The sequence below is a fragment of the Carassius carassius genome, chromosome 37 (assembly GCF_963082965.1).
Source record: "Carassius carassius chromosome 37, fCarCar2.1, whole genome shotgun sequence".
Lineage (NCBI taxonomy): Eukaryota > Metazoa > Chordata > Actinopteri > Cypriniformes > Cyprinidae > Carassius > Carassius carassius.
Window position 1 is genome coordinate 7,659,790 of NC_081791.1, and position 65,438 is coordinate 7,725,227.

A 65,438-nucleotide genomic window follows, 5' to 3' on the forward strand; every position below is an offset into this window, starting at 1 on the left:
CCTCTACATGCAAGAAATAAAATTATTTTATTTGTAGCTGAAAAATGAACTTGTTAAATCTAGTTTTACTTTTACATTGTTTTTAGTACATTTTTGTAGTAAAGTGGTTTTATATAATATATTAGTATAAAGTATATTTCTATATACTTTTTTTTGGTTTCCACTTTATTTTTAAAGTGTTCTTGTTACAGTGTAATTATATATTTAAGTACTGAGTAATATTAACTACATGTACTTACTATATGGTTAGGATTGGACTGGGGTTTGGCTTAGGGTTACTTGCATGTAATTGTGCATATTTTTTTTCATTATTATAATAGTAAGTATATGTAACATGTAACAAGGACATTCTATTATAAAGCGCTACCCTTTTTTAATTATATGACTGAAGGTGGTTATTAAAGGAACCCATCCCAAGTTTCTGAACTCATTTGTGAAATGTTGATCTCTAGATTAAACTCTGATCCCTCTTTTTATTGTAACATTTTATTGTCCACCAGACAAAAATTAGCTCACTTTAGAAACATACAACCACAAAAATATATTAGATCTGAGGTATCATTCACGTTCATGATACAAATGAGTTATGCTGTCAAGTTTAATGCTGTCAAGTTTAAAAAAGTGTTTTAGGTTTTCAGGCTTAAAACCAGAGGGATTTTCTTTTTTACTTTTTGGCTCTACAAAGTGCTGTTGCTAATGACTTGTAGTACAGCTTGGCTGATAGCACTGCAACATTTCCTCTGAACCCAATGCAGGTCAGTGGAATAGTAAGTGAATTAGATGAGGGGCGATTGTTTTCCCCACTGTCTTGGCCTTTACTGGGCCAGCAGTTTCTCTTTCTCTCTCTGCTTCCTTACCTCTGCTGCTATCTCTCGACTTCTCTTTCAACAGCTCTCTTATTCTCCCACACTGCCTCACAGGCCAGGACTCTGGTGTCAAGTGTTTGACAGGGGTTGCTCTTAAGCTGAGGTGATGTCCGGCTGACTGTTGTGTCAGAGGTGTGTCACAGTAGACACTGGAAACGTCTGTGTCACATTAAGTATCACAGGGAACCCGTCAAAATGTCAGTTCAAATGTTGGAAACTTGAGCTTGTGACAGCAAGGGAAAATAGGAAAGCAATTAAGCTTTGTAAAAGTATTTCAGTTACGACTTTAAAGCATTTGGGTGTTCATGTGAATGGATGTCAAGGTCGCATTTTACCCCAAAATCAAAAGGGGGGAAAAAATGTATAATTTGTTACATAAAGCTTGTTTATGACATTGTTATTCCCTGTTTTGTTTCATTTTCGAGGAACATACTTTAATGATAATTAAGCCCTCTGGTAACACTTTAGTTTAGGGACCAATTCTCACTATTATCTATTTTACCAGCATATTGGCTGTTTATTAGTACATATAAAGTACATATTGAAGCCTTATTCTGCATGACCATATTCTAGATCCCTTATTCCACCCCATCCCTAAACTTAACAAATACCTTACTAACTATTAATAAGGGTGGGTAAAATATTACATGAGGTTCACCTGCATGATATAATATTCAATTGGTCCCACTTTATATTAGGTGGTCTTAACTACTATGTACTTACATATAAATTAATTAGGGCTGGGACAACGCGTCGAGGTCATCGATGATGTCAACGCAAAAAATACGTAAGACGCAAAATATGCGCATCAATTCGTCGACTTGTTTTTATTTCTCTAAAAAACGTTTGCAAAACGCTTACCTTATGTGCGCTGTATATACGCGATGGCTGGATCAACATTCTGTCCAACGTTATATAACCAATCCAGGGGTTTTTCTGCATTTATCTTTTTTTTTTGGCGGCTGTCAAAGCCTTATTTGATCGGTGAGTGATGTAGAATAGAATGACTGTGCTGCGCCTGACAGGACGCGTACGAGAGAGAGCCCCGACTGTGCGCGCGCACTCACAGTCTTCAAACAACACGAGCGCTTCTTGCTCTCTCTCTCCCTCGTGCATATTAATCAAAATCATTAAACACGATAGAAAAACACCAAAGTTTCACTCGCGCTCACGCACTAACAGTCTTCAAACTACACGAGCGCTGTCTTGCTCTCTCTCTCTCTCTCTCTCTCCCTCCCTCCCTCGTGCATTAACCAAAATCATTAGACACGATAGAAAAAGGGCGGAACGCCAAAGTTTCACGTGGAGCATTCAGAGATTTTTTTTCTCCATGACAGGCTGCTGGCTCCCACTGTTAATTATCTATTTTTTTTTTTTTTTTGGAAAAGCACTCTGTATTAGCTTAAAGCCCTCAAGTTTACATTGGTTACTGTATTCTTTCAGTTGCTCTAAACAAGTATTTTGGGTGACCTTTTTTATTGAATGCTAGACATCAAGTTGTTGTTATTTTCATCTGAAAGAAGAACTTTTTTTCAGTAAGCTAGGCCCTATGTGTTCAGTAAGCTTGTTTCAGTAAGCTATGTGTTTTCAAGGCTTCAAGGTTTTATTGAATGCTATCTCTATACAAGTGCAAAGTAATGCATTCTTAGTCAGTCTTTTATTTTGTAATTTTAAGAGCAATAAACATATATTGCAATGTTAAGGAATTCATGTTTCATTCAGATATGTAAATCAACATGTATAAATTGTTAGTAGTCAATTAATGGGGAGGTAATCGTAATCGAATCGGTCTGGAAAAATTAATCGTCAGATTAATCGATGCATCGAAAAAATAATCGCTAGATTAATCGTTTAAAAAATAATTGTTTATCCCAGCCCTAAAATTAATCATTCGATACAATGCACTTATGGCGTACATACGTTTTACATTGTACTTATATTTTAAAAAATAACTGCATGTAATTACATCTGTTATTAATTTATGTAATTATAGTGTTGACCCATCCCTTACACCTTAACCCATCCTTAAACCTACCCATACCACCAAATCTGTCCTTATTAGGTATCACACCTTAACCAAATGTGTTTTGCAATACAATTTAAACTAGTGTTTGTCAAGCAATTAATCACGACTAATCACATCCAAAATAAAAGTTTTTTTTGTTTACATAATATATGAGTGTGTACTGTGTATATTTATTTTGTATATATAAATACAAACACATGTATGTATATGTTTAAGAAATATATGTTATGTTTATATATTAAATATATTTATATATAATATAAAATATAATAATATAAAGGCCGTGTTGCAGGGTTAATTTTTAAATGAATTTGTGCAATTTTTGCAATTCGCTTGTTGGTAATAAACATTTAAACAGTTATCCATTGTATTTTATGTTGTTGGGTATCACAAAATGGAATATAATACGAAAAAGTAGGTACTATCTTACAGCAGTTTGCAACGATTCTCCTTTCCCCCACAATGCATTGCATTACGTCACCTTGGGGAGAGAATTTTCCAAAGCCCGCCTTGAGAGCATTGAGAGTGACTAGAGAGACGAGAGTATTCAGGCGTCAACTATCATGAATATCATTGTGATTTACACCTGAGAAGACAAAGGGCCGCATAATGAGCTGCATAATGAGCCATTCAGTCATCTGTGCCACTGAGAGGAAGGAGTTACAAGAAAGAATGTGAGAAAAAAATAAAAGTATATAATTTTATGTTTGTAGTTTATTTAGAATATATTTAATTATCCCACAACATACTTTAATATCCACTTGGGGGAGCAGTTAAACAGTCTATCAGGAACAATCAAAGCTGACTTTCAAACAAATTTTTTGGCATCAATACTCCAGTCACACAATCCTTCAGAAATCCTTTTAACAATCTTATTTTCTACAAAAAAACATTTATTGTTGTTATTATTATCGTTATTATTATTATTATTAATGTTGAAAAGAGCTGAGAATATTTTTTAGGATGTTTAGGGGGAATAAATTGAAAGAACAGCATTTTTTTTACATTTGTTAGCCTACAGTTATTTATTTGTTACATTTATATTATTTACATCAAGCTTTTGAATGGTCGTATAGTATATTGTTATTGAAACTTCATAATGTTTCACTTGATTATATATTTAGTCAGGAATTATAGTTTGGAAAAAGTCTAACTAGTAAAATGTTTACACGTTATGTGAAAACTAGTACAAGTATATAAATAAATAAAAAGAGACTTACTCATGTTTATGATCTCTGCTGAATAAAGTGCTTCATTCTTTTTCTTCTGAGGAAATCCATTTATCAAATCCTCAACCACATGACATCTTTTTGGGGTGAATTATGTCTTATTCCTCTCATCGCGAAGCAAACGGTAAAATAAAATCTTGAAGAACAGTCTCGCTGCTTTTTCTTCTGTTATGGGCGTATTCAAGCCGCGCGCTTCAGTTTGAATCTGAATAGCGCGTTCGGCGCGGGGGCGTGGTCACATTATATATAATGAAGGGAGACATGAAAAACAGACATCGCGTTGTTTTCATATGGATTACTTTATCACAGAAAATCTGTTTTCGGCGGAACTTGTTTACTTTAAAAGTAGACATGTCAAGCTTTCTATAGATATCTCTCTCATGTATTTTCGTTGAGTATTCACGGAGTTACAGTTCATTTAAATGACGTGTTTGTAAATAAAGATCAGCGCAGACAAAGGCTGCAGACAGCACACCTTGTTTGTTATCTTTATTTTATAAGTGCACAAAGTTTTGTTGTTATTATGTCTGTATCCAAAAAAAAGTAGACCCTTTACAGATTCGATTGATGTATTGCTCTTATCTGTACGATTAAAACTGAAAGTGTAATTTAAGTTCTTTTCGGGGTTATCAGGAGAAAATGACTCAAAACGCGTATCCGCGTTAATCGACTTCAAAGGGTTAAAATGGAAATGCAAAGTCCGTTTGCAATTATGTTTCCCATATCTTACGAGCTATGAGCCTTTCATATTTAAATAGCAATATTAATTACCACATTTGCCTTTTCACTCTCTCTGCACTGTGCATGTAAACTGCCAAAACGCAAATGGAATCGCAATACCTTTTCCATTTGAATTTCCAACGTCTACACGGAAACCTGTCAATCAAGTTACAGGGGTGGGGCCATTTTATTGGGCGTGTTTGCATTGGGAAGTGACGTCACTCACAGTCGACGGTAATAAATAATTATTAATTAATTAGTGTGGACTTTGTCATCTAAATACTTAATAACCAGTAAGGTTAAAGATGTGTCTTACAAATTACTTCATCTTTTCTATCCTGTGAAGCTTTACTTAAAAAAGATGTTTCCTGATATTGACACTTTATGTTCTTTTTGTGGTGCTGAACACGAATCCATTTCTCATCTCTTCTGGGAATGCACATATACAAGTCTGTTCTAGTAGAATTTTTGTATCTTCGATCGTACTAAAATGTACCATGTTTTTACTAGGGTAAATATGAGTTAACGATAGTGTTTATAATTAAACCACAGTAGCCACAAATGTACAGTTGTCTGAGACGTTATGAAATGTTCTTTAACATCATGAACCATAAAATGTAGTCAGTGTTCTGCTATTGTTTATTTTCATAATAGGTAAACACAGGTCACAAGTTAACACGGTCACATTTCCTTGATTCAGCAGCTGCACGATGTAAAGCCGAGAGTCCTGTCTTGAATCTAGAGATCTGGTGCTGATTCGGTGTAGATTGGTAGCTCGGTGGTTAGTGACTGTCGTCTCTCGCGGCGCACCGTCTTTAAATGTGTGTTCGAAACCCGGGCCAACACAGTCGTTCTTTTAATTTTTTTGTTTATCCTACTTACTTCAGCCACGAAACGGGCGATCATACTAATAACTTGTAATCTTTACAAGAATATCTGAATCATGCAATGAGCAAGTCTGCGTTTATTAAATACTTAATATCGCATCAGTTTGTGCTTTCAGAATCGCCAAATCTGCTGCCGTCGTTCCGGCACATCTGCAGCGGAGACCAGAACCAGGAAGTTGGTCACCAGATAACACGGTAACCAGTTAAACCGTACCACCGGGAAGATTAGGCAAATAGAATGGTGACGTGTGTCTGCGGGCATTTCTCAATACAAAGTACGCTGATTTCGGACTTGCATCCTCAGTAGTTCAGACTTTGTGCATTCGACTCGGGAGTGTGATGTCTGCGAGGACGCAGGTCCGGTAATTCTGCAAACTTGACAACATGTCAGCTATGAAATACCACTGCCTCCTTTCATTTTTCATTTAAACATAATAATAGTGGCAGAAATGTACTTAGTTCAGGGAAATGTGTATATATATACAGTTACAAATGAAACTAAATATTATATCAATTGTCTCTTTTATTACCGTCGACTGTGAGTGACGTCACTTCCCAATGCAAACACTCCTACAGTCTATGAAACACTCCCAATAAAATGGCCCCAACCCTGTAACTTGATTGACAGGTTTCCGTGTAGACGTTGGAAATTCAAATGCAAAAGGTATTGCGATTCCATTTTTGGGATTTTCCAGTTTTGGCAGTTTACATGCACAGTGCAGAGAGAGTGAAAAGGCAAATGTGGTAATTAATATTGCTATTTAAATATGACAGGCTCATAGCTCGTAAGATATGGGAAACAGAATTGCAAATGGACTTTGCATTTCCATTTAAAATTTGGCAGACACTGTGCGTTCGCTTAAATGAAAATGAAAACGGTAATGCGCGATTTGCATTTGCGTTTGGATTATGTCACAATTTATGCGTCCACAAATTGAAAACGCAATTACAAATACAATTTGCAATTCCTTTTGAATAAAGTCCGCAATATCATTCCATAATAAACGCTTAGAAACGCCCATATAGCTAGCATGATGCTTTCTATTTCTAGATATAAAAGACAAAGTTTACCAGAACTACGACACTATGACAAAGGTTACCGGTACTTATCTAAACTAACGTCATGATCACTGCCATTAGATATAAAGAAAACGTTGATTTTTCACTCTGTGCTATTAAATGAATGTAAAAAAAAAAAAAAAATATATATATATATATATATATATATATATATATATATATATGTGTGTGTGTGTGTGTGTCGTTATTGTGCACTGCTGCTCGTAGACTAGCTCCAGTGCTCATTGCTGCGTTGCTAAATGATAGCAACTCACCAGGACACTTCACCAACTCTCCACTCATTCTCCTTGGACCATGCATTTAACTGGCTTTGACGGCCATCACTTCTTGGCAATTCCAACTATATATATATATATATATATATATTAGGACTGTAGCTATTGAATATTTTAGTAATCGAGTATTCTACCAAAAATTCCATCGATTAATCGAGTAATCGGATAAAATGTGTTTTTGCTTAATTATATTGATGCGGTAGGAAAATCTGAGGGTAGGATAAAATGTCAGGACACTGGACTTTTATTTTGATGGGTTGACGTACCTTTACAGTTCTGTGTATGTGATGTGCTAGTTTTACTTAAATCAAATGGTCAAATGCTCATGAAGTGACTGTCAGAGCAGTTCTGGAGATGTTGTTCATGTGTTCACGTCCTTATTTAGTGAGACAGCAGACGCTGAAATTACCGCTGGTGACATACTGGCTGTGTGGCGTGAGCGTGGCGTTTCTGCTGCGTGGCACCAGAATCTTGCCTGGCGCGCTGCTGCTGCTGTAGGTGACATACAGGGAGGCCGCTGACAGACCAGGCTCTTGTCTTCACAACAACTTTTTTTTACACCCCTACACCTTCATGTTAAGCATAAATATAAAGCCTACTGATAAAGGACACCGTCAACAGTACTGACGGCAAAATAGACTTTGTCTGACAGGTGCAATATTTGAAAATCGATAATTATTTATAATTTTTTTTAATTACATTTATATCTGAATTTATGTCAACCTATAGACTTTCAAACATCAAAATGTCATGAATTAATATATATTTGTGTACAAAATAACATATAAACATTTTCCTATTCTATTTTTTTCCTGAACACGCTTCCAACACACTTGCATGTCGCGTGAAAAATAGGCATCGGTTCTATTTCTAGCATGCAGGAGCCGAATTAAAAACGGACGCGCCAAGCATCCAGTGTGTTACCGCGCTGATAAAGGAAGTCGCGCTTCTGCTCCATTCATTAACACAGACACGCAGAACATGCAGGATTCATATGTAAATAGACTGTTCAGGCTTAATATTTACAGATATTAGTCCATATCATGATTTGATGTAAGTGCAATGACCTATTTTTGATTAATTAATTCAAAATTTGTCAAATTCCGTGCCATTCCACGTTAAACTGTAAATTCAGTTTTTATGACTGGATTCCGCGATTCCCTCCGCATTTTCTGCATCGCCGAAATCATTGGGTCCTAGTTGTGGTATGCGAGCTCTATCTTGCAATGGACACACGCCACGACGTTCTCTTTACGTTTGCCCGCGCCCTCAAATCAAAACACTGCTGACTCCTTGCAGTATGCGATTGGCGCTTGTCTCCTTCCGCTTTATGGGTGACGTAAACGCATTGTGTCATATAAAAAAAAAATCATTGCGAAAGAACCTGACGTGAAATTTAATATAAATTAAAAGAGGCTTCAAGGCAGAGGATTTTGCCTCGATCATTTTTTGTAATCGAGTTACTTGAGGAATCGTTTCAGCCCTAATATATATATATATATATATATAAGTAACAATACAAATACATCTATTGTGTAAACAAAAACTTTTATTTTGGATGCGATTAATCATTTGACTGCACTAATATAAACATAATAAGTACATTGTACTTATTTTTGATGTAAGTAAGGCCACCTAACATAAAGTGGGACCATTCAATTTCATAATATAGTTTTGTAAACGAGATAACATGTCAGTCTAAAAGAGGATGTTTAATATTTTCTTTATGGATTGTTATAGACATATGAAATATTCCAGTACTTCAACATTTGTAGTGTAAAAGCGATTCACTGCGAAAACAAAAATAACCCAGATACGACTGACATTTTTGGAAGTGTTGTGATGTTGACACCTCCCAAAATATGTCACCTTCGCCAGCTGCTCTCCTCAGTGTTTCACCCAGAACAGTAACCAAGAAACAGTGTGCTTCTTTAACACCATTTACTGAAGTTTTATTAGTCAAAAACTTGTATTAGTCTAACTCTTCTTCCTTGTTTTTCAGGTCACAGAACCTTGGATTCCTCCTCATTGTGCTGATCTCCACCTCAAAAATAAATGATAAATATCAATTTGAAGGACTAAACCAGTGGGATTGTCCTAGTGAAGGCTGAATTCGGTGGTTGTGTGATATCTGGAGCCACATGACTGTCCAGGCTGGAAGGATAGAGGTGGCGCTAGTTGACTTTGAGGGTATGGAGAATACTAATGGTATGGACAATTTCAATGACCCAGACTATCCAAACGAGATGACGGCTTTGACAGTAGAAATGCCAGAGTTTGGGCCTGGCAGCACTTACTGCAATTCTGCAAAAGTGTCACCATATAAAGAGAGGACACCACAAAATCTGGACAAACCGCAATCACCTATCCTACCTCCTCACACGAGGAGAGGGCGCGCCAGCTGTGCTAGTCTGATTTCCAACTGGAAATTACTCCTGAACAGTGAAGGAACGCAAAGTGAGACGATCTTCAGTAAACTGGCCAAAGAATACGAGGACATGTTTATTGATAAGCGACCTCTCGATGACGGCAATCAAAAGGTCATCATTAACATTGCTGGTCTTTGCTTTGAAACCCGCCTGAGGACCCTCGACCAGTTTCCAGACACCCTTCTGGGCGACCCAATGAAAAGAATGGGCTATTTTGACCCCATGAGAAACGAGTATTTCTTTGACCGCAATCGTCCAAGCTTTGATGGGATCCTGTACTACTATCAGTCGGGGGGGAAGGTCCGACGACCTGCAAACGTACCTTTAGATGTCTTCGCGGATGAGATCACCTTCTACGAGTTAGGGCAGGAAGCCATGGACCAGTTTCGCGAGGAGGAAGGCTTTATCAAAGACGTGGAGATCCCATTGCCATCCAATGAGTTTTACAGGCAGTTCTGGCTGCTCTTTGAGTATCCCGAGAGCTCAAATGCAGCCCGAGGGGTTGCGCTCGTTTCCATATTCGTCATCGTCATCTCCATCATCATATTCTGCATGGAGACTCTCCCAGAATTCCGTGAGGACTTAGAGATTTTTCCAACTGCGGGTGTTTCCTTCAACGAGACGCATCCCTCAGGTGCTCCTCCAAGTGCCTCTCCCAAAACAATCAGCAGCACCTTCTCCGACCCCTTCTTCATTCTTGAGACTGCTTGCATCATCTGGTTCTTCTTTGAGCTCTGCGTGCGTTTCCTGGTTTGTCCCAGCAAGCGGGAATTCTTCAACAACATCATGAACATTATTGACATTGTCTCCATTATTCCCTATTTCGTCACTTTGATAACTGAGATCGTGACCACCACCAATAAGTCCAACACGGGGCAGAATATGTCCCTGGCCATCCTGCGAATCATTAGACTGGTGCGAGTCTTCAGGATCTTTAAGCTCTCCAGACACTCCAAAGGGCTGCAGATCCTGGGCCAGACGCTCAAGGCCAGCATGAGGGAACTTGGCCTACTCATCTTCTTTCTCTTCATCGGCGTCATACTTTTCTCCAGCGCCATCTATTTCGCTGAGGTGGATGATCCTAACACACAGTTTGTTAGCATCCCTGATGGATTCTGGTGGGCTGTGGTTACCATGACCACTGTGGGATATGGAGACATGTGTCCTATTACATTAGGCGGTAAGATTGTGGGCACTCTGTGTGCCATTGCTGGAGTGTTGACCATCGCCCTGCCTGTGCCTGTAATCGTCTCTAATTTCAATTACTTTTACCATAGAGAGACAGAGCAGGAGGAAAAACAGCCCATAGCAGAGTCAACTGACAAAGCTTTAAAGTCAGGGAACAATACAAAGCATGGAAGTAGTTCCTCTCTGAACAAGGCAAATGGGAACTGGCAGACTGATAAATCCAAGTATTAAAACCCCTCTCGAAACTCTATTTTCATGAGTGTGAATCTCATTAAACATGTTCAGGTCATATTTCACCACAAAATCAAGAGACCAAGATAGCATACTGCAAGATAGGGGTGTAACGGTACGCAAAAATCACGGTTCGGTACGTACCCCGGTTTTAAATCACGGTTCGGTTCATTTTCAGTACAGTAAGGGAAAGAAATGCAAACATTAAACTGCAGGTTGTTTATTACTATAAACTTTTTTTTTAACAATTTGTTTACACTTTTTTTTTAATACTTTTTAATAAAATATATATAAAATAAAAAAGAATAAGAAATAAAATACTGCTGCAAAGTTCTCCATAAAATAAAATACTCTCAGTCTCAAACCAATATCATATAATAAAATATAATGAAAAATATAAATAAATAACTATGATTACAGTGCAGCATTACCAATCCCAGCTTGTAGGCCTGCTCATATTTAAAAAATATATAACTTTTCCAAAGTGTAAGAGCTGCATTTGAATTACAATCGTTTTTTTCCTAGTTGTAGTGATGTACACACTCGCGTGATGCCTTTTGAAAACCTTAGGCCGGTGACACACTGGCATATTGCACCTGTCAAACATAGTCTATTTTGCCGTCAATACTGTTGACGGTGTCCTTTATCAGTAGGCTTTATATTTATGCTCAACATGAAGTATAGATATTGTTGTAGTGAAGACAAGATCCTGGTCTGTCTGCGGCCTCCCTCTATGTCACCTATAGCAGCAGCAGCGCGCCAGCGCCGCGTCACGCACGATTCTGGTGTGTAAAGACACAGAAAACGCGAAGCAGCCGTCACGCAACTGACACGCAGCAGAAACGCCACGCTCACGCCACGCAGCCAGTGTGTCACCGGCTTTGCGCTAAACGCGGAGACTTCCGCCACTTAATATGTTCGTTTGGAAACACGAAAATGTATATGTTCCGTACACAAAATATTGCATTCGGTCATTCGGTACACACGTGCACCGTACCGAAAGACCTGTACCGAAACGGTCCGGTACGAATACACATATCGTTACACCCCTACTGCAAGATGTCTTCATCTGGAAAGCATCTGTTGAGTATGAACTTCTGAAAGTTTTACATACATTCTAAATCTTAAAGACATCTTATTTGACATATAATAGGAAACGTCCTATAGACGTATTGCAGATGGGCAAGCACTCTAAAAAATGTCTTGCAGATATCACCATGATGTATGTGTGCTATCAGGGTTATATGTTGCATTAAGAAAATAGTCTATTTTAGTATCACTGCAGGTTTTATCATAGCAAATAGACACCTTCTCATTCCAGTTCTCATAAAGGTAATGCATCTGGATGTTATAACTTTATTTTGTAATTGTCATTATTCTCAATGGCTATTTTCATCCGATTCTGATTAATGTAATAGAGTGATTTGTTATTTATCTTTATCAGTTAAATGCTTTACAGCAAGTACTTAGAAGATAAATAAATAAATGCTTCACAATTTATATAATTAAATGATTATTTTTTTGGCAATAAGAAGTTTTTTCTTCATTAAATTAATGCAAATGAGGAAGAAATGTAATGCAAAGAATTTAATATAAATATTGATGGTGCTAAAATAGGCATTGTTTCTCTAAAACAATAAATGTCTGTAGTTTTTGCTATTTTGTGAAATATGACCTTGATAAGTTCTCCACAGGTTTTTTGAGATTCAGCCAATAATGTTATAGTGCTCCTGTGTTTGCTAGATTTGTTTTCAGTTCTTGGGATCAAATGATTATAAATGTTACCTAATTTAAATGATACGAATGTGATAACAGTTTCTCTGAAAACATAAGCAGAATTTAAATTTCATGTTAGATTTCCATCTGTGTCTCATAATCCTTTTATTAAATTATAATTCAACCAAAACCATCTCATAATCTCATAAACCTATCACATACGGTCAACTATGTGTAATTACAAATTACAGAATCACTCTGAAAATTAAATGACAACTGCACTGTCATCAAGTGTGTTTGGGGGACTTCCACCAGCATACTACCATTTTGAGTAACCTGCAAAATGGCACCTTTAACATTGATCTTTTACACCATTGTCTATAAAGTTTGTGCTTTCTAATGCAATTCCAAATTAAGTAGTGTATTTCATAATTTTTTCATTTTGCATTTGAAATGATAATCGTTATGGTTTGTTGTGGCACTTTAGAGGAAGCTCAGCCAATGAAGAGGAGAAATGCATCCAGAGTTTTCCACTTACAGTCCATATTCATTTCTATGAGCCTAACCGTGCCTTTTACTCAAATGGGCTGAACCTGTTGTTGCAGGCATGCTGTCTTACGGGTTTTATATCGAGTGGATTTGATCTCCTTATTATTATTGGTGAATGTTGTCTTTTGATTCGAATGAAATATATTTTCAAATATATATATATATACTTTCTCAGATTCAACATTTACCTAAGGAAAGTTTAGAGAAATTTTTTTAAAGAATTTTATTTGAGAAAAACACCCTAAAACGTGATAAAGACATTCATTTTTGAAACTTTTTGCTTAATAAGTGAGAAGATACAACATTTTGTTGGAAAGAGAATCAGGGAGCTATATGAGACAAGGTCTCACTGTGTTATATAAGTTGTTTTGCAAAATCTTGTGAATCTTGGGGAGCTGTTTCCCAAGACATACTGGATATAAAGACATATTTTAACTGTGTTTTTGATGTTATAACTGCTGCTATTTTATACTTATCTAAAGTCATATCATTTTAGTATGAAAAGGTAGTGTGTTATTGTTCTTTTAATAGTGGCAGGAAGATATTAAAACTGTCATTGTGAATCTGACATTTATTTACACATTTTGCCTCTATAATAATGGTTCTGAACATGAACGTTAGTTGTGTGCTAAAGAATGAATTGTACATTTAAACCCTTTTGTTCTATAATTAGAATCTAATGAGAATATTCAAAGCCTTTGAAAATATTAATAAGGAATCTTCAGGAACTTGAATATCATGTGCTTAGCCTGACAACTGATCATAGTTGGTTGTAAATGTATGACTGTACTGTAAATAAGTAACATAAAGCCATTTACTGTGGTAATAACTGTGTACTGTATGTATTGAAATTATATATTGTGTAATTATTGCAGTGTTTGACCTAAAATGCACATCCCAGTGATATGAATCGCAGACTGCTGGTGTGGTCACTTCAAAACTTTTCAATACACTAGTTATTAAAGACTTGCATTTATTAGCTGAAGCAGCAATTTCATTATTTTATTACATATGACATGTCCCTTTACTTTGTGTCTGTCCTAAACACGAACTTAAACCTATTAAAATGAATAATGTGAAAAGAAGTTCTATTAAAAGATATTGGCATTATCTAGTTGGAGTGTATTATCACAAATTACTAATCATGGATTTACACATTATCTAAAAAACTGTAATTGTGGCATGACTGTCCTAATCTTATAAAGTAGCATTTAGAATGAACAATGTGGATACAGAAACTGAAAGATGGCTTTAAAATTGTGACTTAGCATTTTTCCTGTAACCTGCATTCATGTATTTAATCACACCGGTGTTTTACATTAGACGGCTGATACTGTAGTCAGAAAGTGTGTGAAGAAGTTATCTGGTGGTCAGGTCTTTGAGGTCCCCCACCTCTCTGAAAACCACTCTTCCTCATTCACTGTTACATAAGATGCCCTCATTACCGGCAATAACAGGCTTGACTTTCACTGTAACATGAGCAGCTCCTCTTTTTCTCTTTCATCACAGACAGATCATAGCCATGCTTCCCTTCTCTTCTCACGTTGTTGCTTTGCTGTTTAATCACCCACTACACCACTAATATGTGAATAAAACGTGTGTCCATGCAGAATTTATTCGGTGAGATGCTCACAGGGTATAGTTCTTAAGACGTTTATAGTGTACATCAGTTATACACTCATTCTTGAGTGCACTTGATAATGTCCACTATAGTTTCGGACAACAGATCAAATATCTGCCCCCTTCAAATACTGCACTGTAAGGGTATAGGGGCAATTCTAAGGACAGGCGATCTCTCTTTTTCTTTTTTTTTTTTTAAGTGTAAAATGAACATTTGGATGTACAGTATCTGAAGAGTAGGATCCTATGGAATCATTGAACTACCACAGTTTTCTTACTTCTCTCATGAAAAAGAAGTGTGCTTACTTTTTCTGTACTTCAAATATTAAATGTATATTGAATTTTTTTTTTTTTTACTGAATATTAATTAAATAAATTGCAATTAAATAAGTGTACTTGTGTAGTTCACCCAAAAGCCAGGACATTTTTTTATTATTATTATTTGAGTAAATCATGGGGTAATTTACTTTTTTGGTTAAACTATGCTTTCAGGAAGCAGAATTAGCATAGCCTCAAAGCTAAGAAATTAGCTAAGAACTCAAACTTCAGATTTTACAATGAGTCAAACGTGAGTTAAAATGAGGAGAGAACAGTATTACCTCTCTTCGAGAACACAGACTACACAAAGATTGACTCGTTTTATGATGTGACTTGTTTTATCTCCGGTCATAATAGCTTCTTCTCCTGTAGCGATCTGACAAAAGCCCTAGGAGTAACACTAGCCCAAACACTAAGAGGTAAGAGAAACAATGTCCACTGGTCACAGTAAAGACTGGAGCAGCGTTGAATGAACGCATGAAATGTGACAAGGTACTTCAGTGAAAGAAACAGAGTTGTGTGCAGGAGACGCAGGCGATGAGAAAAAGCTGTCAGTGCTTTCTGCTGTTATTCATGAACCTGAAAACAGCTCTGTTTAAGTATAATTATTACATAACAAACCGGCTGTTAGGAATGGTGCGTTATTATTTTTCATTGAACAGGATGACTTGACACCTCCCTCCTACATTCAGACACACAAAACCAATGCAATATTTATGTACAGTAAACAGAGCAAACAGAGCAGGGTCCAAATCTAACACTGGTCGAACACAAAATACAAGAGAAAAATATAATTCACAGAACTAAAATCTGTTAGACTGCTCAACAGGCTAATGTTTTTGGAGAGCTGCATTATAATGTATTGCTTAAGCTCAAAATGAAATTTATGTGCTGGTAAAAAGCACCTCCGAAACTCATCAGTGTTTCACAGCTAAATCATTTACCAAAAGTATGTATCTTTAAAATGCAAAGTACAGTTTCATATACCTGTATTTAAGTACCTTCACCTGACATTAGCAGACGTTGTTCATTTTGGAATCCGCTTAAAGGCTGATTGCAGAATATGTTATTTAAAGGTGCTTTTATTTATGTATTTTTCATTTATTTTTATGTTGTTTTGTGCGTATGCAGTCTCCTTGAACCTTTACTGACATCTAGTGGTGTGGATGAAACATCACATAAGTGCTCAATGGTGTCTTTGTAATTTTCCAAGACATGAATCATTTATCTCATATGATATATGACATACTGTAGTCTTCATTCTGATTATACTTTTAATCACCTCTTAGCTTATCTATATAAATATATTTATATAGATAAATATATGTTACATGCACTGCCATTAAAAGGCTTGAGATCAGTACGATTTCTTTTTTAAAGAATTTAGCAAAGAAGCATTTAATAAATCAGAACTAACAGTAAACATTCACATTTCAAATAAATTCAGTTCTTTTATTCATTAAATAATCCTGAAAGAAAAAGAAAAAACACAAAAACAGCACAACCGTTTTCAACATTGACAATGATAAAAATAAAAAAAAGTTTCTTGAGCAGCAAATATTTATAAATAAGCTGTATGCTAGCTGTTTGTGTGGACATCTTTCTGTAAAGATTTGAGGAGATGAGCTGGACTCTATATGACGTATGGTCTGTTTATTTCTGTCCCACAAACACACGGCAGAATACGGTAGATCTGTACCGCTGACAGCTTGTTCTCACCACATGCTTCAAAGGCTTTTTTCTCAGCAGGGAAAGACTTTCTGCCCGAGCTTAATGCTTAGTTTGGAATGAATGCGTTTAATTTAGTTGGGAGATTTGGTGTTGTAATCCAGGTCTTGGCAAAACGGAGGATTACATTTGTTGTGGGTGATTTGGAAGCAATTTAATTTTAGCTCTTCAAAAATTTCACTTTTATAATTCTGTCTAAACAGTCTGTCAGAGTTCATTTTTAACAAACATGGACTGTACAGGCGCATCTCAAAAAATTAGAATATCATGGAAACGGTCTTTATATTTTGTAATTTACAAAGAAGAAAAAAAGAACTTTCTTATAATCTAGATTCATTGCACACAAACTGAAATATTTTAAGGTTTTGAGGTTTTTTATTTTATTTTTTTATTTTTATTTTTTTATTCTGATGGTTACGACTTACAGTTTAGGAAAATTACAAATTCATTATATCAAATAATTTGAATATTCAATTTTGAGCTTGATTAGTTTGATTAATTTTGAGTATAAATACTGGGTACCTCTTGGGCTAGTTTACAACATGCAACCACAATTATGGGCAAGACTACTGACTTGACAGTTGTCCAGAAGACAATCATCAACACCCTCCACAAGGAGGGAAAGCCACAGAAGTTCACTGCTGAAACGGCTGGCTGTTCACAGAGTGCTGTATCAAAATATATTCATAGAAAGTTGACTGGAAGGAAAAAGTGTGGTAGGAAAAGGTGCACAAGCAACAGGGATGACCACAGCCTTGGGAAGATTGTCAGAAAAAGTTGATTCAAGAACTTGGGAGAGCTTCACAAGGAGTGAACTGAATCTGGAGTCAGCGCATCAAAAGTCACCACACTCAGACGTCTTCAAGAAAAGAGCTACAGCTGAAGGCCGCTATCAAAGAAACCTGGGCTTCAATATTGCCTCAGCAGCACCTCCATGCCACGCCGCATTGAAGCAGTGATTCATGCAAAAGGAGCCCCAACCAAGTATTGAGTGCATAATTAAACCTGCTTTGGAGATCTTGAACATTTCTGTTGTGTAAATCTTTTTTTTTTTTTTTGATATACTGATTTTTTTATTTTCCTAAGCTGTAAGTCATAAGCATCAGAATTAAAACTCTATAAATATTTGAGTTTATGTGCAGTAAATCTAGAATATAAGAAAGTTTGCTTTTTTTATTAAATTACAAAAAATAAAGAACTTTTCCATGATATTCTATTTTTTGAGATGCACATGTAAACAAATAATATGGAATATGTACTCTACTGTTCGAAAGCCCCCCCCCCCTAAAATTGAAACTTTTATTCATTTAGATTAAATATCAATGCATTTATAAAATATTAATAAATTACATTATTATATAAAATATATTAAAATAGAATATTTTCATGATAATCTTTTAATCAAATAAATGCAACCTAAAAAATACACAAACTGCTGAATGTTAGTGTAATTAAAAATATCAATTTGTTCAGACTGGAAAAATTAAATTAAAATGAATGCCAGTTAGGGAAACTCATCAATGAAATCCACCAAATGAGGCCACCATTATTATTTTTTATTATTATTATGAAATGTAATGGTCATTGAGTCAAAATAAACAAATAGATTTCTAGCATAATTTTAGGTGTGCTGTGTAACTGTATTATTTAATAATGCATTATTGTAGTTGTTCAACTTTAATTGCAGCACTAATGACTGATATGATAATTTAAACTATTTTATATATGAGAAAACAAGAAAATCCTGCACACTATCAACTTGCAAAACAATAAAAAAAAATACTTTAATAGCAACGTTTCGATCGTATGATCTTCATCAGGCATCCTGATAATAAAGCCTGATGAAGATCATACGATCAAAATGTTGCTATTAAAGTTTTTTTTTTTTTTTTTGCAAGTTGATAGTGTGCAGGATTTTCTTGTTTTCTCATATTTTGACTATATCAGTCTTTTTTCCTACGCACCTATTTATGACTTACAGATGTGCGACACTAATTGATCAACTATTTTATATATAAAATATGTTTTGGACACGTTTTGATTTCAACCCCATAGTCGTACATGAAGTATACTTGCGTAGAATTAATGTGACTGTTGGTTTAAAATCATTATAAGAGAGAAATTCTAGTGAGCCATTCCTGCTCACAAAAGCCAATCCAAGTCAGAAAACCTACTGACCTTCATATTATTTTATATGGAGACACTGTGCATTTCAACATGCCTAAACACACCAATCTAAAGGGCCGATGCAGAAAGATGTTTGTCTTTATTCTTGTCCTTTCACACTTGAGTCACTGTGTGCTGTTGACTCCGGTGTTCTGTCTTACACAGTGTCAAGTTTGTGCAAAGACTGCTGGTTTTGGCCTCCTCTAGGTCTACTCCTCTAACCAGATACACGAGACAAAAATAACCAAGACCTTCCTTTGCAAGAAACTAAACCATCTCCACGCACTAGTCTGTGCAGATACACGGAACTTTCCATTAAAGAGACTCGTTAAAGATGGAAAGAACTCATGAAAGTTTAACGAGTCAGGAAAAAGTCCTCCGAAACATCCGAGCTGGCACTAAACCAGCCTTCGAAATCAGTCACATGAAATTGTAGCAGAGCATTAAAAAAGTAATGATTAAGTCGTTATGACAAGGAATACACGGATGAATGAGTTCAAATAAACAGTTAAATATAATATAATATAATATAATATAATATAATATAATATAATATAATATAATATAATATAATATAATTAATATAATATAATATAATATAATATAATATAATATAATATAATATAATTAATATAATATAATATAATATAATATAATATAATATAATATAATATAATATAATATAATATAATATGTGACCCTGGACCACAAAACCAGTAATAAGGCTATTTTTTTTTTTTTTTTTTTTTTTTTAGATTTATACATCATCTGAAAGCTGAATAAATAAGCTTGCCATTGATTTGTGGCTTGGTAGGAGGACAATATTTTGCAATATTTGACAACTATTTGAAAATCTGGAATCTGAGGAAAAAAAATCACCTTTAAAGTTGTCCAAATGTAGTCCTTAGCAATGCATATTACTAATAAAAAATTAAATTAAATTAAATTAAATTAAATTAAATTAAATTAAATTAAATTAAATTAAATTAAATTAAATTAAATTAAATTAAATTAAATTAGAGTTATTCACCACTGTAAAAAATTGTGCCGTTAAATAACAGTAATTTACTGGCAGCAGGGGTTCCAGTAAAGTACTGTTAATTTACAGCTCTCAACCATTAATTTACCACTCTTATTTTTTTACAGTATTTTACCGTAAATTCTACCATGGAAATTAACTCCACTCCCACTGCTTCAAACAGTTCGAGTTTAAAAACTAGCATTCAAACTTCTTTCATTTGAGTCCACTGAGAAGGAATATTTCTTAATATAAAACTGCAAACACTTAATGTGTAATAGTAATGTAACTTAATGCATGACTTTTACTCAAATCACTGCAGCTCACACGTATGTGCTGAAATACTTAACACAGAGATCACCACTGTATCAGGAGACTCCAATTTTACTGTCTTTATATAAAGCAGCAAAAGATCAGAATTTGTGGCTCTTCATTGACTGAAGCACAGGCTCTACTCTCCAGCACAATGGTGAACAAAAAAACTACACTAAACTAACAGATCTCTCTTGTGCAAACACACATTAATACAGTTGAGTTCAGTATTTACTCTCATTATCAGTGTATGACTTTGCATACATTTTTTTCGATGGATGTTATATTTTTATTATTAACTAATATTTTAGTTAAATTAACTTTTTTTTTTTTCATTTGGTAAATCTGACATTTACATTTTACAGTATATTACTGTTTTTCCTTGACTTAACGGCAACAAACTGTAGAAAAACACTTTTTTTTTGCTGGCAACCATTAATTTACGGCAACAAACTGTAGAAAAACAGTTATTTACTGGCAGCAGGGGTGCCAGTAAATAACTGTTTTTCTACAGTTTGTTTCCTATAAATTAATTACAGTTTATTATTGTTAAATTATGTTTCAAGCTGTTTTTTTCTTCATCTTAAATCTTTAACCCTTTAAACCCCACAACAACATCCTCAGTTTTAAATGAACACTTATAATATGTACACATACGGTGAATAACTCTAATTACATTTAATGTAATTTTACAGTAAAATACTGTTAAAATTGCAGTTTTTGGAAGTGAAAAGAGAAGCACTCAGCTGCAGCCTGCAGATCGAGACGTGGCTGCTCCTGGGGCGGGGCTGCACTTGTAGCCCCGCCCCATGCCTACACTGATTGGTTCAATCATCTTTCATAGACATAAATGATAGGAAATGTGTGTGTAGTTGGTGTAGGATGGAGTATGTTGATTAAAAAGCTAAAAACTAAAAAGCCTTCATTATAATGCACAGAAGAAGAAAAAAAAATTGCCTTTAACTCGCCATGTCCATGAAATTATTGTTTTGTTAAATTAAGCTGAACTTTAGACGAACAACCCACTACACTTAAAGGGTTAGTTCACCCAAAAATTAAAATTATGTCATTAATGACTCACCCTCATGTCGTTCCAAACCCGTGAGACCTCTGTCTATCTTCAGAACACAGTTTAAGATATTTTAGATTTAGTCCGAGAGCTCTTAGTCCCTCCATTGAAGCTGTGTGTACGGTCTACTGTCCATGTCCAGAAAGGTAATAAAAACATCTTCAAAGTAGTCCATGTAACATCAGAGGGTCATTTAGAATTTTTTGAAGCATCGAAAATACATTTTGGTCCAAAAATAACAAAAATGACTACTTTATTCAGCATTGTCTTCGTATTCTGGGCTCAAATCTGCTTGTCTGTGAATAGAATGCTTTATTAATAATTTGTTTACTGAGTTTGGTCTTTTTAAAACACTGTTTTAATTCATTAAGCCACATACTTTCACGTTAAGCGTTTTAGAATGTCCCAGTGATTCATTTGTGTATTCGACTGGTCCAGAAGATTTATCTTGCAGCAGCTAACATCTCGTATTTAAAAAAAATAGACATAGTGAGTCAAGTTAACAATAAACAACTGTGAATTATAATGAAGGCTTTGTAAAACCCCACAACGTTTTAAGCTTTTTAAACAACATACTCCATCCTACACCAACTACGCACACATTTCCTATCATGTATGTCTATGAAAGACGATTGGACCAATCAAAGTAGGCATGGGGCGTGGCTACATGTGCAGCCCCGCCCCAGGTGCAGCCCCGCCTCAATCTGCAGGCTGCAGCCAGGTGTATTTGAGTGAAAATGAAAAAGTAATTGTTGAATTTACAGTGAAAAACTGAATTCCCTGCATGACACTTCATATTTTTTTTTTTTTCTCTCTTTGAAATAACTATGATTCTTCTTAGTTTTTTCTTATCAGGTGTGTACATTAGGGTTTTATCTTACATCTAAAGTTGATAAATTAATGTTTATTGCATTATTTCAGTATCATGTGTGTTACCATGATGGTATTTAGTGTTTGTGTGAATAAAACTCTGCATGTTATGGGAGTGAAAAATGACCAAAAGGCGAGACTCTCAATCACGGTCTTTTAATGTAAATGAGACAGTCAAAGAATCAAATGGGAAACATAAATCCACTCCGGGGACAGAGGTATCAGTCAAACAGAAATCTTCGCTCGTAAACCCTGAGCTTTAACAAGGTAGCAGAAAAACAGGTTACTGGGACTCGGGATGAGCGGCAGCCGAGCCAGGTGCAGAGGGAGATTCCAACAGAGGGTACGGCGAGAGGCGAAGCCTGCAGAGAGCGTGGGTACCGTAGGCTGGATACCGCGTCCGTTCAGGACAACAGCGTCTGAGTTGGTAGAGCACAGTAAGGAGTGTGAAGGGGAATGACTTCCAGACAAACCGCACAAGATAGGACAGGACAGGACAGGACAAGACAACACTTGATTCAGCAGGTAAGAGATGCGTCTTCAGCACTGATCGCTAGGAATAAACTGACAAAAGGGTTAGAGAAAGCGGAGGCAGAAATAGCAGGAGGAATCAGGGAAAAGGGGAAACAGGTGGAAGGATTGGGTAAGTGGGAACAGCTGAGACTAATGAAGTTAAAGTGATGGTGTAGAGAAAGAGTGTGTAGGATGACAAGGGGGACAAGAGGGGGACAGAGAAAGGAGGAAACCCGGATCATGACACTGCACCTATATATATATATATATATATATATATATATATATATATATATATATATATATCCCATCTCAGCTTGTGGAAGAGCTGTTTGTGATGAGCTTTGATTCATCATGTGACTTTCTCATCACCACCTGTTTTTGGTGGTTATCAATGCATTACATATTTATTATAGTCCTCAAGCTGAGAAATTAGAAATATTAGAAATTAGAAATATTATATATATATATAGTTTGTTTTGCTTTTGTTTGTTTCTTAAATCCAACTTTTAGTTCTCTAGTACACTGTAATATATATAATCTTTAAAAAAGCACAGACTGTCTCTGCAAACCAGAAAACTCGGTGACACCAGTAACACTCCCAGTGCATTTTAAAACAGCCAAGAAAGATATATTAAACACATATTAATTATTACTTTGATGTTATTTATTTTGAAGCACTGCATTCTGGGATGCATTACCTGCGAAGTGTGAAATGCCTCACATTTCCAGTATTACAAGCTTGCAGACAATTTTAAGAGTATACAGTACACTGCAAAAACTGTAAGTAAAACAAAGATTATTGGAGCATGATTTACAAATTTAAAAAATACTATTTCAGTCTTTCTACTTCAAAATTCCACATTTAATTAAATGTGATAATTATTTTCAAATTTAGTAAAAATATCTGAGTGAAAAGTCTACACCAGTTCAGTGCACTACAGAAATAGTATGCTATTCCAAGCGCAGCCTCGCATGAGAGTGTGATCATGTGAAACAGAGTGAAGTCAGTCTTTTTCATTCTTCACTTCTGCTTCACCTGTTCTCATTCTTAACCATCAGAGCCCATCTGAGGACAGAGACGCTTACGAGTCATGGCTACTTAACATTTTATAGCTCTTCTAACTGTACGTCTGTGCCTGTGTGTGTGTGTGTGTGTGTGTACCGTCCATCTGTTTCCACTGTCTGCAGTCCCAGATGCGCCATTTATCATTCTAAAGGTCATCTATCTTTCTCATTCGCTCCATATTTTCTTAATCTGTTCTATCTTCCACACCTTCACAATCATACAGTTCAATAGCTTTCTATTGTCATCTCTGCCTTCCTAACAACAGTATGGGAGATGCCAAGCTCATGCCACACAAACCCAAACTCAGTCCAAAACCTAAGCAGGCATCATTGTATGCAATTATAGACAAAAAGACTGTCCCTAAATAATAATGCAAACTAAAATGGATTTCCCATAGATTCCCTGGTATGCCTTCCCATGGTATTCATAAAACAGCAGACAAAAGGGTAACACTTTAGAATACTGTTTCTTACTTACTACATAACTAATAAGGAATTATTGAAGAACTAACAGGTGATTATTCATTAACACTTAACTCACTACTGTTAACTACTAAGAAAGATGTGTTAGCTAATCAGTATGTAATATAATTTTATGATTATGTTAAGTAACAGTTAGCTAATCAATAGCTAATGTATTCTGTCATGCCTCCTGAAGAACTACTATTAATTATCTACTAGTTAAGGTTCAGGAAAAATAACTATGAAGTAACTACTAATGAACAGTTATACACAATTACATTGAATTGTGACCCTTTCATATAAATGTTATTAGCAATAGTAGTAGTAGTATGAAAATGCAATATTAATAAATGCAATACATTTTATAGAGGTTTTGCCTGTGTAGTAAATTGTTTTGTGAGTGTGTTTTGTAAGAAATCAGCTTCCAATAGGAATCCCACCATGACTCCAGTGCCTTGTGATAACTCCCCTTAGTTTTTATATTTTATATACAGTACTGTATGTGTGCCTCCTCAGCATATACCACATTATCATTAATTCAATTTCTGTATGTAAGGCAAAACCTGAGGAAAAGTGAAAATACAGGTATCCAATTTGTAATTAATAAAGAATTATCAAATAATTCTGTAGGACTTATTTTGAACCTGAAACATTAGGCCTATTCTAAAGTGAAAATATTGGGAACCCATTAATAATTAATAAAGAATTATCAGATAATTCCTGAAGAATTACTTAGAATCTATAACAGTATTCTAAAGTGAAAACATAGGGAACCCATTAGTAATTAATGATCAAATAATTCTGTAGGACTTATTTTGAACCTGAAACATTAGGCCTATTCTAAAGTGAAAATGTTGAGAACCCATTAGTAATTAATAAAGAATTATTCAGCTGCAAAATTCCTCAAGAATTACTTAGAATCTGAAACAGTATTCTAAAGTGAAAGCATAGGGAACCCATTAGTAATTAATAAAGAATTATCAGATAATTTTGCAGGACTTACAGAATTCTAAAGTGAACCTAGTAAATAATAATAAACTACATAATTTTGACTAAGAACAACCTATAAAAGTAATCATAAACGTTGTAAAATACTCTCATCTGTTTATTTCAGATGAGAACATTTCTTAATACAGCATATTTTATTCCATTTTAACATACTGCCCACATTTTAACTAATTTAACAAACATTTCATAATCAAAAGTTAAACATTTAGAAGCAAACAAAATCCACATTTCATTTCCAATATAGGCTATAATTATAATTATAATTTCCATTATAGGCTAATAAGTGGACTTTAACAAAGTTGCTACTGTAGTAGTACTTTGTACTTGTCCTTTTACTCAAGTAATTTTGAAAATGAATAGGCCTACTTATAATTTTACTGGAGTAATATTTTATTGGGGTATCTGTACTTTTACTCAAGTACTTGATTTGTGGGACACAGCCTGATTATTATAGTGTTTTTTTTTTTTGCGTATAACTGTTCAGTAGTAGTCATTTCATAGTTATTTTTCCTGAACCTTAACTAGTAGATAATTAATAGTAGTTCTTCAGGAGGTATGACAGAATACATTAGCTATTGATTAGCTAACTGTTACTTAACACAATCATAAAATTTTATTACATACTGATTAGTTAACACATCTTTCTTAGTAGTTAACAGTAGCGAGTTAAGTGTTAATGAATAATCACCTGTTTGTTCTTCAATAATTCCTTATTAGTTATGTAGTAAGTAAGAAACAGTATTCTAAAGTGTTACCGACAAGGTAAAGATACCTGGATGACTAAATAAAAGAAATACACTTATGCATGCTTATAATGGAGATAACATGCAATCTGATTGTTGTATGATATTTACAATCAAATGCATAGTAGTTTACGTTTATATTAAATGCAGATTAAATGCTTTTTGACCAACTGAAGTAGGACTTAAAAAAACACAGCTTTATACTGTATGTATAAAAAAAAAAAAAAAATGGATGCCGCCAGAATGGGTACCAAACAGTAATCCAAGTAATTAACACAACTCCAGTCCATCAATTAATGTCTTGTGAAGCATTTGTAAAAAACAAATGCATCATGAGGATGTTTCAAAATGTTTCTGCTGGCTAAAACACAAATCTATAATCCATAACAATGCTTCCTCCAATGAAAAAGTCATCTGATCTGAATCAGGAGAGAAATATGCACAGATCAAATACAAGGGAAAACAGTCTTAATCAAATATGTCTGTGGATTATGATGTGAGAGGATGACAGCAGATGAACTTTTTCACTGGATTATGGCCAGATGTGATGGTTTAAAGTTGGTTAAAAATATCTTCATGATTGATTTGTTTCTTACAAACACACAGCTTTTCACTTCACCAGATGTTAACTGATGGACTGGAGTGGTGTGGATTATTGTGATGTTTTAATCAGCTGTTTGGACACTCATTCTGACGGCACCCATTCACTGCAGAGGATCCACTGGTGTGAAATCTATTCTGGGGAAGAAACAAACTCATCTACATCTTTGATGGCCTGAGGGCTGAGAGTAAATTTTCATCAGATTTTGATTTTTGGCTGCACTATTCCAAAAGTGTCCAAAAACATTACGTTCAATTCACACTTAAGTGCACCATTTCTATTAGCACTCTGAATGATCTGTTTAAGGAAACACTACACAACTCATGATCAGCTGTCAGCTAGATGTATGCATGTTATTGTTCACTGATTTAAATAAAGAAGGCCGGGGGTCCCCTTTAGTTCCCCGGCTGACCAACATCAAGCAAATCTAACATTTGTGTTAATCTACTTCTGAATATTTAAACTACTGGAGTTGAGTTAAACTCATGTGAATTATTCACTTGGGTGACTTGAAGGTAACATGGTGTATCCTGACCTATAGCTGCTTGAAAGATGCCAAAAAGACACAGGATCTCATGATAAGCCCTATTTTGACTTGCATATGGTCTCTTAAGGGAATTTAAGTTGAATATCTGCTCTGCCACAGTCTTTGTAAGCACAGGTTATGTTTCGCCTGCCAGATTGTATTCTGCTGTGATAGGCCTCTGCAGTCATCAAGTTGTCAAGTGTTGGGATGTTATCAGAATGGAGCAGAATAAGTAAATAAGGTGTCCGACAGTTTGTCAATTTAAAGGATGGTCAGGAACTAACCGAGCCTAGTCTGATGAATAGACCTGATTGCACTGTAAATATTTCATTGAATATTTACAATTAGTTTTAGAGAGGATTTTGTAGCAGGCCGTATGATACTGAGTTTATGGACACGTCTAGAGCCTGTGATGATGGAGCTGTTTGTTTATCTTGGGCATAAACAGCTCAAATATTTCATAAAAGGCATGCTGAAGAGATAAATTAGAGACGCTTTATATGAAAACACGTGGAAAGTCATGTGATAACACAATTCACATGGTTTTTGCAATGCGATGCAAAAAACAAACAAACAAACAAAAAACAAACAAACCTGGAGATACAATCAATGCTCAGTGAAAACTGAACTTTTTCAGTAATCTAGTACAGGTAAGCAAAGATGCATTTATGTCAAGCCAAAAGGAGAGTGAGACCATGTGGGGCTTTTCTATTCAGAATGTAAAGAAAATTAAATTTGAATGAATAGCGCCATCATGTGGAGAGTCATGAAGTGTACTAATTGTTGTTTTCTATTATCGACAAAAGAAAAAAAGCAAACATTAATCAAACAATATATTAAATTAAATATATTAATAAAAAATATATATATGTCAACCGCTTCTACAAGCTTATAATAATTATTCACAAGTTTAATGAATATTCAGGAAGTGGGTGGGCCATGAAGTCACGTGACCCTGACGCGCTCGTGAACCTCAGTCAGGGAAGTTGTTTTCCGTTACTTCTACTTTTAAAATGTGAAGTTTAACTTAGAATAACGCTATTCGATCTGTTCAGACAAAAGGTGGTCTACATCCATAAAGGTGAGGTTTAATTCAGCTCTACTGAACTAACACTGTAGCGATAACGTTACGTGTAATACACAGGACACGAAGTGAGAAGAAGAGGGTGTCTCCAAATGTAATGTGTTTGTGTGCAACAACTAACGTTAATGGGAGATTCTAAAGGTGAAGGCTATCGTGCTGCCATGCTGCCACGATACACCATTACCTTGGACAACGATGTCTAAAATACCTTAGTATTGAAGTAGGCAGTTTACTAGCTTTGGAGATTTAGCCGTGACCGGCTGTAACAACTTCCGTTGTAACACTTTATTTTACTGTTCTGTTCCTCATACTATGTACTTAATATAGTAACGTTAATTTACAATAACTAGGTACTTACCCTAAACCTAATTCTACCCCAATGTAGTACTTTCTATGTAAGAGGACGTACTGTAAAATAAAGTGCAACCGGTAAGTGTATGGGATTTAAATCCGGCCATGATTCAAAACTGAAAATAAAGTTCTGAAAGGTTGACACTAAGTGTTCGAAAACTCTAAATCTTACAAAAAAGTTTTGCAAGATCGAAAAATAAGATTTGCAAGCTTGCAAAATGTAAATAATTTTACGTAAATAAAAATATCTCTGCAAACATTGTTGTTTTTGAGATTTCCTTCTTCAGAACTGCAAAAAAAAATTGTACGATGTTGCGCAAAGAATTTTTCAGAGTTTCAAATTTGTCAGTGTTCTCCCACTGTATTAGATTGTTTTCCAGGTTTGAGACCTTGTAAATGGTGATCTGAAAACTGGTGTGCGAATGTGTGAATTTTTTTTTTAACTCTGAAAACAGAGCTTTGCAGGCTTGCAAAGTGGTAAAAAAAATTACATCTCTTCAAACATAATTTTGTTTTCCTTCTTCAGAAGTACAAAATTATTTTCATGGTGTTGTGCAGTTTCAAATTTGTCACTGTTCTCCCAGTGTATAGTTTGCTTTCAAGATTTGAAAACTTGTAAATAGTGATCTGAAAACTGGTGTGCCAATAGGTGAAAAAATTTTTGAAACTCTGAAAACTGAGGTTCGAAAGGGCGAAACTTATTACGTTACATTACATTTGCACTCCTATTGCAGACTATGCGTTCTGCTCTTGGCCAATGCTTTGCTGTATGCTGACGTACAGTCCAATCACAAGTCGTATTTACTGGAAAGGTGGGATTGACCGACTGCTCCGCCAATGACAAAAGCGCACAGGATACGCAAAATAAACGGTCCTAAAATTTAAAATAAGGTTACCGACTTGTCGCTGAAATTTACCATACAATTGCCAGTAGCCACTGAGTTTACCACTGATAGGCCGGCGGTGCATCAGTATACACACTCACCTCACGCAGCGAACGACTCACTTTCCTCAACTCAGTTTCTTTTTTGGGGGGGGGGGGGGGTTGGTCCTGTAGCTAATTTCACATAATGATTACAATGATTTTTTTGTGCTGGTAGTAGGCTAGTGCTTGCACCTTGTCTGGTTTAGGCCTGTCATCGATAAATAATGATGACAATAAAAACGCCAGTAGGTGACAGCAAAACCATGGTTTTAAGTAGGCTATTTATTGGGGAAGTCGTGGCCTAATGGTTAGAGAGTCGGACTCCCAATCGAAAGGTTGTGAGTTCGAGTCCCGGGCCGGCAGGAATTGTGGGTGGGGGGAGTGCATGTACAGTTCTCTCTCCACCTTCAATACCACGACTTAGGTGCCCTTGAGCAAGGCATCGAACCCCCAACTGCTCCCCGGGCGCCGCAGCATAAATGGCTGCCCACTGCTCCGGGTGTGTGTGTGTGTGTGTGTGTGTGTGTGTGTGTGTGTTCACTGCTCTGTGTGTGTGTGCATTTCGGATGGGTTAAATGCAGAGCACAAATTCTGAGTATGGGTCACCATACTTGGCTAAATGTCACTTCACTTTCACTTTCACTTTATTGAATCGTTCAAATCAAACTTTTCGTTCAAAACGGCTGATTCTATTAGAAAGGAAACAAAAGAGTCCATTTGAATGGACTATTGAATCACTGGCTCACTTGATTCGTTGAAAATTTGATGAATTCAAGGAACAAAACACCGTGTTAAGGGCCGTTCACATGTCGCGCCCAAAAACGCGTGTAAAACGCGTCGCTTTCTCCTTCTTTCCAAAGCGCTCGGGCAGTTGCGCTCCTATGCACTGTTGTAGCTATAAAATTAATAGCACATTTGTGCTCGCGCACGTGCTGATACTCAATAATTCATGTTCAATTAATATAAAAACGTTCATTGCGCAGTGAATGCTTTTGGACTCTTAGGACGTGTTTTTGTTGGGTTTTTGCAAAGTCGGTGACTCAAAATGTCAGCTCTATCCTCTCTCAATCCGTCACAAACAGCGTATGAGGACAATGGAAGCAATAAAAAACAACAAATATACAAGTGCTATAACAAGTCTCAGTTAGCTTACACGTAACAAAGGCTTTTAAATAATATAATAAAGAAATACTGATAACAGATAGAATAGAGCAAGCTAGAGTTAGAGGTATTTTTTGCCTTTGTTAATTGTATAATAAAAGAAAACCGATAGAATACAAAAGAATAGAAAGCTTAATATTATTCTTTTTTTTTTAAGAATAGTGAGTGTTAAAGTTAGAAGGTCAAATAAATTTAGAAGAGATGTGTTTTAAGCTGATTCTTGAAAATGGATAAGGATTGAGTACAGACAATCCAGTAAAGATTTACCCAAACGAAGGTCCGAGACTACAGAATATCCTCAATGCAGAAAGCACTCTCTTTCACACACACACACACACACACACACACACACACACACACACACACACACACACACACACACACACACACACACACACACACACACACACACACACACACAGTATCAATTTTAGTGATGTGGTGGAGAACAAATAGTTTATCATATGTTTTAAACATTATATATTTATTAGCCTACTTATTTATGTTATATATATATATATATATACTTATATGTTATATATAAACTACTTATATAATATATGAAAATACAGATGTTTAGATTATAATTCAGGTTTATTTTTTATTATTTTTTTACAAAATATAGATTTTAAAATGTCTCAATACATATAGTCTCTAGTGATTGCAGAAAAAAGTTAACCATGCATTCATAAATTTGTAATAGGCAATTATTTATAATTTTACTGAAATATTTTAATAAAAGTAAAAAATACACTGTACACCTTTCTGAATATTTAAATATAATATCTAAATATTCTTTTGGATGCACTATAGAAGTCACTTTAATTGTAATATTCGGAAGAGAGAGTCAGTGGTCCACTGCGTGAGGAAAGTGAGTCGCCAGCTGAGGAAAGTCAGGTGAGACTGTACATACTGATGCACCGCCGGTCTATCAAAGTCAAAGTCAAGTCACCTTTATTTATATAGCGCAAAATACATTGCGTCAAAGCAACTGAACAACATTCATTAGGAAAACAGTGTCAATAATGCAAAAATGATAGTCAAAGGCAGTTCATCATTGAATTCAGTGATGTCATCTCTGTTCAGTTAAATAGTGTCTGTGCATTTATTTGCAATCAAGTCAACGATATCGCTGTAGATGAAGTGACCACAACTAAGCAAGCCAGAGGCGACAGCGGCAAGGAACCGAAACTCCATCGGTGACAGAATGGAGAAAAAAACCTTGGGAGAAACCAGGCTTAGTTTGGGGGCCAGTTCTCCTCTGACCAGACGAAACCAGTAGTTCAATTCCAGGCTGCAGCAAAGTCAGATTGTGCAGAAGAATCATCTGTTTCCTGTGGTCTTTGTCCTGGTGCTCCTCTGAGGTCTTTACAGGGGATCTGTATCTGGGGCTCCAGTTGTCCTGGTCTCCGCTGTCTTTCAGGGATGTAGAGGTCTTTTCTAGGTGCTGATCCACCATCTGGTCTGGATACGTACTGGATCCGGGTGACTGCAGTGACCCTCTGATCTGGACACAGACTGGATCTGGTGGCCACGGTGACCTCGGAACAAGAGAGAAACAGACAAATATTAGCGTAGATGCCATTCTTCTAATGATGTAGCAAGTACATAGGGTGTTATGGGAAGTGTTCCCGGTTCCGGTTTACCTAATTAATGCAGCCTAAAAATCTTTCACGGAATAATGTGAATAATAAAAGCATATTAGTATGTTATGTGTATGCCAGGTTAAAGAGATGGGTCTTTAATCTAGATTTAAACTGCAAGAGTGTGTCTGCCTCCCGAACAATGTTAGGTAGGTTATTCCAGAGTTTGGGCCAAAATAGGAAAAGGATCTGCCGCCCGCAGTTGATTTTGATATTCTAGGTATTATCAAATTGCCTGAGTTTTGAGAACGTAGCGCACGTAGAGGATTATAATGTAAAGGAGCTCATTCAAATACTGAGGTGCTAAACCATTCAGGGCTTTATAAGCAATATTTTAAACTCTATACGATGTTTGATAGGGAGCCAGTGCAGTGTTGACAGGACCGGGCTAATATGGTCATACTTCCTGGTTCTAGTAAGAACTCTTGCTGCTGCATTTTGGACTAGCTGTAGTTTGTTTACTAAGCGTGCAGAACAACCACCCAATAAAGCATTACAATAATCTAACCTTGTGGTCATAAATGCATGGATTAACATTTCTGCATTTGACATTGAGAGCATAGGCCGTAATTTAGATATATTTTTGAGATGGAAAAATGCAGTTTTACAAATGCTAGAAACGTGGCTTTCTAAGGAAAGATTCCCATCAAATAGCACACCTAGGTTCCTAACTGATGACGAAGAATTGACAGAGCAACCATCAAGTCAGTGGTAAACTCAGTGGCTACTGGCAATTTTATGGTGAATTTCAGCGACAAGTGGGTAACCTTTATTTTAGAACTGGACCGCGACGGGACCGCCTTGTGGACAGAAATCTGTGCATCCTCTGTTTGCGTATCCTGTGCGCTTTTGTCATTGGCGGAGCAGTCGGTCAATCCCACCTTTCCAGTAAATACGACTTGTGATTGGACTGTACGTCAGCAGACAGCAAAGCATTGGCCAAGAGCAGAAGGCCCTCCCTCCAGGCTTTTTTTTAGTTGTGAGGTTGCAAAGCTTCATTTTCGCTCAGTCTGAGTTTCAGAGTTTCAGAGCAGAGCTGCGTGACAACACTGCCACAAATCACGTGACTCGCAAGGTCGCAACTGAGTGGGCGTATCTCCGCAAAGTGGGTGTTGTAAACTCAGCTCTGAAAAAAATAGTCTGCAATAGGAGTGCAAATGTAATGTAACGTAATAAGTTTCGCCCTTTCGAACCTCAGTTTTCAGAGTTTCAAAACTTTTTTTCACCTATTGGCACACCAGTTTTCAGATCACTAAAAAAGTGTATAGTTTGAAAGCAAACTATACACTGGGAGAACATTGACAAATTCGAAACTCTGAAAAAATTATTGCACAACACCATAAAAAAGAGTTTTGCACTTCTGAAGAAGGAAAACTCAAAAACAAAATTATGTTTGAAGAGATGTAATTTTTTTTTACCACTTTGCAAGCTTTCAGAGTTTCAAAAAAAAATTCACTCATTCGCACACCAGTTTTCAGATCCCCATTTACAAGGTCTCAAACCTGGAAAACAATCTAATACAGTGGGAGAACACTGACAAATTTGAAACTCAACTCATCATAAAATAAATGTTGCAGTTCTGAAGAGGGAAATCTCAAAAACAGCATAATGTTTGCAGAGATATTTTTTTATTTTTTTTACATTTTGCAAGCTTGCAAATCTTATTTTTCGATCTTGCAAAACTTTTTTTTGTAAGATTTAGAGTTTTCGAACACTTAGTTTCAAACTTTTATAACTTTATTTTTCAGTTTTGAATCATGGCAGGATTTAAATCCCATAGTAAGTGTACATACTTTCATTTTAACTGCTGGATTCAGATCTGCTCCGAACACAAAACTATATCATTTTATCACTAAACATTGCTCTGTACACTGTATGTCAAAAATACCCCATTATTTAAACGTTTTTCAGTGTCTTTAACCAACTCTTCTATTTTGGTGAATATGCGTGAAAAATAATCAATGAAGAAATGTTTATTTTATGAAAACTATGGTAGTTATTTATAATTCATAGCCATGTTCTAGTGTTTCTTTGAAAACCTTTGCTAATGCCTTCATCGTTTTGCTTTGCTATGTTTTGGTCTGTGTCAATTCAGAGCTTGGGATGAAATTTTAAGATTGAGCAAATATGTGAATATGGAAAAGATTTAGTTTAACTGTGAGTATTTGGGAAACATAAAATGCTATAAAAGCCTGGTTTTAACAGTATTACTCATACTGGTTTATTTTATAGACCTTGTGGACGCAGAGTACAAAGATGTCCAAGCTGGCTCCTCGTAACTCTCAGCTGCTGCTGTCGGATCAGAAGTGTGCTAGATGTCTGTTAGAGACGTATGTCAAGCGGAGCCTCAGCCTGAATGAAGGGTGCAGGAAACATCAGGTGAATAAGCTCAAATGGCTTAAACCAGGAAGACAGTCCAGACGGGCGTCCAGTGACACCTCCACCCACCGTCTGAGAGTAGAGAGGCTCCTGAACACCGGTGAGTGTCCTGAATGCACTTCACAAGAGCTTGTCACTAGGAGTAAGAGCACCAAAGCACCGAGCAGAACCAAATCACTCTTCAGAGGCTTCCTCCACCTCTTCTCTAAGAAGAAGACTGAGCCCAAAGTGAAAGATGAGCGAGTTACAGAAACAGACTCTGGACAATATACGATAGAGCGGGGGCTTCGCTCTTCTCATAACGGCTCACCTGGCCACACTGAGACTGTGAGGAAAAAACACTCTCTGAGGAGGATCTTCTTTAGCAATCAAAATGATGAGAAAAGAGAAACATTACGAAAGGACTGCTCTCCTGTTCCTGGTGCTGTGGAGGGGCTTTCAGACGGTAAGTCTTTTAGTTGAGACAAGTGAACTTGTCTGGCAGATTCATAGCTCTGCCACTAATGACAGTCGGTGTGAAGAATTAGCCACTGAAGGCCTGTCCACACCAAGGATGATAACTATAACGCTAACTCATTAAGCTTTAAGCTTTAATTCTTTAACGTGAGAGGTCCGATTAAAGCCCAGGTAACCAGAAAATGTGATGGAGTCATAAAATGAATCCATTTTTTGAAGAAACACAACCAAAGTCTTATCAGTTCGGAACGACAGAGCTGCTGATGCGACCAGATTCCCTGGACATGCTCACATATCGCAAGTGCTGTCCTTCGTGTACTGGGTTATTTCCACTTTTCTGAATTTGCGTGTTTATTCTGCCTGTTCCTATGCCATTTTAACACATTGGTCTGAACAAACGGATCACGTGAGAAAATGTGTGTTGGTGTGAACAGGCGTGTACACTGAAATGTTAATGTATGAGATGAGAAAACTGTACAGTGATAGAGAGAGCTCAGTGTGCTGCAGCTTCAGAAAACACATGCAAATAGAAAAAGCACCAACAAATTTCTTCATTAGCTTGACAGCTCATGCGCTGCAAATACTCGCAGCAACACAACCAAATATAGAAATCACTGCAAGTAGCACAGACCACAACAGGAGGACCCCAACAATGGCCAAAATACCCCCAACAAAATGAAAATTAACCATGGTTTTATAGGTCTGGGCGATTTTTTGCGACTAATTTGAATTTACATTTTAAGGCGATTTTATGTTTCTAAAATCTAGGTATTGCAATTTGTTTTAGTTCATATATATATATATATATATATTTCTGATGTGGTCTGTGCCTATTTGTAGCGTGTTTCTGTATTTATTTGTGTTTGGAGTATTTGCAGTGCATTTCTGTATTTGTTTGTGTTGTACTGCAGCATGTGTGCTGTCAAATTGATGAAGATGTTTTCTTTATTTTTTTTCATTTGCAGGGCATTGAGATCTCTCGTCCACCGACTTCTGTGTTTGTGCGAACAGGCCTGTACACTTAAATGTTAATGTATCTTTGGTCCAAACAACTGTGTGAATATGTGAATCTTTCCTCTGTTTGTAGTGAGCGTGGACTCTGATAATACATACTTTGAGAAGGTGTCAGAAGAGCTGGAGTTGATTGTGAAGGAGATTCAGTTTAGTCCAAACGAAGATTGTGTTCCGCTGCTCACTGTTGCTTCTGTAGGAAACTGCAGCTCTTCAGGTGACCCTCTCCGTCAAATCTGACTAGCAGGAAACCTTTACGAGCACAATAAATATCCTCGGGATCTTGCTTTCTTTATTTACTTTTCAAAGCTTATTTATATTTAAGCTTCATATTGCAAATTGCAAATGTTCACAAGCGTGTCTCCTCAGGTGATGACACTACAGAGAGGATCATCAGCCTGCTGAAGCAACATGGGGATATTATTGAACAGAAAGTAAGCATTTTAACCCTGATTCACTTTTGACATAATGTTCTGTCATTTGACTGTTATCTAATGTATGCAAAATGAATGTAAAGAAAGTATCATTTAATTATCACTTTTTATTGCATGCCTTTTTAGGATACTTTATTGTGAGTGGTCAATTGCAGTATTCCGTGGTCAGACATTTGTACCATTTTATTTCTATTTTGCATATTGATGAATAAACCATTCAGGCAGCAAACTTTCTTACATGGCATGGTTTGAGGTTCAACAGCCTATTTTTTGCCACATGTAGTACAATATGAAGAAAAAAAGATCTGAATTCACATAACCAGCAATAAATTCTGCTAATTTTCTTTCTAGATAAGCAGGAACAAAAGCGTCCAAGACTTCCTCCAGAAACTGTCTTATAGCTCCTTCCAGCGGCTCGCTGATCGCTACATAGCACAGATCCCCAGTCCTCTTCCCCAGACCACAGACGCCACTCCTGAGCTGGTCAGACTGGCCTTCACCCTGGACTTTACCGCCAAAGTGGCTGGATTGTGCAGCCAGACGGTCGGTCGAATCATGGGGTTCGGTAACCAGTACCTTCAGGATTCCTTCACACAAATGTGTGCAGCCCACAGACAGGTAATAAAAGGGCAAAAGTGTAATCATTGGAAGTAAAGTAATAGGCCACAGTTGGGTCTTGTTTTATGTTACAAAAATGCACGCTTTTAGAGACTCATTTTGAGTCTGTTTAAGCTCTTAAAAACCAAAGATGATTTAAAAAAAAAGTCATAGTGCATGCTTTTATTATTTGATTTTTTACCTTAGATTAACTTATAATGTTAGTAAAGATTGTCATGACCAAAACTTCTCAGATTTTCACCCCCTCTGGTCCCAAACTTAAATAGTCCATATTTTTGTGTGTGTGTGTAAACCGAGAAACTGAGTGCTGATGGTTTTTAACCTGCCTGTTATTCAATTATTCGCTGAGTTCCGGTTTATTTTTGTAAGCGCTCCTGTTCAAGACAAGACGGCAGAAAGCATGTTTATTTTCTTTATTTTATATTTCTTTATTTTATATTATTATCTCGCTGGCACCTATATGTCCGAAAAAAGCGTGCTTTATCTTGCAATTTCCGCACAAAATATTCGATATAGTGTACATTTATATGGGTTTAACGTTAAAACATCGTTACATGCTTGAACTGTTTTATATCTTTAGATTTTATTTTAGACAATTCGTGATGATTTGAGAAGGCTAAACTGACCAAACAGGCTATGATCAACTCTCCCTCTCTGTGCTGGCCGCTTGTTACTTTAAAAACAAAACTTATAGGCCTGTTTAACGATCAAAAACTGCTCCCAACATACAAAACTGAACTATTTTAATAGCTGAAACAGTATTAGCTGTTTTGGGAGAATAGGGGAAAAAGACGGGCTGAACATCCTCAAGTGTGTTGCGGGGCAAACTGAAAGTTGATGCCGAATGTCCAGCACTCTTCGTCACTGCTCCGACTTCTTGTTTGTACCCTATGTGTTTTTCCCTAGGTACAAACTAAAATAAGTTGTAAAACTTAAAAGTTTGTATTTTTTATTATTGTGTTCGGCATGATGGGTCGCGTGTGATTTCATGACGTGCCCGCGGGTTGAGATCCACTGGTTTAGAGCTACAGGATTTGTGGAGTAGCAGGATCCCCAAATAGATTGACAAAATTCATAATAGGAACAAGAAATACTTCCACTACTACTTCGTTTGTGATGGTCGTCTATTTTTTAGATATTAAGACGCAATGTTTTCTGTTTATTGATGACCTGACTTTGGCCTGTGAATGCATTGCTCTCGGAGACAGTTAACAGTTATTTAACAGTTCCTCTCAATTGACGACAAATTTCTTCATCCGCCCGGATAAGGAGGAGGGCTTTAATTTCACTGTCGCTTCAGTTGGATGACATTTATTTAATTTTCTTAAACGGTGCGTGAATGCGTCACATTGTTATGATTGGCCCGGAGTAGACGTCTTACGTCACCGCGTTCTGAACTCGTACGTACTCATACCGGTAATTTTCCTTCTGTGTTCACACAGAGCAGAATTCCGGCAACTTACTGGTAATGTTACAACTTCTCATACCGGTAAGTTGCCTGAACGAATTTACTGGTATTTTTTAAAAGATCCTGTTCACACATGATCTCTTTACGGCAATTTACCGGTAATTTTCCGGAAAAGTCTGTATGTGTGAAAGGGCTTAATGTCTGCATCATACTGTGACACATTCATAAAACAAATTGCAATGGCAAACAATGACGTCTTATTAGCCACCAGTACATATGCATATTTGAGTTTTTATGCAGAGGAACCTTGCAGCTCAAGCTATAACGCAGTTTTTTATTTGGTGAAATTTCATTAGCCATTTAAAAAATATGCATAAAATTGAATCTCCAAGGCCACAAGTATGAGTATGTGATTTTTGTGTACATGCAGTTTCAGTTGTTTTTTTTTTTTTTGTAAATTTAAAGTACATTGTACTATGAAAACTATTGGTGAATTATCATGTGTTTGTGAAAACATTTGCACACTTAGTAACTGAGACCAATGTTTAAAATAACCTCCAGTCACTCATTTGCAGAAGGACATGCAGAGTAGCAGGTGTTACACACCACCAGAAACTGCACAACATTTGGCAGACACTTCTGCAGTATTAATAGATTATGGTGAATTAAAGCACAGTGACTGGGCCAAGTTTCTGTTCACCAAATGGGTTAATGTGTTCATTTATGTTAATGCATGTTATGTCTGTGACAGGAAAATGTTGCAGAAGCATTGGGTTGTTTTTGTAGCTTAATTTACAATAGATGCTTATTTTTTCCATTGAGGAGGAAGTTTGTAGTTTTGAAAGGTTTTTCATTCTTAATCAAACTTTTAGTTATTAAGTTCCAGTTGTTTCCTGATGTTGTTTCCTGTTTCTTGTCAATGGTTGTAATCTGATATCCTGTTTTTCATTTCCTGCTAGATGCCCGAAGATTTGGAAGAACAGATTACAAGTGACACAGACTGACTGTGAAGTCCAAAACGATGAAAAAAGTGCAATAGAGTTAACTCAGCGGGGAAAAACTGTGATATATTTGTAGCTGCTTTTGTGAATAAGCCAATTCAAGTAGTTTGTTTATACTGTATGTTTTATACAGTGACTGACTGTAAAAATGACAACAGGGTTGAACCTGATACTAAAACTGTGAATAAGAAAGTTTTTTTTTTTTTTTTTTTTTTAAACACCAAATTAGCATATTCTTCTGAATGATAATGTGACATTGAAGACTGGAGTAAAAACTGCTTATTTTAAATTATAATTGAGCTATTTTAAAATTGATTAACATTTCAAAATATTACTGTTTTACTGTATTAAATAAATTAAATAAATGCAGCCTTGGTCAATTTAAGAGACTTCTTCTAAAAATGTTTTAATTTTTTTAATCATACACCAAACTTCTGATCCGTAGTGTACATTGCAGATATTTTGGAGAAATGTGTGACAGTGAGGCTAAACCATGGAAAGCTGAATGTTTATTGAAAGTGAAAAGTGAAAGTGAAGTGACATTCAGCCAAGTATGGTGACCCATACTCAGAATTTGTGCTCTGCATTTAACCCATCCGAAATGCGCACACACACAGAGCAGTGATAACACACACACACACTGTGAGCACACACCCGGAGCAGTGGGCAGCCATTTATGCTGCGGCGCCCGGGGAGCAGTTGGGGGTTCGGTGCCTTGCTCAAGGGCACCTAAGTCGTGGTATTGAAGGTGGAGAGAGAACTGTACATGCACTCCCCCCATTGGGGCTGTGTGTAACCTCATTTCAGAAATGATAATTATGCTAAACATCATTACACTTGTGTATAAAATGTAAGATCTGGATCACAACTATCATGTGTTATTTGGCTAGATCAGGTGGACCATCTCCTTACATACTATGGCATTTCTATAAGGTCATTTGTCATGGTTTTTAACTGAGGAGGTGGTGTCAGTATGCTGGCAGATGCATCATACGACTGCATGATCGAGGCCCATGTTTCGATATGCTCTTGTTTTGTGCCATTGTGCTAAAATCATTTAGTAAACCCACATCTGGTTTCTTTTGGAGAGTTAATGTCTTTATAAATGGTTGCCATGAAATAATGGCAGCATTTGTTAGTGGATGTGAATGACAGCAGTGGCATCTGGAACTGTATTAGCCACCCTTGACATTTCAGGGCATCCTGTATAAAGTTACACATTCTGCATTGAGCACCATTGCTAATCGATCTCAAATGATTCCTGGAGTTTGAAGTCAGAGCTTGATGAAAGTCCTGTGATCTAACCATTTATTAATAATCAGCTGTGGCCATACAACTCATTAAAAATCTGCCCAAATTAGCCCAAAATAAATAAATGCAAAGGCATATGTTGTTTGTGTGTCAGAAATGTTCTTTTGCTCAAGTATTTATGATTTTAATTTAAATGTAAAGTTTTCATTCCTTTTGGTGGCCATTCAGCTGTATATTTTCATATATAAAAGCCCATTTTAAGTGTGTGAGAAAAATATGAAGTTCATTACTGAGCAAACAACACCCACAAGTGGCTATTTTATTTTCATAACACTAAAGCAAAATGTTAAAACGGCAAAAAGTTGACAGCATAACTGAGATTGATATTCATAAATGTATTTTTTTTTTCTTACTGTTACTACTGTTGCTATAAATAATAGAATGGAATAGTAATGTTATAAAACCTAATAAATGTGAATGTTTATAAAAATACTAATATTAAAAATAATATAGAAATATTGTTATATTTTAACTAAGACAGCCCTAAAATACATTTAGTAAAATCCTTTATTTTTTTTCTCTTATATTGTCTAGAATTCTTTTTGTTGCATTTTAGTTCACCAGCAAAAACATGGGCTCATAAGACATTACCAAATTTCACGGGGTCTTTAAAAACAGAAGTACACTAATAATCTAGAGCGCTGTCCCAATGCTAGTAGTATGTTAGTATTCAGCACTTTGCATTAAAACAATGAAACTTTCCATCTGAAGCAGCACAGTTTAATATATCAGTTTCACTCTGTGTTGAGGAACCTTAACCATCTCACACTGCTTGCATGTTTTTAATTTCTTTTCACTTCGGCCACGTGCTGCTGTAATGTGTGTTGCACTTCTATCTTGCGTCTTCTCCACTTGCTCTCTGTCTCTAGTGAAAACAGGAGTGTGAAGAGCTTTGTGAGGGTTTGTGCCATGGAGGGACTCGGCGGGAAGACAGCAGAGACGTGCCCATTCAGATTAGAGGAGGTCATCACGTGTCTCTCAGACAGATCTCTGCCTCCGTGCTGTTCATGGTGAACTTGCGCAGGTATAAAACTGATCAGACTCAGCATCCTTTGCAAAAGACAGGAGACAGTTATTATTTTTAAATTTAATTTCCACAATGCTAGCATTAACAGTTAGCAGAATGTTTTATTTTTTTATTGTGTGCTTACATATCTCCAAAGGCTTTTCTTGTGGAGGACAGTACAATTTTGAGTATAAAAATCATGAAGATTTTAATACCGTGCCAGAGCCAGTATGCCACAGTCATAGCGTTAGTGATCCATTTCTGATATCTGCAAAACCACAAATCACAAGTGTAAGAGCAGCGTAAGAATTTTGCCTTTTAAAATAAAAACCTTGTAGGTCAGGGATGTCCAAAGTCCAGCACGCGGTAAACTGACCCTTTGCAAAGAATGCCCCGCTTTGTTACTGCGGTGTATTAAATTTATAGAGAATTTTATTAAATTATTAATGTAGTCATGTATGAAGGGAGTGTAATAAACAGGCCAAATTACAGATATTTTTGTTATGAGCTAGCTGTTTTGTGCTTTTGTATTCATATTAAATACATTTGTTTCTATACCACAGAAACCTTTTTCTATTATTAATATTTATTTTTATTATTTCATGGTACGGAGGTGCCAAGTGTGATTTTACCTGTGATCTTCATAATCTAAATGCATGATACTGTGGAAGGGCAGTGTTTAATTTTTGTAGGGATTTTAGTAGAGTTCTAACTCAGTAAGAATATTACATTTTAATCTTTAAAAACAATGAAAATTTTTAAAGATCTTGTCTATTCCTGTTTTAGGCTCTGTGTATTATAATTTTTTAGCTTTTCATTTTCACTTTTATGCTTTTAAAGGAAACTAGTGATGTATCAAAATGGATTTTATACTGAAATCAATGTTTGTTAAATATTTTTTTTCCTTATAACAAAAATAACTGAATATTTAAATACAATAAAGCAATACACAGAAATGTATAAAGTTAAAAATTTTACACAGATGAAAGTGCAAAAGTATTATAAAGTGCAACAGGTAGCCTATCACTTTACAATAAGATCTCATTATTTAACCTTAGTTAATGCATTAACATTCACAATGAGCAATATTCGCTACAGAATTTATTAATCTGTTAAAAAATACAAGTCTTAGTTCATGTTAGCACATTAAATAACAGTTGCAACTTCTGATTTTAACAACGTGTTATTAAATGTAAAAAAAAAAAAAAAAAAAAAAAAAAAAAAAAAGGTTTGAGAATAAATAGCTATTCTATGAATGAAAGCACGTTCATCTGGATGGCGCGCACATTCACTCTCTGAGCTGAGCAGCAAAAATGCAGCCGTTACCCCAGAAACCCGTAAACAAAGCTGCTGCGTATGAAGGCAGAGGTATGTATTACTTACTATTGGAGAAAATGTTACGGCTAACTTGGATCACAAGTGCCAATCACATTACAGCCTTGACGTCATTGAATTTCAGAGTTGAGCAAAACTCAATCACTGTTTGGGGATCTCATAGGAGTGAATGAGAAGTGCCGTAAACTGAATCTCAAACAGTAAGTGACTTCTCATATAAAATGGCATTTCTTTCATGGTAAACTCTAAACATAATTTAACAATTTAACATGTTGAAGATTAGCATAGGCTGTTGATTCATTAAATGATTAGCCATTTCCTCTAAAAGCTGTTTATTCAGCGTAGTGAAGCCTCTCCTCCATTGACATCCATAAAAAATTAAATAAAAAAACAGCCTCTGGATTACTTTCCCACATACTGCCAGACCAGAAGCGTTAGCTTAACTGTTAACGCTTTTTCGGCTAATAGTTGCAGACTTGCCTTCTAGTGGCTTTGTTCTAGCCTTAACCGGACACTGCACTGTTCACTGGGTTTCCAGGGTAACTGCTGGATTTCTGCTGTTTAGCGCCATCTGCTGTCAGAGAGTGAATGTGCTTTCATTCAGAGCGTCTCCTTCACGCACACCGCTGTGTGCTTCTCATGCGTGCTCGTTTACGTCAGAGAGCACACACGTCTTTGACGTAGCATACAGCAGTGTTGTGTGTTGTGACCCATCGATGGGAAAAGTATTCTTAAAATGCATTTAAGATTCGGAATAATTTGTAATAAATAATTATTCTCAGTATTTTGAAGTGCCCACGATTACAATATTGTGAATATTCATTACCGTGATCTATAGGGAACACATATACACTATGGCTGTAATAAAGTTGTTTTCATATTCACATTAGTTAATAAACACAACAGATTAAGTAAGAATACAACAAATATGTAAATTAGCACATGTACTAAAGTTATCACCATCTGTAGCATTAGCGTTAAGTTATTTTGTGATTACGTGAGACATGATACACACTTACAAATCTGTACTGTTTCTGTCAACACCTTCTGATGTTCATTCATGTTTATTTTGTTACATAACTGAAGACAGGGGCTTCCCCCACTTTTAATATCACGGAAATTCGTCCCCCGCACTTTTTCGGTCAAGTGTGTTCGCATAGAGGTTTTAATTAAATAAAGATTTAAACTCAAAGAGACAGGATAGTCTGCGCATGACCTGATATTTTATTCGGACCCAGAAGACGAGATGAACATCACGGAGCGCTAAACACTCTTATTAGTGTGTGTTTCATTCATCCTCGAAGCTGGAGGGCGCTCTCGCGCAGAAAGTCATAACAGGAAACTCCTAATATGGACAAAAGCGTCCAGCTATGCTGTGTGAAAACATTGTTTTCACAGAAAAACATTTTGGAAACACAAACACATTATTATTACAAGAAACCATTATGCCTTATTATGTAATAAAAAAAGTGTTTGTAGTATTTAAACAGATCATTATTATTTGTTATTGTCCAGCAGTTATAGATTTCTAAGCCAATTATAAGCCTGAAGTTAGAGAAAAATTAAAGTTGCCTATACACTACCAATCAAACGTTTTTGAACAGTAAGCTTGTTAATGTTTTTTAAAGAAGTCTCTTCTGTTCAACAAACCTGCTCCAAAGTACAGCAAGACAATAACTGATTTCTATTTGAATATATTTCAAAATGTAATTTATTGAGATTTCAAAGCTGAATTTTTTGCATCATTACTCCATTCACATGATCCTCCAGAAATAATTCTGATATTCTGATTTACTGCTCAAAACAAAAACTCTTAAGCTTTTGAATGATATAGTGCATAATGTTGCAAAAGCTTTTGTTTCAAATAAATGCTGATCTTTGGATCCTTTCTATTCATAAAAGAATACTGAAAAAAATGTACTCATATGTTTTAAATAATGATAATCAGCAAATCAGCATATTAGAATGATTTCTGAAGTATGAGACACTGAAGACTGGAGTAATGATGCTGAAAATACAGCTTGGATCACAGGAATAAGTTACATTTGAAAATATATTCACATAGAAAACAGTTATTTTAAATAGTAAAAATATTTCACAATATTACTGCTTTTGCTGTATTCTGGATCAAATAAATGCAGGCTTGGTGAGCAGAAGAGACTTCTTTAAAAACAGAAAAAATCTTACTGTTTTAAAACTGTTGACTGGTAGGCTATATATTACAGAAATTTTATATTGTAATGTTTTATATTATATTGTAATCGTTTATATATAGTATATATATATAATGTAATTTCTGTCCCCCTCACTTCTGAAAAGATGGCTACGCCCCTGACTGAAGAGATGATCGGTTCATGCACCACACGTTAATTGTTTACACTATGTAGTGAAATTTTACATTTACAGAATTTGAAAGCTGGGACTTTGTTTCATATCTAATTTCTGTTTCCGTTAGAACAGAAAATTCTCCAACGGATGACTATTTTCAGTGCATTACTAAACATTTTCTGAAATAAACTATAATTAGATCAGTACCTGTCCCATAAGGTGGTGGCACTCCAGATTGGCAGTGTGAAGAGTAAGAGCAGGTATGAGAGCATCCGCTGAGGTAAAGCCACATCCGAATCACTCACAATCTCCAGCTGCCCCACCATATTACCCAACAGCACTAAAACAGAGAATACGAGACTGGTTCACTTCTGGATCGAATCCTCCACTATCAGGAGTGTAAACGGTACACTACAGTACCTCCCTGAACCTCTGCTGGTGAGTTCTTCTGTACTGTCGGCTCTTGACGAGATGGACTCGCGGATGAACAAACTCCATTGACTGCAGGTGTTCCAGGGCAGTTTTGATGGGATTCCTCTTCCTCTGCACGATCAGACTGTGTCAGCATCCAGTGACCTGAGCTCACTGAATCATCAGACGCATCAGACTCCCTTCTCTGTTGAGGATACAGCGGCAGTGCATCTGTCGAAGTGTGAGAGACAGCGCCAGTTAAAGCAAGTGGACAGAACTAAAATCTTACTTCTAAATGCTGACTGGTCACTACAGTGTTCAAAATATGCTGCAATACAGTCTGTCCAAAATTGTCTCGTACTAATTAATATTTTTCTAAACAATGTGATGTCAATAGTGTTCACAGGTACCACACTCTTCAAAAGTTTGGGGTTGGCAAGAATTTTGGAAGTTTTTGTCTCCTGTGCTCACCAAGACTGCATTTCTTTGAGCAAGAATACAGTTATAAAGTGAAATATTATAACAATTTAAAATAACTGTTATCTATTTTTGGAGTAGCATAATTACTCCAGTCTTCAGTGTCACATGATCCTTCATGAATCATTCTAATATGCTGATTTGCTGCTCAACAAACATCTATTATTATCAATAATAATATTTATAAATATCACTAAATATATTCTTATCATTTTATGTTTTTCGTACATCTATACATTTTGGAGAAATTCTCAGATGAATGGAAAGTTCAGAAGTTCCGATTTTAAATATATAGCAATCTTCTGTAACAATGTAAAAAACATCAACAACCAACCAGTGAACCCCAATGGGATCTTACCTACCCCATCATTAGTTGGTTTGTATCAATCTTACCAAATGCAAAAAAGTAAGTGTACACATACCTATGAGTACTTCAACTTTAAATGTAAATGAATAATAATAATGATAGTAATAAAAATCTGATGAAATCTCACTGCTCTGCTGCAGGAAGTACACGGTATCTTGGTATCCACTGTAGAAAGCCCTCTTCAGAATCTGACAATCAACAATAAATGCAGTTAATAATGACGTCATCATTTATTCACCCATATTACGCTATAAAAAAATTAAGATTTCTCAAAGTTGCAAATATTTGAGGAAATACTTCTTCAGTCTTTTCACGCTTAATTGAATGTGGTACCTACTGTTTCTTTGTAAATATTTGTTAAAAATATCAGAGTGAAATAATTTCAATGATTAAACCATACACTTTTTTGGTCTTTTTTTTTTTAAAGAGCCAAAAAAAGTTACACCATGTTTAAGCTCTTTGTTTCTATCCAGGTGTTCAGGTTTGTTTACTCTGAAACAGAAAAAAGCACCATAGCCGTCTATGTGTCTGTGTCAGGACACGGTCACAGATCTCACCCTCCAGTCCCGAGGAAACAAGGCGTCCACCAGCCTGATGAAGTTGGTGACGGAGCACTGGAAGGAGAGCTGCTGGATGATGGCATCGCACAGGATGGTGGAGGTATCAAACGGACAGATGTCCATGTTTCCAGCAAACGGTGAGATGGTGAGGGTGGGAGAGGAATCCTCGAAGGGCTGGATGTTTGTGAAACCTCCATCCATATAGTGCTGGGAATATACAGAGGCGTTGTGTTCATAGCTTATTCTGGGCTGACTGTTGGTTTAGTGTATTTCTGTAGTTTTTAGCGACTTTACTCACCTCACCTTTATACTGCGGTGGGATCACTCCAGAATATACAGGGACAAAACAACTACACAAAAGTGCCTTAGAGATTGTAACAAGGCCATTTAAAGAAAAAACGAAAGAGAAAGAAAACAACAGAGTTGGACGTTTATTACAAACATGATTTCATCATCAACAAATAAGCCCAAGTGATGAATTTAAGTTAGCTCTTCCTCTTTCTTGAAAGGAAGTGCTGCATGCATGCGTTCAGGATTTTCAAAGAAAACACAATTTCATAGCTATTACTAGGATGTGCAATATCATCCTTCTGCTTTCTAAAGTTTCAATGCCTTTAATTCAAACTGATAAAGTTTGAGCGTTCTTTCATAAAGGTAGGTTATTGTGTTTATTTTAGTAGTTTCCATGAAATAATCTAAAGTGAGTACTATTTACTTTTTACTCCTTTTCTGTTGGTTTAAATACTGTACATCAGTTTGGTAAGTTGTTAACAAAGGATAATGAAACATCTGACTCTTTGCATATGAGCTAATTAAACAATAATCATTTGTGCATATGTTTTTACAATGCAGAGACTACAGTTTATAAACTATGAATAAACTACAATAGATTGCAAATGATTTATTAGTGCTTTGGTACTGTATATGTTACTCTGAATGAACGTCATAATGCTTACTTTAATAAGCTCATCGCTGGAATTAAATTCTGTCACGATGAGGTTTTTTCCATCAGAGATGCGAGTCATGGAGATGTGCAGACGGCCGCTGGCCAGAGTGTGTGCGTTATCAGGCAGACAGCGCTGCAGTGTGACCTCCAGCCACCGGAAAATATCCACCGAGGGACTGAGAAGACCGAGAGGATGCTGTTGGGTAAATCGCACAAACTCCAAAAGCTGGTCTCGAACATGTCCTGTGAGAAGAAAGAGTTGTTTTTAATTACTACTGACTCAATTGTAAGCCATGATTCTTCAATCCAAGTGACTAACAGCACATTTCAGGTTTTTTAACTGCTTACAAAACTTTGCATCTTTTTTCCAAAACTTTCAGTCAAATGCTGAGAATTAGTTTATGGTTTGGCAGGTTTGGTGTGTGGTTCTGGTGTTTTTGAGTGACAGTTTTCAGAAATGTGTGACAAGTAAAGATTTTGTGTGTAAGCAGCTGAAAAAAAAACTGTAAACCCAGCAGCAATCTGGTCCTGTTGAGGTGGGATTTGAACCTACAATCTTTACAGTAAGTAAAATACTAAGTCTTAGTTATGAATAGAAAGATCTCAGATTACCGAGACTGGAGCCACAGACGACCGCTGCAGCGACCAGGGAACCAGCAGACGCGCCGTAGACCCTCGGAGCTCCTCGCAGGATCCAGGCGGCGTTATCCAAAAGACTCTGCGCGGCACCGAGCTGGTATGTAGCTAGGAAGCCAGACCCGCCGAAAGATAAAGAGAGGTTCTCATTTTGAGACAGAATGCATAACTGTGATGACATGACTAGAATCATTTCAGATGCTATGAGTTCAGCAGCTAACTTTGAGCTGACTTTAAATGTGAAGCATCAGCACAACATATTAATACAGACGGTCACAGTGTTGTTAAATCAAAAAGATTTTTTACAAAACCACAGAAGTCCCCCCCCGGGACACTGTGAATGATGTGAAGCCACCAAGGAGATCCCATTCTCAAATCAATTCCTCACTTCGTGATGTCTAATGTAGGCCTGTTATTTGTGTGTCTATGCTCTTTCAGAGGTAATGTATTATTGTTGTCCTTAGAGCAGTCATATGCTTGACATTTAGTCTTAAAACGAGCAGTCATGAGAGATTAGCTAACCCAATTGTAGATTTCAAGCACACATGCCTACAGGAAGAACTAAACCTAGAAGAGCTATGAATCACTAGATCTAAAAGTCATCAACTTCCTCTTCTAAAACTTGTTATATAAAATAATTTAAAATGTACCTACAGTACCATTCACACACTACGGTTAGGGTTGATTTACCGTTAGTAATGTAATAAGCCAGTGATGTGTCACTTCCCCCAGCTGAATGGACTGCTTCAAGGTGATTCTCAACAGTTTTGACTCAAAGGCCCCATTGGTCACAGCAATATGCAAAGGTCCAATGACTTTTCCAGTTGATCATGATTTGGTGGATGAGGATTAAGCCCGATAAAATATTTTACAGCTTTCCATAACCAGAAACAATCTATTCTATTTTTATATATATTTCTATGTTTATATATATATATATATATATATATATATATATATATATATATATATATACACAGTACAGACCAAAAGTTTGGACACACCTTCTCATTCAAAGAGTTTTCTTTATTTTCATGACTATGAAAATTGTAGATTCACACTGAAGGCATCAAAACTATGAATTAACACATGTGGAATTATATATGGAATTATATACATAACAAAAAAGTGTGAAACAACTGAAAATATGTCATATTCTAGGTTCTTCAAAGTAGCCACCTTTTGCTTTGATTACTGCTTTGCACACTCTTGGCATTCTCTTGATGAGCTTCAAGAGGTAGTCACCTGAAATGGTCTTCCAACAGTCTTGAAGGAGTTCCCCGAGAGATGCTTAGCACTTGTTGGCCCTTTTGCCTTCTGTCTGCGGTCCAGCTCACCCCTAAACCATCTCGATTGGGTTCAGGTCCGGTGACTGTGGAGGCCAGGTCATCTGGAGCAGCACCCCATCACTCTCCTTCTTGGTCAAATAGCCCTTGATGCCTTCAGTGTGACTCTACAATTTTCATAGTTATGAAAATAAAGAAAACTCTTCGAATGAGAAGGTGTGTCCAAACTTTTGGTCTGTACTGTATATATATATATTTATATATATATATAAATGACATTTCTAGGTCTAGGAATCAAACTTTTATAAACTTACGTATAGGTTTTACAAGAAAGTGGGAGCTCTGGTTCTTAAAAAAAAAAATAATAATAAAAATCTAAATTGTAGAGGAGGTAAATTGAAATAAGAAATATATTAATTTGTTTATTGCTTTCTTTTAATAGTTGTTTTTTCTTAATTACATTTTTTACATTATTTATTTGCTGACACCTCAAAGTGGGTCCTATGTCCATGGTATTTCATAGCATTGACCCATGCATCAACATTTTTCTAATTATTATTCATGTAGATTTTATTAGATAAAATGAAATATTTGTACTTAATAAACAATTATTTGTCATACAGGAATATTTACTATAAGTGAACTGCAAATAGTACTGAAAGAAATGATCAAATATAATGTGATCAGATATAAAATCGATACTTTTCGACCTAAAAAAAGTTCATTAGAATCTTATTTGTCAACTCCCTTTATACGGTTATTAGTTTATTCATGAATTCACATATTTCATTCTGTAGATTATTAATATATTTGATTAAGGGTATAAATCAACCATGTAATACAGTAATGCAGTTTTACAACCTGAGAGAAAATTTCATATCAACTCTAATAATCAACTATGAGATTCAATCAGAATTGTTGTGTTGAGAAATTAGTGTCGCTTAGCTTTTAACACATACTAACAGCCCACAACTGCACACTACTATCCTGAGTCAAAACCATGTGGTCTGAGCGTCTCCTGAAATATTACTGAGTCCTGAGGAACCTCTGGGATATCAGCCATCTCTGGTGCTGCTGATGACTTTGCACATCGTGCTGCATTGGATGTTCACTCTGACAGAAGATCAGATCTGGGTTTCCCATTCTAAAAAGTCTGGATAATGAAATACTAAGGCTGATCCTGGATCAGAACGAGGGAGTGAATGTTATGGGATTGGTGATATGCTGAAGTTGTGGTCAGAGCTGGGGCTCATGGTAGCAGGAGTCGATACAGGTGATACTTCCAGAGCGTCTTCTCTGTAGTCAGGAGATGCAGGACTGTCAGGAGACTCTGGCGGTTCTGTGCGGTCTGACCTGCCTTGCATGATTTCCCCAGGGGTCTTCAGAAACCTACAGCACAGAGGGAGTGTTTAAAAACATAAGAACAAGATCATTCAAGTCGGAATATTTTTCTATTTGAGATCACAATGTCCAGTTTAACACAATGAACAGTTTAAGCTCCCCTTTGTGTGAAACGTCCTTGTTAATGAAAAAGAATGTCTCTTTTCAAAGATTTTGCTTCAGAATTTATCACCTATGATCATGAATGATGAAGCACTATTTAATGTGATGTGATGTGTGTGTATATATTATATTATATTATATTATATTATATTACACACACACACACACACACACACACACACACACACACACACACACACACACACACACAAGGACTACTGATGGAGTTGCAGTTTAGTATATTTGCAATATATTCATTTTAGAAATATAATTGAAAACACTACAGTTAAATTATAATCAAGTATTTTACATGTGCTGTATAATGTTGTCTAAAGCAAAATAAGAACATTTATTTAAAATGTACTTTAAAGTAAAGTGTTTGACAATATTACAAACTGTGCTTTTGTAAAATTGTATTTAAGTGTGTTAAGCTGCGTTTCTCGATAATGTTTGATCTTACTGCTTAAAAGTGTTTTCTACAAGTCATTTTATGAACGTTCGTTATTGTTACATGTGTGTTCCCAAAAATGTACCTAACACAGTCACATGAAGCGGTACTTTAAGTGCTACTTAGGAGTCGCTATGCGTTTGTCAAGTGCTGAAATGTCAGTTTATAGAATGGCTTGTAATTGTAGTACATGCTCGTTTATTGAACTGTTAATCTAATGCTGCGTTCCAGACAGCTCGAATATTATATATTATTTGATATAAAAGTTATAAGTGTAATATTAATCTACTATAGATAATAATATATATTATAGCATATAATATCTGTTGAGACGTTTATTTCCTGATTCAATTTCCCAGTCTTTGAAGCATATTTCCTACATTACTTCTTTTATTATTATTATTATTATTATTATTATTACAAATTTTTTTGGGTTCAGTCATTTAATTTAGATGTGTATCTTTATTTTGTTGTTGTTGTTTTCTGCCCTTTTGAATTATTTCATTTATAAATTAATTTAAACAAACAAACAAAAAAAAGAGTAATAAAGTGTACTATAAAGTACAATCAAAAGCTTTAATTACAATCACATTGCACTTGAATAAAGTTTAAAGTGTAATCTGCCGATTGTCCTGCAGGTGACCTCATAATTTTGTCTTCTTATGATGCATGTAGGGATTTATGATTTACTCTAGAGCACTCATGGATCTACGAACATTTTCAAGTACTACTTAAGTCATGATGGTTTTGGGATACGGTCCGCACAACCGTTTCGTGCAATCGTTTTTACGATCAACTTAAACTTACGATGCTTTTAGGAAACGCAGCCCAGGACAGTGTACTCCAGTGATGCCAAGTTTACAGTTTTCCAACGGAATTGGGGGACTTTAATACTTTAGCCGTGGGATGTTTTCACGTCTGTGAAGTGACCCCAATAACATGATATTATGTTATTATACAGAATACGATTTATGGGTGAGTTTTGTTGTGAAAACCTGGCAACCTTGGTGAACTCTCTTTCAGTACAATAACTAGCCTTTTATTTGATTTCTGGTAAAATAGTTATTACAAGAACTGTTTTGTAAATTATTCTTTTAAAATTTAAATACACTTAAATGCACTTTCATTATAATCAAGTAAGTTTTTTTATCAAAGGGTACAGCTCCTCTATCATAAATAAATGGAATTATACAGGAATTATATCGCCATCACCACCAACTAATGAAAGAAAAACCAAACCACCTGACTACTACATTAGAGTATAAAAAAAATATACAAATATGCATTAAATGCTTTCCGAGTGCCTCCACTCACCGGAAGAGCAGCCTCTGGCCTGTCTCTTTCTTGATAATGTTGAGCTTGTAGTAATGACGTAATGCTCTGGACATTTTCTCATAGGTCATATTGGCCCTGTTCTGCAATAACAAACAAACAGACCCAGTTTTTATCGATCACACTTAAATCAATGAAGAAGTGAGCTGGTCTTGTCTGCTGCAGTACTTTGTGGTTGCCCCAGAGTCGTGCCAGTCCATTGGGATCCAACACTCTGAAGACCATGGCGTCTGGATCCTCCCAGCGAATGAAGGCCTCATACCTGCTGTCCGACAGCAGCTGGTACACATAGTCCCATAAGAGTTTGCAGTCTAACGAAAAGATGGAATAGTAACAGGCATGTTTCTTTATGATTTTTGACACACAGTACTTTTGAACAACGTCTGATATAGTTTTTCATGTTAATACCAGTTTACAGTGTCTGAAGCAACATAGATGAGCACCTGCAATCTTTCCATTGGCCTCCGAGGTTTGTGTGGTGTTTGCAGGTCTTGTGGGTTTATTGGACAGGTTGAGAGGCTCATTTGTACGGTAAACATTTACTGGTTGTCTGGTTTTGTCTGGCAATGTCTGTTGATTATTTTCCTTGGAAGAATGATGTGAAATCTCTGCAAAATGTGAAATAAAAGGAGACTCATAAAATCTCTAGGGTGAAATGGTTGAAGTTTTTAAATTCCCGTATCAAAATCTTGAATCAGTCAGGAAGCCAGGATCCTCTAGGGGCCACAGAACATTTTTAAAAAGTTTTAACGTACAGTTCTACACTTCCATTTTAACATTCTATTACAAAAGTGTGTGCATTTTTTATGAAGCCCCAAGAATATGACATGCCGATGAAATAAAATAGATATTGTGGCCACAAATTTGCTTCCATGATGTATCTATGTTGTCAACAATCGTGGCCAGGATTGTCGCCTCATTTTAGGTAAATTGTGGCAATATTTTAGTCATTTGTAAAACTATTAGCTTTTATCAGTTGTTTGGACTCATTCTGATGGCACCCATTCACTACAGAGCATCCATTGGTGAGCAAGTGACATAATGCTACGTTTCTACAAATCTGCTCTGATGAAAAACAATCTCATCTCTGTCTTGGCTGGCCTGAGAGTTAATACATTTTCAGCAAGTTTGGGTGAGCTCTACCCTCGTGACTTTCTGGAGTCAATAAATACGGTTTAAGCCCTGACCTCTGTGCATGCCATGTGAATGCTCAGGGTCAGCAGACAGAGGTTTCTTCTCCTGGCTCTGATCTGTGCTGCATCCAGCTTTTAACACCCAGGAGTTTGTATTTACTGGACAAACAGGAACATGTGTGTTAGAGGAAACATAAGGACCTGCAAGACAACTCATCAAATGCTATTTATTTATTGCAAAACCATTCATTTTATTTATAACATTACATGGAAAGAGGGCAAATATGAAAGTAATGTATTGTGTACTATTGTTTGAATGGAGGTAGGTCTAATTTAGCCACACCTACAGGCAACAGCTCTAGCTGCTTTACAACCAGGAAATTCCCTCCTGAATAAATAAAAGGGCATTATTTAACCACCACGAAGCAGATCAGTGTGCTTCCCATCAGTATCAGTTATAAAGGACTTGCTATAAAATACTGATATAAAGTGTTCAGAACTATGATATGCAGAATGTTGTCATTTATAAGGACTACACAGCATGCCGGAGCAAAAACAGTCGCTTGGTTCCTTCAACTGTGTGTTTGCTACAAGCTTCAGCAAGCCATTTCATTTACTCTCTGGCAACTATTCAAATAGGAAGTCAGACTTAATCAAAATGCCCATAATAAAGGAACAAGGAAAACTTTTAACTTACTCTAAAATTCTGTAAATGTAAACCTAAATAACCAAATGAATAATTGTATGAAAATATGCATGCGATCAAATAATACATGCATGACTGTTTCAAATGGATAAATTTGATTGCATTTAAGACTTTAGCTTAACATTTTCAATTTTATGAATAATAGATTGTTATGAACCACCCTGTCAAATCACCTGTAGTCCCGTGCGAGTTGGGCGTCTGATGTGACTGTGTGTTGGAGCTGGACAGTGGACTGAAGATCGCACATCTCCTCTGCTGCTTCACATGTTGAAGGAGTTCATACAGAACATCACCTGTTCACAGCAGTTGCCATTTACAGAGCACAGTTATCATGACAGCTATGGATAAAACTGATAACTAGAATTAATTTCAGTATCACACACCAGAGCTGGGACAGCGAAGACGGAAGTCCTCTTTGGTGAGAAGACAAAGTGCCTTTCCATTCATCTCAAATTTTTGGTGGTCCGCACGTCGCAGAGAATATTCCCTCTGAGCCCAGCGCAACCAGAGATTCACGTCCTCCTTATTCCACAAAGATGGATTGATGCCTTACATTACACCCATAAAACACAGTGTTAGTTCACCCAAAAATGTAGACAGTCAGCATTTATACATTCTCATGTCATTCCAAATTTGTACGAATGTGTTTATTTTATGCTCATTTTATGGGCATTTTAGAGAATAATGATTAAGGTGTAATGGACACGGCTACATAAAAACACCATTCAAGCACTAAATACTTGATTTCCTATACTTTGTGACATATTAAGCCCTTTTTAGAGCAAAATTTTGGCCATAATTTGGTGAACATTGCCTTTGTATGTGCATTTGTGCATATTCCAAACTGATGTGATGTAAAACTGATGTGATGCACTGATGCTTATTCAAAACTGATGTGATGTAAAACTGATGTGATGCACTAATGCTTATTCAAAACTGATGTGATGTAAAACTGATGTGATACACTCATGCATATTCCAAACTGATGTGATGTAAAACTGATGTGATACACTCATGCATATTCAAAACTGATGTGATGTAAAACTGATGTGATGAACTCATGCATATTCAAAACTGATGTGATGTAAAACTGATGTGATACACTCATGCACATTCCAAACTGATGTGATGTAAAACTGATGTGATACACTCATGCATATTCAAAACTGATGTGATGTAAAACTGATGTGATACAATCATGCACATTCCAAACTGATGTGATGTAAAACTGATGTGATACACTCATGCATATTCAAAACTGATGTGATGTAAAACTGATGTGATACACTCATGCATATTCAAAACTGATGTGATGTAAAACTGATGTGATGAACTCATGCATATTCAAAACTGATGTGATGTAAAACTGATGTGATGCACTAATGCTTATTCAAAACTGATGTGATGTAAAACTGATGTGATACACTCATGCATATTCAAAACTGATGTGATGTAAAACTGATGTGATGAACTCATGCATATTCAAAACTGATGTGATGTAAAACTGATGTGATGAACTCATGCATATTCAAAACTGATGTGATGTAAAACTGATGTGATACAATCATGCATATTCCAAACTGATGTGATGTAAAACTGATGTGATACACTCATGCATATTCAAAACTGATGTGATGTAAAACTGATGTGATACACTCATGCATATTCAAAACTGATGTGATGTAATGCAGGCACGGGGTTTGAATATTTCCAAGTGTGCTAGTAGGTTTTGACTGAATAATGTCTGTCTATTCCTTTCAAAAAACTTTACATGGCTTTGGACTATAAGAAGACTTATTTGCAAAAATATATTGACAAAGGCTTCATGCTACTGTCATGGTGCTATTTGTCATTTAAAGCCGCTGGTCACATTGTGGAAAAGTGTACACATCTTTTGTGTTCTGTAGAAGAAGTCATGTTTGAAAGTGTATAATGTTGAGTACATTTGTTCTTTTATACACTTCGTTGTTATGATCTACTGTATAAGTTATTTATGTGGGGACATACATAGTCTTCCAGGTAGCTTGCAGAGTTCATCAGGCACCGTCTCGTACACGGAGGGAGAGCAAACTGAGGGTTCGTTCCCATTGCAGCTCTGCTGAAGCTTGGAAGGGAAAGCGGAAAGAAACATATCCATAATCCATGTTTTTAGTGACATATCATAAAGCATTTTTATGAATGAATCAAAAACTATACGATCACTCTTGCTGTATGAAAACAAACTGAAATCTCAATTCACACAGCAAAAGTGAAAGTAAATTTAAGACACACAACAGTTTTTATTTTCAGTTTTGCACTGTCACCTAAATTTTTAATAAAGTTTATTTGCATCAAAAAAATCATGGATATTTAACGTTTTTATGACATTTTAGAGGGTTTACAAAATAACAACATAAAAAGTTAGTTGAATATAATATTGCTAATGGTCAAGTGAGCAGTTTGAGGTGATTTTCATGTGATTAAAGTATTTTTCGTTTTGTGGCACTAATTTATGGCATTGACTTCTAATTCAAAGTCATTTATTTACTATAGCCCACTGTTATTTGGTGCTATGTTTATCACGGATCTTACCTTTATCAAAGGTGGCGGTGAGGAGGCGTCATTCATGTTCTGTAACCTTCAGGACTTCCCAAACTCAGAAATATTCACTACAGTATAAACACCTGATTACCGTATCAATAGCTGATCGATATATGCACCAAATACACAATGTGTTGTCGCGTAAAGTCGCAGTCTCGCACCGCAGAGTTTGTGTTTTCTGATTCGAATCGCTGCAATATTAAGAATCCTTCCGGGAAATGAAAGCGAAAGAGAACGGATCATGTGTGCACAGGAACCTCGCAAACACTACGGGGAAGAGATCGAGCCTGTGCTTCAGGTAGCCAATCTGGTATTTCCTGAAAGCCCAGAGAGATTCAATGCGCGTGAATTAAGCACAGTGGTAAAACTTTAAAAGTGCAATAAGAGCGAAACATTATGAACAACAAAGAACATTTACTTGACTCTCTGATAGCCTATTCAAAAAAAAAAAAAAAAAAAAAGATAGAAAAAAAGAAAGATTAGATTAGATTAGATTAGATTAGATTAGATTAGATTAGATTAGATTAGCTCTACGGTATTTATGTCGACAATTTTCTGTCGAGGCGCGTATATAAACTATACCCGATTGCACAAACATGGAAAATGTACGAATGGATGTTTTTTTTTTTTTATTATTGACATATTTATAGAACATTAACAAAAAAAGGCATTCGTAGTTTCAGATTTACAAACAAACCTGAGCGTACATACAGATATTACATCACAATATACATATTCTCAACAGCAGGCAAGTAAAAATTGAATGTACGAATGGATGTTAATGTCATAACTTCTCCAGTAATAAAAGTGGCCATATTATATTTTCTGCAGTTCTCCAGCTGTGATCCTTGGAGAGTCTTTGGCCATAGATCCATGTCTACTTGCAGGCAGTTATGTATAATTTTCTGTTAATTGGAACTTCTTAATTATACTTTCTAATTTGTAAAAAATTGTTTGCTGCACATCAAAAAAAAATATATTCTGTTCCTAGTCTCCCTGGTGTGGTCATAAATTAGATTTTGAATGGGAATATTCTTCAGAGATAGGAATTTCTAGGATATACCAATAACTGTGGCCATTGTTGTGTATTTGAGAAAAATATTAAAGGGATTTTCCTGCACTTTAACTAAAGTTTATATATTATTATTATTTTTTGTTTGGTACATTTTTGAAAGAAAGAACAAATTAATAAATAATTCACAATTATTTTCACATCCTTCTTTCATTACAAAGGGTATGAAGAATTTATATATATATAGGCAACGCCACGCCCCCTACAGAATTAGAGGACCAGAGAAGATGTATGACAATTGCAGTGTGAGTATCAAAATGTGAATCAATTCTTTTTTGTTCAACATTAAAAACAATTGTGATGCATGTCATTGGGAAGTTGATGTATAGCGAAGTTTGTGTGATTTGCTAAATATTCTTGAATACATACAGTCTTCATATATTAGCCTCTGATTCGTTTTATGAATCTTTGGCATGTCTGGTAAGCTTGTGTTGAATTAGTGACAGCACAATAAACTGCTGCACGTACGTCGTGAAAGCTTGTTAATTACTCATTGTTTTACCATTTTAATTTAGTCAAAATAATCTTAATGTTTTAACTGTCACATGCTCACATCAGCCTGTTTAACGTTACCCCACAATACATGTTATGAGTGCGTCTCTTCTTTTTGACATGGTTTTATAATGTCGATTGAGACATATGATATTTTATTAGTCAAACATTACACAGAGGCCATCGTAATAATTTACTGTTAAAATACCACGTGTTAGATTGTGTCATGTTTGGCTATGTTCCTGTACAGCCTAATGTCTCAGTGGTTGTCTATCTGTTTTAAATTATTTGTATTTATGTTTTTATTGTGTAGAGATCATGCTCAGAAAATTGACCCTCTGGACTGAGAAGACTGGGCATGATATTGTGGTGAATAATAATATTGCATAATTAAATATTTCAATTAAATATGATTGTCTGTAATCTGCATTTCATACACAAGAAATGTGATAAAGAGGACAGCAGCTGATGTTTCATGTATCACTAATCTAACCTTTTATTGATTATAGGGCTTGCAATGCCAGATCTGTGGTAATGACTGGGATTTTTATGCTTATGGTAAAGTGGCCTTCACTGTAAAAAAATATCCGTAAAATATACTGAAAAAAACTGCCAGCTGTGGTTGCCAGAATTATAAAGTATAAAATACAGTAACACCGTTTTAGGTTTAACGGTTTTAAATGTAGAATTTAATACCGTAATTTAACTGACATAATATTAATATACCAACTTATTGAAGAACAGAAATCTGTTTTGTACCTTTGTAATACACTGGTAACCACCAAAAGCAGGTGGTGATGAGAAAGTCACGTGATGAAACAAAGCCCATCACAAGCAGCTTTTAAATAAAAGACACATAGAAGGTGAACAAGTGTCATTCACACAAGCACTAAACACCATCATGATGAGACTCATTAAACTGATATATGCAATAAACGTTAATTTAACAACAATATATATTACATACAACCCTAATAAACATAAAAGATAAGAAAAAAAAAAGAAGAAACAGTTATTTCAAAGAAAAAACATCAAATTCAAACAAAATTTGAAATGCAACACAGAGAATTCTGGGAACGTCAGTTTACGTTTTTTCCCTGTAAATTTGACAGGAAATTAGGTTTGTACTGTAGCATTTTCACAGTTTTTTCACCGTTAAAATCACAGTCTTTTTTTACAGTGTTTGTTTTTACACAATGTCCAATCTATCCATTTTCTAAGCGATAACACTATTTCTGTTAACCCAGCAGTGATTATGTTCTCCATTTACTATTTCAGTGAAGTTGAAGAATTGAATAGGGTGATAGAGAAACAATTGAGAAAAGAGGGGAGAGAATCCAGCTGACTGGTAGTGCTGCAGCATGCATCACAACGTGTGCTTTAAATATTTAAAAGTCAGGAAAAGTCATGTCAATAATTTGTTATTTCTATTCAGATTTCTTGCATCTCTATTATTATTATTTTTTTTTCTCAGTTCAGATGGGCTTTATTGACATAAATATTTCAAGAATCTTTGTTCCCACAACATAAAAATCTTTAAACAGCATGCAATATCAGTATTATGAACATTAATTGGAATGAAGATTTATATAATTATTTTTGTATTGTATATGTGTGTGCGCTCTGTGGTCACTAAGATCTTTTAAATATGACTTTTTAAATTAGAGAGTAGAACATGTTCAACTAAATGTTCCTTATTTCACTCACTTTTCTTTCTTTCTCTCTCTTAGGATTCAGTGAAGATGTTGTCCATGAAGTTCTTTCTATGTTGTTCACGTCATAAACACATTTGTTTTTGTGTGTGTTCAAGTTTAACTGTCGTTAAATATACACAATCTTAAATCTACCCCAGATCCATCCTTCTGTCTTCCCTCTGTACTTGAAAATGTGGTAATCAAGTGACTGAAAAGACTATACCATGATTCCTTGTTTATTTTATTGATAAGTTATTATATTATGATACTTAAGACCCAATAATAACTCAACATTCATAGGAACCAGGTTTAATTGCAATAAAGAAAGTAGTATTTGGGTGAAATAACCCTTTAGAAACCTCTAAAACTTAAGTAGTTAAAACTGGGTGAAAATACTGCCTTGGTGGCACTTTTTTTCAGTCCTCCAAATGCTCTCCTGGGACTGTGGCTCTTCGACTAGGTGGTGCAGTCACAAAAGAACTAGGGTCCTAGAAATGCAGTCCTTCAAATGCGTTCCTGAAAGTGCGGCCTCCGGTATGGCAGACAGATCATATTGGAAAAAGGAGTAAATGGAGGGCTCTTTTTGCATCATAACTAAGAAAAGATTAGAAAAAAATGAAACCAGAACACAAGTCACTAAACTTTAAAGTCAGTGACAGTTTCTTTGAGAAACTGAAGACAGGAAAAAGTGAAATTGAGAAAATAAATTGTAAAGAGCTACTCTGCCATGTAATACCTATCCAGGCCACTAAATAATCAGTTGCTATAGACTCTATTGTGTTGCTATTTGTGGTGCTATTTGCCCTATTTATGTGTGCCAGTTTCATTTAGTTGTGTTCAGTTTGAGACAGAATTGCATGGGCCATCTAGATCTATTCAAATTAAAAGCTGAATAACCATGCCACTCTTGTTAGTTAAAAAGCTTTTATTGTCACATTCAAAAAGTTAAGGAAACTATATTGCATTTTTCAACGGCTATCAGCAGCTGTTCGGTTAGCACATACTGTATGTCAATCATTGCAACTTCAAATGTGAATCCCACATTTAGACTAGGGATTCATATGTGATATGTCTTGATAGTATTTTTTTTGTAAACTGTTTATTGAAATTTTCTTCTGGGAACAGTAGTATAAAACAAAAAGCAACTGATTTAGAACCCATCCCACCCCCTCGTAGACTTCAAAATAAAGAAAAAAATAAATACATTAAATAATAATAATAATAATAAATTAAGTAATATTAATACATAAATAACAATAAAATATTTTTTTACAAATATTTTAGAAAATATGACAACATTAAAAACTGAAAGCCATAAATGTACAGTGCTTTTTTTTTTTTTTTTTTTTACATTAGATCCATGTATACGAGAAGTTGAGGGTTCCATAGACATAATGTCCAACAAATACACATTCCAGGTTAATCTGTCCATTGTGTAAGGAGAATTCCAATGGTTGACTAACAACTTTTTTGCTGCTGTGAGAGCAAGCAAACATTTTTGATTGATGGACAAGGTGAGGCCCCAAAACTCATTCATGAAAAAATGGGGTGGAGTCAAACATATCTCAGTAGATCCAACAAATAAGATAGGTCTGGTGAGAGTCCAAAAAGGTGAGAGAGAGGGGCACTTCCCCAAAAAATGCAAAAACATGCCTAAAGATCCTTGCGAACAGAGATTGCACTGACAGATTCATTAAAAACGTTTCATTGGAGTCAATTAAACCCTATGCAGCAATTTTCAATGAATCAATAAACAGAGGAGGGAGATCCCTCAGAGGGAAGGATTAGCTTGCACAAAAGGTGAATAGGCAGTTGAGAGTTCCAAGGCACCCCATATGACCGCAGGGCCGATCTAATGTGCAAATACATAAAAAAGGAGGTGCCTGGCAGATTATATTGAGTTTTGAGATTCTGAAAGGATTGTAAACCAATTTCATCATAGATATCGCCCAGAGTTTCTAGTTTATTATGAGTCCATTGTGTACTGCCTGATAGGCGAATAACTATGCCATGTTGTAACTAGTTGTGAATATCTTTCAATATCCCTCCATGTGGAGAGAAGGTGGATTACAATGGGACCAAACTGAGATTTACACTGTCTAAGTGGAACCCCCCAAAAAACAAGATGCTTCAATTCATATGGATAAACAATAGATTATTAAATTGCTCTCCAAGACACCGAAATAAAATATCGCCAGCAAACACAGACATTCGCATTCGGATGGGATTAGTTTTCTCAGAGGATCACTGAGTTTGCTGAAAAACAGTAGGTAATTTGCTCTGGAATTATCACAGAGGTTGTGTGAGAAAAACACAGACGTGGGAGATTCGGACGGGATTAAAATCACCAAGTTCATCTGTGAAATTTAATGACCCGTAAAACGGGTCTCTAATGACCCGTAAAACTAGTCCCATCCGAATAGGGCTATAGTCTTAGAGTTTATACTTGACTAACTGGGGCCCAGGTCAGAAAGCAGACAGACTGGCTAACCCCACCATCTGCTAGCTGCCTCACGTCACAGAGGTCAGTTAATTCTCAGCACATAGAGACTCTTTCACGTAGATATCACACTATAGAGACTGTGTCTGTTCCCCGAACTAGAAAATACAAAAAACGTCCAAACCAATTTAAGAGTAATAATTTAATTGAGGTTCAACAAATAAAAAACAGATGCAATATGGATAAACAAATTCTAAAGCTTGGCTTATTGAATATCAGATCCCTTTCTACAAAAACACTTTTTGTAAATAATATGATCACTGATCATTATGTGGATGTGCTCTGTTTGACAGAAACCTGGCTAAAACCTGATGATTACATTATTTTAAATGAGGCCACCCCCCAAGATTACAGCTATAAACGTGAGCTGCATCCAAAAGGCAAAGGGGGAGGTGTTGCTTCAATTTATAACAATGTTTTTAGGATTTCTCAGAGGGCAGGCTTCAAGTATAACTCGTTTGAAGTAATGGCGCTTCATATAACATTATCCAGAGAAACAAATGTTAATGATAAATCCCCTATGATGTGTGTAATGGCTATTGTATACAGCCCACCAGGGCACCATACAGACTTTATTAAAGAGTTTGGTGATATTACATCTGAGTTAGTTCTGGCTGCAGATAAAGTTTTAATAGTTGGTGATTTTAATTTCCATGTTGATAATGAAAAAGATGCATTGGGATCAGCATTTATAGACATTCTGAACTCTATTGGGGTTAGACAGCACGTCTCAAGACCTACTCATTGTCAAAATCATGCTCTAGATTTAATACTGTCATATGGAATTGATGTTGATAGTGTTTTAATTATGCAGCCAAGTGATGATATCTCAGATCATTATTTAGTTTTGTGCAAATTTCATATAGCCAAAATTGTAAATTCTACTTCTTGTTACAAGTATGGTAGAACCATCACTTCTACCACAAAAGACTGCTTTGTAAGTTATCTTCCTGATGTATCCTAATTCCTTAGCATATCCAAAACCTCAGAACAACGTGATGATGTAACAAAAACTATGGACTCTCTCTTTTCTAGCATTTTAAATACAGTTGCTCCTTTATGCTGAAGGAAGGTTAAGGAAGACAGTCTGACACCATGGTATAATGAGCATACTCGCAACCTAAAGAGAGCAGCCCGAAACATGGAGCGCAGCTGGAGGAACACAAAACTAGAGGTATTTCTTATTGCTTGGCGGGAAAGTAACCTATCCTACAGAAAAGCATTAAAAACTTCTAGGTCTCTTTTAGAAGAAAACAAATATAACCCCAGGTATTTATTTAATACAGTGGCTAAATTAACGAAAAATAAAGCCTCAACAAGTGGAAACATGGTGTTAGCTTTCACTGTTATGCTGATGATACTCAGCTCTATATTTCTTCATGGCCCAGTGAAACACACTAATTTGAAAAACTAATGGAATGCCTAGTTGATATAAAAAACTTGATGACGAGTAATTTCTTACTGCTAAATTCTGAAAAAAAAACAGAAGTGTTAATTATAGGATCTAAAAACTCAGCATGTAATAACCTAGAACACTGTCTAAGACTTGATTGCTGCTCTGTCAATTCTTCGTCATCAGTTAGGAACCTAGGTGTGGTATTTGCTAGCAATCTAGCCTTAGAAAGC

At 35.9% G+C, this 65,438-nt stretch overlaps 4 protein-coding genes and 1 long non-coding RNA gene across 5 annotated transcripts; 3 read left to right on the forward strand and 2 right to left on the reverse strand.

Annotated features, from left to right (window-relative positions):
- Positions 1-9,088: 9,088 nt before the first annotated feature.
- On the forward strand, positions 9,089-10,947 carry kcna10a (potassium voltage-gated channel, shaker-related subfamily, member 10a). The gene has a single exon (XM_059527278.1). It carries the CDS (start codon positions 9,225-9,227, stop codon positions 10,929-10,931), a length of 1,707 nt encoding a protein of 568 aa, XP_059383261.1. The 5' UTR covers positions 9,089-9,224; the 3' UTR covers positions 10,932-10,947.
- A 17,212-nt stretch (positions 10,948-28,159) lies between these two features.
- Positions 28,160-39,899, forward strand: LOC132117672 (uncharacterized). Its single transcript, XM_059526988.1, has 6 exons — positions 28,160-28,299; positions 34,615-35,206; positions 36,305-36,445; positions 36,598-36,662; positions 37,014-37,280; positions 39,648-39,899. Exons 2-6 carry the CDS (start codon positions 34,639-34,641, stop codon positions 39,690-39,692), a joined length of 1,086 nt encoding a protein of 361 aa, XP_059382971.1. The 5' UTR covers positions 28,160-28,299; positions 34,615-34,638; the 3' UTR covers positions 39,693-39,899.
- A 1,807-nt stretch (positions 39,900-41,706) lies between these two features.
- LOC132117673 (1-acylglycerol-3-phosphate O-acyltransferase Pnpla3-like) lies at positions 41,707-49,577 on the reverse strand. The gene is made up of 9 exons (XM_059526989.1): positions 49,043-49,577; positions 48,441-48,673; positions 47,783-47,848; positions 47,482-47,691; positions 47,052-47,112; positions 46,090-46,311; positions 45,877-46,009; positions 42,152-42,274; positions 41,707-42,050 (listed from the first exon to the last, which is right to left on the reverse strand). The coding sequence occupies exons 1-9, from the start codon at positions 49,257-49,259 to the stop codon at positions 41,783-41,785; spliced, it is 1,533 nt and encodes a 510-aa protein (XP_059382972.1). The 5' UTR covers positions 49,260-49,577; the 3' UTR covers positions 41,707-41,782.
- Positions 46,000-47,525, forward strand: LOC132117674 (uncharacterized). The gene is made up of 3 exons (XR_009425818.1): positions 46,000-46,107; positions 46,177-46,319; positions 47,398-47,525. It is a non-coding gene; the product is annotated as an uncharacterized LOC132117674 (long non-coding RNA).
- Positions 49,578-51,458: 1,881 nt separating the features above from the next.
- On the reverse strand, positions 51,459-58,346 carry LOC132117675 (transcription factor ETV6-like). The gene is made up of 9 exons (XM_059526991.1): positions 58,046-58,346; positions 57,482-57,578; positions 55,858-56,022; positions 55,648-55,767; positions 54,823-54,927; positions 54,079-54,243; positions 53,804-53,946; positions 53,618-53,718; positions 51,459-51,741 (listed from the first exon to the last, which is right to left on the reverse strand). Exons 1-9 carry the CDS (start codon positions 58,079-58,081, stop codon positions 51,558-51,560), a joined length of 1,116 nt encoding a protein of 371 aa, XP_059382974.1. The 5' UTR covers positions 58,082-58,346; the 3' UTR covers positions 51,459-51,557.
- Positions 58,347-65,438: the final 7,092 nt, after the last annotated feature.

Excerpts from the sequence above, each read along its gene's own strand:
- LOC132117672 (XM_059526988.1), top strand. The coding sequence starts at position 34,639 with ATGTCCAAGCTGGCTCCTCGTAACTCTCAGCTGCTGCTGTCGGATCAG. Across the intron at positions 35,207-36,304 it reads TGTGGAGGGGCTTTCAGACG|TGAGCGTGGACTCTGATAAT; the intron begins GTAAGTCTTTTA and ends CTCTGTTTGTAG. Across the intron at positions 37,281-39,647 it reads TGTGTGCAGCCCACAGACAG|ATGCCCGAAGATTTGGAAGA; the intron begins GTAATAAAAGGG and ends ATTTCCTGCTAG.
- LOC132117675 (XM_059526991.1), bottom strand. The coding sequence starts at position 58,081 with ATGAATGACGCCTCCTCACCGCCACCTTTGATAAAG. Across the intron at positions 53,719-53,803 it reads GACTCTGGGGCAACCACAAA|AACAGGGCCAATATGACCTA; the intron begins GTACTGCAGCAG and ends TTGTTATTGCAG. Across the intron at positions 51,742-53,617 it reads GGCCAGAGGCTGCTCTTCCG|GTTTCTGAAGACCCCTGGGG; the intron begins GTGAGTGGAGGC and ends TCTGTGCTGTAG.
- LOC132117673 (XM_059526989.1), bottom strand. The coding sequence starts at position 49,259 with ATGATTCTAGTCATGTCATCACAGTTATGCATTCTGTCTCAAAATGAG. Across the intron at positions 47,692-47,782 it reads CACCGCAGTATAAAGGTGAG|CACTATATGGATGGAGGTTT; the intron begins GTGAGTAAAGTC and ends GTATATTCCCAG. Across the intron at positions 42,275-45,876 it reads GCCACCACCTTATGGGACAG|ATATCAGAAATGGATCACTA; the intron begins GTACTGATCTAA and ends GTGGTTTTGCAG.
- kcna10a (XM_059527278.1), top strand. The coding sequence starts at position 9,225 with ATGACTGTCCAGGCTGGAAGGATAGAGGTGGCGCTAGTTGACTTTGAG.